This window comes from Lutra lutra, chromosome 8, assembly GCF_902655055.1.
Source record: "Lutra lutra chromosome 8, mLutLut1.2, whole genome shotgun sequence".
NCBI classification, from domain to species: Eukaryota; Metazoa; Chordata; class Mammalia; order Carnivora; family Mustelidae; genus Lutra; species Lutra lutra.
The window spans coordinates 48,654,276-48,726,364 of NC_062285.1; the positions used below are offsets into that span (position 1 = coordinate 48,654,276).

General features: G+C 35.6%; 1 protein-coding gene across 1 annotated transcript; it reads right to left on the bottom strand.

Moving 5' to 3' along the window:
- Positions 1-34,958: 34,958 nt before the first annotated feature.
- On the bottom strand, positions 34,959-36,467 carry LOC125107793 (G2/mitotic-specific cyclin-B1). The gene has a single exon (XM_047743201.1). The coding sequence runs from the start codon at positions 36,349-36,351 to the stop codon at positions 35,080-35,082; it is 1,272 nt and encodes a 423-aa protein (XP_047599157.1). The 5' UTR covers positions 36,352-36,467; the 3' UTR covers positions 34,959-35,079.
- Between the last annotated feature and the right edge of the window lie 35,622 nt (positions 36,468-72,089).

Sequence of the window (72,089 nt, forward strand, 5' to 3'; positions counted from 1 at the left end):
TTATTCATTTAGAAGTGCATTTACAGTCCTGTTGCCCAGGTTTTCAGGTCCACTTGAAGAAAATGACCCACAAATTGTCCAGCTTCTATGTTGCCTATAAATTTTATATCCTCTTAAATGTAAAGTTCTTATAGGTTTTAGGCATTTTTTAATGTTAATTAGGGCCCTAAACTCTGCAAACGTTCATTCTATTGCTGTTCAGTGCCAAATTTGGGGCTTTCTGGAAGCATGACATAAAAAGCCAATAAGACAAGCAGCTGCCCAAGATTCTGGTTCAGAAGATGATAAGTCCAAAGCAGAGAATGATTTAGCTTTAAGAAACTAGGGTTTCCTATTGAAAAATGGAAACCAAAACAAATCTAATTTGCCCAGTTAGGCTGGGCTAATGGGCCATTTTATTTTATTTACTTATAAGATGGTCGTAACAATTTTCATGCATCAGTCACTATTCTAGGCACTTTACCAAGATCAACTTGTGTATCTTCCTTGAAATAAGCCTGCAAGGTCCATACTATTATAATCCTGATTTAAAAAAAAAAATAAGGAAACTAGAGAAGTAAAGTTGCTTACCCAGGAACCTCAGCTGACTAAAAACAAACCCAGCTTTCAAATCCAGACATTCTGGCTCTTTAATCTATCCCCTTACATACTATACTCTGCTGCCTGAATCAGAATTGAAAATGTAATGGAAACAGCTCAACTTGGCACCAGGAGTCAGAGGATGAGGATGTCTTGAGTGCTTAGACACACAAAGGGATCAAAACCTGGAAAATCAATTTTACCATGAGAGCCAAGGGTATGTGACTAGAACCTAAAAAGAGATGAGATAGGAAACAGGCAGGACTGGAAGATGAAATGGTAGTAAAGTAAGGGAGTCCAGAGGAATGGCCAAGAAAGTGTTTGTGTGTATGTGTGTGTGTGTGTATATATATATATATATATATATATATATATATATATATATATACCGTGTTAAGACAACTAGCCCCTATGTCATGGGTGGATTGGGCTAATTTAAAGTAACACAGTAGAATTTGAGGAAAATTTCCTCCTGTGAATTTCTCTCTTTCCCTTCCCTCAGCTTTTTAGAGCACGGTGAAGAAACAGGACAAGAGGGAAAAAAGATGTAATGTATCAACTTAACATGTTTCCTCTAACATTTTAAAAATTACTATTCATTCTTGATACACTCTTCTCACCGGCAATTGCTTCCTTTTTATTTTATCCTATGACTATTCATTTGATAAAGGCAAATCTTGGCTCTAAGATATTGATACCTTCAGGATAGAAGGTGAAAAACAAATGCCTATCACCAATAAGGTATAGGAAAATAGATCTAAAAATGTCAGTCTTATGTTAAGTGAAAAAAATATCATCACCAAGGAAGTTATATTTGATGCACAAATGAACTGGGAGGTGGGTACCTAGGAAGATTATATTAGTCTCTGTACTTTTATATAACATTAGAAATCAAAAGGCAGGCAACTAACTTTCTGCAATGGTAACTTGAATATGGTCTTTAATGGACACGTCTCTTTCAGATTCTCTGAGTTTGGCAAAGATAGTTAAAAATATAGGGAAACTGGGAGGAGCCAAGATGGCAGAGTAGCTGACTGAGATGACATCAGGCTGCAAGAGTTCAGTTAGATACTTACAAACCATTCTGAACACTTACAAACCCAAAAGGAGATTGAAGAGAAGAAGAGCAGCAATTCTAGAAACAGAAAATTGACCACTTTCTGAAAGGTAGGATGTGCAGAGAAGTGAATCTGAAGCAATGGGAAGATAGACCCCAGGGAGAGGGGACAACTCCAGGTAAGCAGCGGAGCAGCTGAGCACAAAATTCGAACTTTTAAAAGTCTGCTCCACTGAGGGACATCGCTCCAGAGGCTAAGTGGGGATGGAGCCCTCACAGGGACGGTATGGTCTCAGGTCCCACAGGGTCACAGAAGGATTGGGGGTGTCTGAGTGTAGCAGAGCTCTCAGGTATCAGAGTGGGGAAGCTGGCTACAGAGACAGAGCTGAGGAGTGAGCTCTCAGCTTGGGGTTGGTTACCTTAGACTGTGATCTGTGGCACAGTCAGACCACTGCTGTGTGAGCAGGAACCCCACAAGTGGCAGATCCGGGAAGAATCACCTCCTCTAGAGGCAGGAATCTGCTAGGTTTGGAGACTTCAAATGGGGCTGTGTGCCAGAGACAGAAAGGCTCAGTCACAGGCCGGGTGAGCTTGGAGCATGGCCAGAGACCAGGGAGAAGGGAGGGATTGAGGACTTTTCTCCAAGGGTGCACTGAGGAGTGGGGCCCCAAGCTCTCAGCTCCTCTGGGCTGGAGATTGGGACGCTGCCATTTTCATTCCTGTCCTCCAGAGCTCTATGGAAAGTGTTCAGGGAACAGAAGCTCCTGAGAGGGAATCTGAGCAGATTACTTTATCCGGCCCATGGCAAGGGCAGAGAAATTCCACCTCAGGCAAAGACATTTGAAAATCACTACAACAGGCCTCTCTCACAGAAGATCAGCAAGACCATCCAGCCAAGACCAAGCTCACTGATCAAGAACAGCAGAATTCCAGAGGAGGGGAAAGCAAAGCATGGAATTCATGGCTTTCTCCCCATGATTATTTAGTCTTGCAAAGTTAATTTTTTTAATTTTATTTTTTCTTATTCTATTTTTAAAAACATTTCCTCTTAATATTTCCTTTAACGTTTTTTAACTACTTCATATTAACAATACCTTTCTAAAAAAACCTTTTAAATCTTCATTATTATAGTCATATTTTATCCTTCATTGTGTCTAACTTTATTTTTTGTATACATATAGGGTTTTTTCTTCTAAAAAATTTTGGGATACAATTTCTTCTAATAGATCAAAATGTACCCTAAATCTAGCACAGGGCTTTGTTCTAGTCTCCAGCCTGAGTAAATTCTCTCTACATTCTTTTTCTTTCTTTTTCCAACCAACTTATCTTATCAATTACTTTTTTGGGATTTTTAAAAAAATTTTCATCTTTACAGTCCTATTCCATCCCTTCATTGTGTTTACACTTATTTTTGTATATATAAAAGTTTTTCTTTCTTTAAAATTCTGGGAGGTAGTTTCTTCTAAGAGACTGAAATATACCCAAAATCAAGTGGGTGGCTCTGTTCTATTCACCAGTCATACACACACACACACACACACATACACATATATATGTAATTTTAAAAATACATATATTTTTTAATTTTTAAAAAATTTTTCTTGGGACGCCTGGGTGGCTCAGTTGGTTAAGCAGCTGCCTTCGGCTCAGGTCATGATCCCAGCGTCCTGGGATCGAGTCCCACATCGGGCTCCTTGCTCATCAGGGAGCCTGCTTCTCCCTCTGCCTCTGCCTGCCATTCTGTCTGCCTGTGCTCACTCTCTCTCCCTCTCTCTGACAAATAAATAAAATCTTAAAAAAAAAATTTTTTCTTAAAATTTCTTTTTACCCCCTTTCTTCTCACCCCAATTTGGGGCCTCTTCTGATTTGGTTAGCGTACATTTTTCTGGGGTCTTCTGCCACACTTTTAGTATTTTATTCTCTCCTTCATATATTCTTATCTGGATAAAATGACAAGGTGGAAAAACTCACCACAAAAAAAAAAAAAAAAAGAACAAGAGGCAGTACTGAAGGCTAGGGACCTAACCAATATTGACATTGGTAATATGTCAGAACTAGAATTCAGAATGACAATTCTCAAAGTTCTAGCTGGGCTTGAAAAAGGCATGGAAGATATTAGAGAAACCCTGACTGAAGAAATAAAAGCCCTTTCTGGAGAAATAAAAGAACTAAAATCTAACTAAGCTGAAATAATGAGGTGCAATAAAAAATGGAGGCTCTTACTGCTAAGATAAATGAGGCAGAAGAGAGAATTAGTGATGTAGAAGACCAAATGATAGAGAATAAAGAAGCTGAACAAAAGAGAGACAAACAACTACTGGACAACAAGGAGAGAATATGAGAGATAAGTGATACCATAAGATGAAACAATATTAGAATAGTTAGGCTTCCAGAAGAGGAAGAAAGAGAGAGCAGGGCAGAAGGTATATTGGAGCAAATTATTGTAGAGAATTTCCCTAATATGGCAAAGGGAACAAGCATCAGAATCTAGGAGGAACAGAGAACCCCCTTCAAAATCAATAAAAATAGGTCCACACCCCATCATCTAACAGTAAAACTTACAAGTCTTAGTGACAAAGAGAGAATCCTGAAAGCAGCCTGGGACAAGAAGTCTGTCACATTCAATGGTAAAAATATTAGACTGGCAGCAGACTCATCCACAGAGACCTGGCAGGTCAGAAAAAATGGGCATGATATATTCAGAACACTAAATGAGAAAAACATGCAGCCAAGAATACTATATCCAGCTAAGCTACCATTGAAAATAGGAGAGATAAAAAGCTTCTGGGACAAACAAAAACTAAAAGAATATGTAAACACCAAACCAGCTCTACAGGAAATATTGAAAGGGGTCCTCTAAGTGAAGAGAGAGCCTAAAAGTAGTAGACCAGAAAGGAACAGAGACAATATACAGTAACAGTCACCTTATAGGCAATATAATGTTACTAAATTCATATCTTTCAATAGTTACCCTGAATGTAAATGGGTTAAATGTCCCAATCAAAAGACAAAGGGTATCAGAATGGATAAAAAAACACAACCCATCATTATGCTGTCTACAAGAAACTCATTTTAGAACAGAAGACAACTCCAGATTTAAAGTGAGGGGTTGAAGAACAATTTACCATGCTAATGGACATCAAAAGAAAGATGGGGTGGCAATCCTTATATCAGATCAATTAGATTTTAAGCCAAAGACTATAATAAGAGATGAGGAAGGACACTATATCATATTCAAAGTGTCTGTCCAGGAAGATCTAACAATTTTAAATATCTATGCCCATAACATGGGAGCAGCCAACGACATAGCCAACTATATAAACAAAATAATAGCAAAATGAAAGAAATACATCGAAAATAATACAATAATTGTAGGTGACTTTAACACCCACCCCCCCACTGAAATGGACGGATCATCCAAACAAAAGATCAACAAGGAAATAAAGGCCTTAAATGACACACTGGACCAAAGGGACATCACAGATATATTCAGAACATTACATCCCAAAGCAATAGAATACACATCCTCCTCTAGTACCCATGGAAAATTCTCCAGAATAGATCACATCCTGGGTCGCAAATCAGGTCTCAACCAGTAGCAAAGGATTGGGATCATTCCCTGCATATTTTCAAGCCATAATATCTGAAACTAGAACTCAATCACAAGAGGAAAGTTGGAAAGAACCCAAATACATGGAGGCTAAAGAGCATCCTACTAAAGAATGAATGGGTCAACCAGGAAATTAAAGAAGAATTGAAAAAATTAATGGAAACAAATAATAATGAAAACACAACTGTTCAAAATCTGTGGGACACAGCAAAGCAGTCCTGAGAGGAAAACATATAGTGATACAAGACTTTCTCAATAAACAAGAAAGGTCTCAAATACACAACCTAACCCTACACCTAAATGAGCTGGAGAAAGAACTGCAAAGGAAGCCTAAACCCAATAGGAGAAGAGAAATCATAAAGGTCAGAGCAGAAATCAATGAAATAGAAACCTCCCCAAACAAAAAACAAAAAACAAACAGAAAAAGTAAAACAAATCAACAAAACTAAGACCTGGTTCTTTGAAAGAATTACTAAGACTGAAAAACCCCTGGCCAGACTTATCAAAAAGAAAAGAGAAAGGACCCAAATAAATAAAATCATGAATGAAAGAGGAGAGATCACAACCAACACCAAGGAAATACAAACAATTATAAGAACATACTATGAGCAACTCTACACCAACAAATTTGACAATCTGGAAGAAATGGATGCATTCTCAGAGACATATAAACTACCACAACTGAACCAGGAAGAAATAGAAAGCCTGAACAGACCCATAACCAGTAAGGAGATCGAAGCAGTCATCAAAAATCTCCCAACAAACAAGAGTCCAGGGCCAGACACCTTCACAGGGGAATTCTACAAAAACATTTAAAGAAGAATAATTCATATTCTCCTGAAACTATTCCAAAAAATCGAAATGGAAGGAAAACTTCCAAACTTACTTTATGAGGCCAGCATTACCTTGATCCCAAAACCAGACAAAGACCCCATCAAAAAAGAGAATTACAGATCAATATCCTTGATGAACACAGATGTGAAAATTCTCACCAAAATACTAGCCAGTAGGATCCAACAGTTCATTAAAAAGATTATTCATCATGAGCACGTGGGATTTATTCCAGGGCTGCAAGATTGGTTCAACATCCGCAAATCAATCAATGTGATACAACACATTAATAAAAGAAATAACAAGAACCATATGATACTCTCAATAAATGCTGAAAAAGCATTTGACAAAGTAGAGCATCATTTCTTGATCAAGACTCTTCAAAGGGTAGGGATAGAGGGTACATACCTCAAGATCATCAAAGCCATCTATGAAAAACCCACAGCGAATATCATTCTCAATGGAGAAAAACTGAGAGATTTTCCACTAAGGTCAGGAACATGGCAAGGATGTCTATTATCACCACTGCTATTTAACATAGTACTAGAAGTCCTACCCTCAGCAATCAGACCACAAAAAGAAACTAAAGGCATCCAAATCAGCAAAGAAGAAGTCAAACTCTCACTGCAGATGATATGATACTTTATGTGGAAAACCCAAAAGACTCCACTCCAAATCTGCTAGAAATTGTACAGGAATTCCTAAAGTGTCAGGATATAAAATCAATGCACAGAAATCAGTTGCATTTTTATACATTTATATACATCAACAACAAGACAGAAGAAAGAGGAATTAAGGAGTCAAACCCATTTACAATTGCCCCCAAAACCATACGATACCTAGGAATAAACCTAACCAAAGAGGCAAAGAATCTGTACTCAGAATACTATAAAGTACTCATGAAAGAAATTGAGGAAGACGCAAAGAAATGGAAAAATGTTGCATGCTCATGGATTGGAAGAACAAGTATTGTGAAAATGTCTACGCTACCTAAAGCAATCTACACGTTTAATGCAATCCCTATCAAAGAAATGGAACAAATAATCCTAAAATTTATATAGAACCAAGAAAGACCTTGGATAGCCAGAAGAATGTTAAAAAAGAAAGCCAAAGTTGGTGGCATTACAAAGCCCCACTTGAAGCTCTATTACAAAGCCATCATCGTTAAGATAGTATGGTACTGGCACAAAAAACAGACACATAGATCAATGGAACAGAATAGAGAACCCAGAAATAGACCCTCAACTCTATGGTCAACTAATCTTTGACAAAGCAGGAAAGAATGTCCAATGGAAAAAAGACAGTCTCTTCAACAAATGGTGTTGGGAAAATTGGACAACTACATGCAGAAAAATGAAACTGGACCATTTTCTTACATCACACACAAAAATAGACTCAAAATGGATGAAAGACCTCAATGTAAGAAAGGAACCTATCAAAATCCTTGAGAGAACACAGACAACAACCTCTTCAACCTCAGCCACTGCAACTTCTTCCTAAAAATATTGCCAAAGGCAAGGGAAGCAAGGTCAAAAATGAACTATTGGGACTTCAAGATCAAAAGCTTTTGCAGAGCAAAAGAAACAGTCAACGAAACCAAAAGACAAGTGGTAGAATGGGAGAAGATATTTGCAAACAACATATCAGATAAAGGGCTAGTATCCAAAATCTATAAAGAACTTACCCAGCTGAACACCAAAGAACAAATAATCCAATCAAGAAATGGGTAGAGGATGGGGCGCCTGGGTGGCTCAGTGGGTTAAAGCCTCTGCCTTCGGCTCAGGTCATGATCTCAGGGTCCTGGGATTGAGCCCCACATCAGGCTCTGTGCTCAGCAGGGAGCCTGCTTCCACCTCTCTCTCTCTCTCTCTCTCTCTCTGCCTGCCTCTCTGCCTGCTTGCGATCTCTGCCTGTCAAATAAATAAATAAAATCTTAAAAAAAAAAAAAAAAGAAATGGGTAGAGGACATGAACAGACAATTCTGCAAAGAAGACATCCAGATGGCCAATAGACACATGAAAAAGTGCTCCACATAATTCAGCATCAGGGAAATACAAGTCAAAATCACAATGAGATACCACCTCACACCACTCTGTATGACTAAAATTAACAAGTCAGGAAATGGCAGATGTTGGCGAGTATGCAGAGAAAGGGGAACCCTCCTACACTGTTGGTGGGAATGCAAGCTGGTGCAGCCACTCTGGAAAACAGTATGGAGGTTCCTCAAAAAGTTGTAAATAGAGCTACCCTAGGACCCAGCAATTGCACTACTGGGTATTTACCCTAAAGATACAAATGTAGTGATCCAAAGGGGCATGTTCACCCGAATGTTTATAGCAGAAATGTCCACAATAGCCAAACTATGGAAAGAACGTGGATGTCCATCAACAGATGAATGGATAAAGAAGATGTGGTATATATATACAATGAAATACTATGCAGCCATCAAAAGAAATGAAATCTTGCCATTTGCAATGACTTGGATGGAACTAGGGGGTATTATGCTGAGCGAAATAAGTCAATCAGAGAAAAACAATTATCATATGATCTCCCTGGTATGAGGAATTTGAGAGGTAGAGTGGGGGGTTTTGGGAATAGAAAGGAAAAAAGGAAACAAGATGGGATTGGGACAGAGACAAACCATAAGAGACTCTTAATCTCACAAAACAAACAGGGTTGCCGGGGGGAGGGGCATATGGAGAGGGTGGTTGGATTCTGGACATTGGGAAGGGTATGTGCTATGGTGAGTGCTGTGAAGTGTGTAAGCCTGATGATTCATAGACCTGTTCCCTTGAGGTTAATAATTCATTATATGTTAATAAAAATTTTTTAAAAATGTAAAAAAAAATAGGGAAACTTATTTTAGTCTGTCAATCAGGAAAGTGAAAAGTACATGCAAGGAACTCCTGCAGTATCTGAATTGGAACCTGATGATATACTCTTAGTCAGAAGTACAGACCTATGTGGTGAAAATGGTCAATATAGTTTAATCTATATTTGGGGAACAATTTTGTTTTATTGACAACCTTGGGAGAACTATAGATAAAAGAGCAAGTACTTTAAAAAAAATGTTTAGTCCATGGTTGGCCTATTTGATAGCCTTGTTATAAGGGTGACCATTTAACTTAGAAAGTGGCACAGCCAGCTACCCCAACAAACTTAGTAAGACCTTCTTCAACAGAGATGCTAACTCTTACTGAGAAAGCCTGTAGAAGGAACAATTCCTCCTTCCATATTCTATCCCATATGATACCTTGATGTCCCAAAAACTGGCAAAGTAAAATCACAGTAAATCAAAAATTCTCTTTATCTCCCCCTAGCAGACTCTCACAGAGATACACAGAGTCTTTTCAGAGAATTCCCCCTCAAATCACAATATAGCTTGAGCACAGATCTGCCTCTGTAAAGATGTACAAAGAGAAGAAAATCGCTGGGATGATAAAATGCTTCAGCAATTCAAAAGAAGGAAATCAATCTGAAGAATGAAAAATTCCCATTTTTTGAAATGAGATTTCTACAAGATAGAGATTAGGATATTAGAAAATCTTTATTTTCAATAAGACAGAAGATGTTTCTGAAGGAAGAGAGGCACAAAAAGGGAAATTATGACATCATGGAAAAATTGCTTGGAAAGGGAAAACATGATTGCAAAGTTTTAAGAAGTACTAGAAACAGCAAAAATCAATGGGAATATTACAGACAACTAGAATAATGAATTAGAAAAAATAGTTTTTAAAAAACATAATTCAGAAAAAAGGATGGGAAACAAACTCAGAAAAAGAGACATGGAGGAAGTATTGATTCATTGATTTATCAATTCACTTAACAAATATGTCTTGAGCACCCACTATCTAAAGGCATGTTGCTGGTGATAGAATGGTGAACAGGAAAATGTTCTTGCCTCATAAGGGTTAAATTATAGTGAGTGGTACTGAAAATAATTGATTAGCAAATGAGTGTATAAAATAATATCAGGTAGTATCGAATGCTATGGAAGAAACCAGAACAAAAAGGAAGAGAAGGAATGATAAGGGGGTTCCCAGAGATGGCCTCTCTAAAAAGGTGACATTGAGCAGATAAAAGCAATAACATAAGAGGGTAAATTGTGTACAGGGCATTCCTGGCAGAGTTTAGCAAGTTAAAAGACCATGAGACAAGGACCAGTGTGTGTATACTCAAGCAGATGTAGTGGAATGACCAAGCATAGAATGCTGGAAAATGAAGTCAAAGAGTTAGCCAAGACCAGATAATTTAGATTCTTCAAGATCATATAAGAGTTTGGATTAGTAAGAGGGAAGGCAGTAACACTGTCTTGTGAGATTTCTACATATTCAGAAATGAACACAAACAGAAACAAAGGATCCAAACTGCATTCAAGTAAGTAACAGAACTGCCCTAAAAAAAGGAGTGTGGGGAGAAATGATCTAAATAACAGCTGAAATTGCATTTTAAACACATGTTTCAAATTTGAAAACAAAATAATGACAAATCCCTAACTCTCTTAATACAGGTGTTGGAGCCTAGAAGTAACCAAAATATGTCTTCTGACTCAGTAAGCTTTCCACTACCAGGCATTCAAGCAGCAGGGTCACTACCTAGGGCTATCAGCATGCACCTTTAAATTAGCTCCCTGAAGCTTAATTTGAATAATATAGCAAAAAGACAAGGGACTTTGGAACCCTACTAAGTTTTAAATTCCAGATTTGTTCTTTGTTAGCTCTTAACATTGGGCAGATCATTTAATCTGAGTATGATTTCTCCCATCAGTAAAGTGAACATAATAAAATCTAGTTTACTGGATTGTAGTAAAAATCAAATGGCATAATTAGGCAAAGAGTGCATGGGCATGCATTCCTTACTAGGCTTAAAAGAAAAGCAATCAAGTCTCCATCTTGCTAAAATGGTTAGTTTATTCAACACTAAACTATGAATGACTACACTCCATATACAGGATTGAAGGCTAAACCCAAGAACCAAATAGCAGGAATTAAGCTTGAAATAGAATTCCATATCAATGTCTCAGTTAATGTAGGGTTTATTTTTGGGATTTCATATGCCAAGATTTAGGAGTAAGAGAGTTTACTTCTTTGGTGATGTTGAGACCTCTGTAATCCATAATTAAACATAGTTAAGGATTCAAGATTTCCCTCACAAAAGACTGAGAGGTCAGTTACATGGACTTCAGTAGATTTTGGTCTTGACGAAAAGATAGAGAAAATTGCCAGAAAGAAGATGTAGATCCTTAATCCCCTTTAACCTTTAACCTCACTCACAACTTCAGTTTTCTGGCAATGGAGGAGGTATAGATATAGAATGAAATGATGGTTTTCCTTACTGAAAAAGATGATCCTAGTTATTGGGATGCTTTAAAATTAAATCTATTTTTGCCATTGAAGAGTTACTTATAAAAACTAAATTTCATTCTATCTTTTTCTAAATGTAATGTAAGATCTATTAATAATTCTTCTTGTAACATTATAAAAAATGAAAAAATTGCATATTTAAGCATGATCGAAAAATACAATGATATAATGAGCTACTAGGCAATATCTAAAAATTACTATTCATTTACAAACAATATCATATAATTGTTTTCCTGTTCTGTCAGCACCATTATGCTAGTATTTTAGACTCAGATAAAGAGTCCAACATATATATCCTAGCATATTTGGAATTTTTGCATGGAAAAAGGAAGCATTGTAAATGAATGGTGAATGGAAGAATAATAATACAATGAATGCTCTTAGGCTATTGACTAATTATTTTGAAGAACATAAAGTTTGATCATTTATCTTCAAATACAAAACGGAAGTCTAGATGGTTTAAAAATTCAAACATTATAATGCTTGGAAGAAAACATACAGTAACATTTTAGTAATACTAGAGTAGAAAAATACCTTTGAGGTAATGCACCAAACCCAGAAGATATGTAGGTACAACATGACAGACTTGTAATATACAGTAATTACAGATGTCTGTATATTGAAAAATACCATAAATGACAAAAAAGAACTTCAACAAAGCAATATGGGTATGAACAAGTAAATAAAAAACTGGGCAGATAACAGAAACAGACCACGCACCAACAACAAACAGAAATAACCAATAAACATTAAAAAAGATGTCCAGAATCATTAACAAGGAAATTTAGCAAGCCTCACTAGTCAAATGGAAATAGTACAGTCAAGAGCACAGCTAGACTGGCCAGAACATCATATTGCCTTTATGAGGCAGCTAGATCTTTGAAGGAAACATTAACTTCACTGCCATCATGAAGCAACACTGTGGGCTCAATGGGGGTCTTTAAGTCACAGGTGTTCTTCTATATTTCTAGGCCTGATACTGATGGCTCAGCTAAATTAAAACATGGTAGTGTCCACTGAACCACTACTAATGTTCAGTCATTGTGCCAGCTACTTCTAAATGAAAGTGGATGGTTTACTCCAGTCAATGGGCAGAACTCAAGACAGTCTTAATAGTGTTGGCCAATACTACCCTTCATGAATCTTTTTACATTTTATTAACATTTGAGCTGTTGCCAGTGTCCCAGGTGTCTTGTCTGCCACCTGAAAGTCCACAGAGTAGCAGATTAAATATACTCCCTTTTGGAGCCATGAACTGTGTTAACAAATCTCAGCTGGAACTCAGACAGACTTCATCACTCATGTAGATATTTACTGTAAAGGCCCATTCTCTGACGAGACCAACTAAAATCAAGCCGCTGATCAAGCCTGCTCAGATGGCAACCATCACTATCTAAATTCATCGTCATACTAGACATGGCAATGCATCTACTTTTGTAGACAGGGAATAAAGTAAAGTACTATATGTTTCTGGTGCAGAAACCACTTCATGCCAAAACATGGCTCTTGTTAAAACTTGACTCCTTTGACTCACAGCTGAAGGGCACATTGCAGAAGTAACTGCTCCTGTCTTCTTTGGCAAATTAACTATATGGAATCTTTTATCCCTATTTTTTAGGCTATCTATGGTATTTCTTGACTGTCAACACTTTTTCTGGTCATAGTGCTGCTGTTCCAGTCTAATTAGCTAACTCTGGCTACCCAAATATGATGCCTAAATCTAGTCCATGCTCTATGTTCTGCTTTCCAAACCATCTAGAGTCTAGCAGTGGTTTGCTCTTTAAAAGCCACTGAAAAACAGGGAAATGATTATGGTATTTGAGAGACATTCATGCCCCTTATCATTTTTAGCTGCTGACATCACTGAGAGGTAGAATGGATTTTTTAGAAATCACCTAAAAACTATTTCTGATTCTATGTACCTTATCTCTTATTGGTTTATACTTCTTCATTAGATGATTTATTTATTGAATGTGACCATCCCAGAATGAGTTGATTTCCTCTTGGCTCCCTCCTGGGTAATGATCAGAGAAAAGGGGAGGACAAATATATAAAACTATCTTAAAAATTCAGAATTATTCCTTGACTATTCCTGGACATGATGTTTGTCTACTAGTAAACTCCAGTGGGCCTGATCGGTAAACTCTCTGAGTGGCAGCCTAGGCAAAAGAGAAAGTAGTAGATTCAAACATAATTCTAATTCAGATACCTGGAATCTAGTTACACACACCACATCAGCCCTGGATGCTGATGAGGACAAGAGAATGAGGTATCTATTGATGCTCACATACTGCTTGCAGTATTGTGAGTAGTAAAGTCCTTTGTCTCTGACTTTGGAGTCTTGTGTCTTATACTCATGAAAAAGTAATACGCTAATATAATAGCTTATAAAAAAGGTAAAATTAAATCCCAGACTGGAGTATACATGAATCTGATACTCACCAAAAGCTGAAAAATTACTGAATTTGATTTTAAAGTAAGAGGCTGTATATCCCCTGAAATCACAAACTGTATCTGTTCTTTGATCACTCCAATCTACCTACTTTATTCTACAAACTTTGTGCTGTTTAAATATCAATTAACTAAATTATATCAGAAAGCCATTACTCTAAAAGAAATACCTGCATGCAGTGATAGGATCATAGGTACAGACATCATTTTTTTATTCACTCAGTATACAAAATATGCATATCCAAGAAAAATATCTTCCTGGGCTATAAGCCATTGTAACTACAGTTGGTACATTAGTTTTAATTTTCATGATAAAGGAGTTATTATATTTAATGATGTCATTTTCTTTGATTCAAGAAAATATTGCCCAGATTAGTTTAAAAATTAGCCTTTAAATATTCCACCTTAGTTTTTTTTTAATATATGACCACTTAATTAAATTAAGAGCCCTACTGAAAATTTTCTAGTTAAATTTTAAAAACTAAGGAAATAAATTTTTTTCACAGTCAACTCTAGGATAGCTTTTTTGAACTTGTTATGTTCTACTTTTCATTTTTAGCTATCATTTCCCCCCCTGGCTCGTTATGTGTAAATCCAGTGAAACTCAAAAATGTCAATTTACAACTCATATCCAAAAGAGAAAATATGCTCTCCTAATATTGCAATGAATTCCATCACTAGACATGGAATTTCATCATAATGTCTATAAAAAGAGACAAAAAGATCACAATACAAATTGTAGGTCCTTTGTGTGTGATAGAAAGGTGTAATTTAAGAATGTTTATTTGTGCTGTCTTGGCTGACTAAAGTAAATCCAGCAGGCATCTACGTGTGTGTGTGTGTGTGTGTGTGTGTGCACGAGATGAATGGAAGTTTCCTGTGTAGAAAATGTGAGTCAGAGTAAAGCATAGATTTTCTTTGCTTCTTTACTCCTCAGTCATTTTCCAAATTGGGGTCTCTGCACTCTTAGGCTGCCATAATTACCACAGTATTAAATCCAAAGTTTTGCACACACCACACCTATATTTTACCTTCCAGATTAACTCAAAGCTGATGCAAATACAATCAAGCCTATATTAGTTAGACTGTATTTGTGTATTTTATGAGAAGTCTTTATACTTCCAATACAACTCTAGTTTAAGTGATGGGGAAAATCTAATTTCATAGAGATAGTCCATACATAATTTTCATTATATGCTACTTTATCTTGATGTAATCTCAGTTCATTTTTTTCACAATGAAATCCAGTACCAGAAACTTGAACTGAGGCAGGAAACAGTCCAGTATAATAAAAAGTTCTCCAAACTCCTGTGTTCCAGCTATGCTTCTCACAGTATCTCATTATTCACTAGTTGTTAAATGCCTATTGTCAATTTCAGGGTTTTTGTTTTGTTTTGTTTTGTTTTTTTTAAGTCTAGGTTTGGAAGTAGTAGGAAGGTCAAATCTCATGAATCAATTTCATATCCTGCCATAGTAAATGGAATCCTGTGTTGAATTTCTTACGTATAAAAAAGGTCAGTTTTACTGTAAATATCATGTCTGTCATTGAAACAAGACATTGCTTAGCTACTGACAGATGTAGTTGTTCACCTACAGGCTTCCCTAGAGTGGTTTTCTAGTCTTAAAATTTAATTCTTTCCAGTATAAATTCTGATCCAGTAACAAGCGATTTATGTGGATGAGTCTTGCATATGGTGATTAAGAGTCAGAGAGCTCTGAGGAATGAATTCAACCTCTATTACCTAGGAGCTGTGTGACCTTCAGCAAATTACTCAAAATCTCTGAACCTGAGTTTCCCCATGTACAGAATGGGGATTTAAGGTCATTATGAAAATTACATGAGATAATGTATATAAATTACCTGATAGAATCTAAGTACTAAATAAATGACAGATATCATTATCATATGACATTTCCACTTTCTTCTATTCCCTACAACCAACACACTCTTCTTTCATTGTTACCTAAAAATATGTTACCTATCTTGTAAGTTTCATCCCAAACTCAACTTTTCTTTTAAAAATTTTCAAAATGCCCAGAGATGGAAATTATTTCTCTACTCCCTCAAACTTAGGTAAACTCAATTGAGCAAATATTTATTAAAAGGAGTGATATGTGCAAAAAAGTACAACTCATTATGGTAAATTCTAGAATTGAAATATGATTTTATCATCTCACATAGCACCAATATCATAGATATAATATTGTAAAATAACAAATACTAGCAATATTTGTTCTTTTGGCCCCAGAAGGACATAAAAAATTCACTTATTGTTAATATCAGTCTCAAGCATTAATCTCAGGCATTTCCAGTTTGTTTCCTAAAATGTATATAATTATTATAAAAAATGAATTAAAATATTTTCTTCTTTACGTTTGTTACTTTCACCTCCATGTCCTCTGTTTTTCTAGAATTTGTTCATCATTCATTAGAGGTTAAGAAAGGTGTGGTCAGGGAACAAAAGGTCAAGAAGACTCCAATATAGACTTATGAATTATGAAGGATGAGTAAGTGCTACCTGGACAGAACAGAAGGTGAACAGGCTGATGGGGATCATTGGGAGAGAGCTTGTTTTGTGAAGAGAATATGACAGATGATGTAAGCAGTTGGGCAAGAAAGAACACTTTAACCTCATGTATTTAATTTATCCTTACACGTGTTTAAGGGAAATTATCTTTTTACAGAAATTTTCCCAAGCGCAACTTTAAAACTGTGTTAAATTATTTCCATTCCCAAGGAAACTGCTGGGAAAATTTCGTCTTAACAATTATTGCAACAGTGTTTTTCAGATCCAAGATTGAATTTTCAGACCAAGACTGCCAAGACTTGGTATTTGGAGTCAAGCAATACCACATTTTAGAGAACTTTTAGGTGCTGCTGACTCTTAGGAACGAACTGGGAAAGAAAAACAGGTGCTCTTCCATATCTCTATATGTGCTCAGGCCCTTCGTGCAGTTTGCAAAAACAAAACAAAACAAAGAAACAACCATCATCATACCTTTGGTTTCCATGATGTATAGATCTATTGATGGACATGTGTGTCCAAAAGAATCTAAATTTGGGTAAAAAGCAATTGATCCCTGAGATAAGTGTGGCCACTATAATACCGCACCTCTAACCCTCACATTACCACCACTCTAGGGGCCCTTGAGATAACGCTGAGAGAGCAACTATTTGAATCAGTCCCTTTCACAGATTTCCTCGCCTTTCATAGGTCATTTGTAAGGACTCCCCACATTAAATGAGCTGGAAAGTGTTCCATTGTCCACTATTTCTGGAAGAGTTTGTGGAGGCTTGGTATTTCTTTCCTCAATATCTGATAGTATTCATTAATGAAGATACCTAGGCTTATATTTTCTCTCTAGTAAGATTTTTACTTACTAATAAATATCTTTGTTACAGATAAATTCATACTTTCTATTTTCATGAGTCAATATTGATAACTGCATTTTTTAGGAATTTGCTCATTTCATTGGGATTGTCTATTGACATAACATTGTTTATAGTATTTCCTTATAAGTCTTTTCATTTCTGTAGGGTCAGCAGCAATGTTCCTTCTTTCTGATTTGGTAACTTTTGTCTTTTGTCCTTTTTATCATTGCTTGTTGAGGGGAAGTTTTGTTAAGCTCCTCCCTCTACAACTTCAAAAGCTGCATCATACATTTGGTCCTTATTTATAGACAACATAATCTTATATTATTTGTTTATGTATTTATGTGTTTATTTTTTAAGTAAGCTCCATGTCCAGTGTGGAGCCCGACATGAAGCTTGAACTCATAAGCCTAAGATCAAGACCTGGGCTGAGATCAAGAGTCAAACACTTAACTGACTGAGCCACCTAGTTACCCCAAATAAAAATATATTTTAAATGAATGAGTAAAAAATTATTCAAATACATTATCCAGGAAGGTGAGAGAACTAGCTTGGGGTATTGCACAGTCAAGACCAAAAAAGCCAAGGAAAATGACTGTCTATACTATAGGACCTATAGATACCTATGGCGGCAGAAGATGAGTGCCCTAGGTACTGCAACAGTTGCCACAGGCACACAAATGCCTTCTATTTTGTTCTTCTCTGGAGATACAGTCTTCCAGTGTACAGCTATCATTTTAGTTGCTCATTTCAGACTCACAACCAGCTAGTAAATTTAGCTCACGTATGGCAATGTGGTAGGAAAGGTGTCTGGAAAACCTATTGTCAATAGCTTTATTATAGAGAAAGTAAAAATTGAGGGAGTTGTAACAGATGCCAAGTAAGCCAACTAATATTTTCTACTATAGTGCCTTCATATGATTTGGGTACTTCCTAATTCTTCAACCTCATCTTTTAACACTCAGATGACCACCATGCTTCAGTCACACTGTTTTAGGTTTTGTTTATTTTTCTGTCTCAGATAACCTTGTAACACTTCTATTACACTTCTATTTTCTATTCTTTCTGATTCAAATGCTCCTATTTTAAGTATTGGCATGGTTGACTTCTATGCCACATCTTCTAAGAAATCTTCTGAAATCATTTTGACTAAAAGTAGCCAACTCTATCCTGACTTAGAAATTTCTCTTTGATTCCTATGATCCTCTTTTATTTTATTCTTTTTTTTTTAGGCTCAGTTAGCCAACATATAGTATACCATTAGTTTTTGATGCAGCATTCAACGATTCATTAGTTGGGTATAACATCCAGTGCTCATCATAACACTTTTATTTTATTCTTAACATGAGTTAGTATTATTAATTTGTATGCTTATTGTCCGAATATAGCAACATAAATTAGCTCCATGAAGGCAAAGATTCTGTATATTTATATAACCACTGCTGAAGACAGAATATAGCACATTTTAGGCCAGCATTATCCAATAGGATTTTCTGCAATGATGAAAATGTTCTATATTTACAGTCCAGTAGGACAGCCACTAGACATATGTGCCTACTGAGTACTTCAGATCAGTTAGTGCCATTGAGGAGCTGAATTTTAATTGTTATTTAATTGTAATTACTATAAATTTAAGTCACCACATGTGTTTAGTGGTTACACATTGGACACTATTATATTAGCTTTCAAAGCTATTTGTGTAATGGAGTAGTTAATATCTAGCAAAAAGATTGTGTACATAATTCCTATACATCTGTACTCCTATTATCACAAATGTATTTGTTGGTTATATAAATTGTTTCAATCTCTAAGTTGCCTTCAACAGAAGTAAGGATTTCCTAAGAAGCTGACCCCCCAAAAATCAATTTTTCACTTTCATCTATGCCCACCCTTCATATTTAAGGAATTTACTCAGTGAAGAACATTTCTGAAAATCAGTGGTGTTACCTCTGTAATTTTTAACTTGGAGAATAAAAACAGGACAACAATTTTAATCATCCTCTTTGCATCATTTGATGTAATATAGAAGACCACTAAAAAACAGATGGTGGCAAGAGATCAATGTTTCAGAATGAGAAAGAAAAAGAAAAAAAAAAACAGTATTAGATGATATATAGGAAGTCAACATTCTTTGTGATTTTTGTCAAGACTTTAGTTCTATAATCTATGATCTTGATCTCTGAAATATCAGTTTGCTTTCAAAACAAGGTTTTTCATAGGTATTCTCAATTTCAGGTTAGTATTTTTGAAACTGTTACAGATTCGTTTCTTTACATTCACTCCAAATGTTAAGGCTGTGACTTGAGTATGTATTTGGAAAGAACAGAAATTAATTCTATACTAGAGGAGAAGAAACTGGAAAATCCTGTTTCAAGGGAGGTAGAGGATACAAGCAATACACATGTAACTTGTTTTCTCTGTGCTGAAGTCCAAGAAGGAGATGGCATGTTAAAATAAGGGAAAGAAGAGGAACTCTTGCCTATGCTCATTTGGAACTCCAAAATACATTGTAAAGTATCCCTTTACCAAAAGCTGCAGTTCTGCAAAGCTGAGCAAAAAGAGAGCCTATAGATCCTGTGTCATAAAGAATTTTGTTTGAAAAAAAGTCTGTAGGTTGATTTATGTTTTAAAAAATCTGAAAGCTTGCCAAAAAGAGACCAATTAATTTATTACGGCATGTCAAAAAAGAAGTGATATTAGTAAGATTTACTGAAATATATTGTCAAAAGTACACAACTTCCACTCTGGGTTGGGATGTAGATGAATGTGAAAATTTTCACTGCTTAGCAACAAAAGGAAATATTAAGTCAAAATAAAAATCATACTGTTGCACAGGGATAGTGACAAGTGATGACTGCAAAGAAACTTTGATAAACTAAATTCTCAAAGAGAAGCAAGGTCTCACCAGAAGAGCAAATTGCCTATCAGTAGCTTCTAAAGACGAGGGTCAATAACCTACCTGCAGAGAGTTGGGACTCACATATATAGAGAGATACTTTAGGAATGAAGGAAAATCACCCAGGTCTTAGATTATAGGATAGGTTAATGAAATTAACTAAAACGCAGAAAATCTCCAAATGCATAAACTGCTCAAAAATTGTTTGCAACCATAATTAATGAATACTGCATTTGCTTTCCCATCTTAAAAAACTAGAAACCAGAAAAATACATGAAAAGATTATTTTCAGATTCTGAATAGTTGGAAGTGATCCATAGAGAAGCTAAACAAATGAAATAAGCATAATAATTGACATAGTCTCCTGCCTAAGAGAACTTTTCAAATGGTGTTATAGGAAAGAAGACCCCAATAGAAAAGATAGAGCTTGGAGATGAGGGAGATAAAGGCAGCTGGAATTTGGAGGGCTGAAGACCAGAGAGGACAGAGAAATAAACAAAAGTTTCAGAAATCTGCATAGAAGTTTCCTAAAGTCTGTGGTTAAATAATAAGCCAAGTATCTGTGCAGTAAAATACATGGCAGGAAATTGTAAGAATACTCCTCAGCACTAAGATAGGTCTGAGACTGTCTGAATATTGGCCATAAAAAGTTGAGAAACCATGTTGAACAGTCAGGACAGTCAGGAGACATTCTAGAAGCATAGTGTCTTCACAGTAGGGTTGAGCTAGACATGCTATACTATAACTGTCCTAACAGTGCTTAGAAATAAGCCTTGGCAAGATATCAAGTTAATCTCCAAATAATTTATCTCTTTCTAGAAAAAACTGCAACAATCTTAAGAGGAAGGACTCAAAGTTCAGCATTCAACAATATCCAGCATCCATTCCAAAAATAACAGACAAAAAGTAGAAAAACTGGTGCAATTACCGGAGGGAGAAATTCCACTGAAACAGATACAGAAATAACAGATAGGCAAGTCAACATAAGGACTTCAACACACTCATTCTAACTATGGTCAAGGGTGTAACAAACAAAAACATGAAAATAATGAGAGAAGAAATGGAAGACATAATTTTCTAGAGATGAAAAGCACATATCTATATTTTTAAATTCACTGGATGGGATTAACAGCAGGTTATACAATGCAGATGAAAAAAGATCAGTGAATATTATGACACTGCAATAGAAATTATAAAAAATAAAGCACAGAGAGATAAAAACTAAACAAATACACATAAACTAAGGGATTTACAGGACAAACTCAAACTGTTTAATATCATTGTAATTGGAGTATCAGAAGGAAAGAAAGCAAAAAGAAAATTTGAAATGATAATGGCTGAAATTTTTCCAAATTTTATGGAAATGAAATCCATAGATCCAAGAAAGTTAATACACCAAACCAGTATAAATACAAAGAAAACTATATAAGACATACAATTAAATTACTAAAAACTATTGTGAAGAAAAATTTTAAAACAACCAGAATAATCAGAAGACATATTCCAAATAGGTGAATAAAAAAAAAAAGAATCAAAAACTTCTCATAAGAAATTACATAAAAGACAAAGTAACAGTATCTTCTTTTAAAGATAAAAGCTATCACCTCAGAATTCTTTATTTAGGAAAAAAGATGTCTTTCAAAATGAAGGTGGTCTTCCTGTCTCTGCTTAGGGTATATTAAGTTGGAAATAGTTTACTCCCAATCTAACAAATAGAAAAAGCCAGACACCTTGCAAATCGTAACTCTTTTAAAACCTATTAGAGAGCAAATAAATAGGGCAACCAACTAGTATGACATGTAAAGACAGACAGATATTTCCAAAGAGAAATGAAATGCTACTACTGGCTTACCTAAGGCGGACCACAGGAGGAAAATGGGCTTCCTATTATTTTGATAAGAAATGTTCAGCTAAAAAGCTTAGCCAGTTAAAAGCTGAATATAGTTTGGCATAAGAATTTGAAGCCATTTGAAAGCTTTTCTCAATGGATCTCACCAAATTCTCATGAAAAAGATAGAGGGTAGGGTGGGAGAATGAGGAAAGCCACCCTCAAGTGTAGACTAGAGGGAGAGTAATAGGAAAAGCACAAAGTTCCACTAGATAAAAGTCTTAAGGGAAGCAAACTTTGTTACTCACAGAGATTTCAGTGAACAGCCATTTGGGTGAGGGAAGAGAAAGAAAAATCCCTCTTTTTCTGGGTTTCAAGAAAAACCATTCTAGACTTATACCATTGAGGGTGTTCTACTATTGTAGAAGAGGTAAAATAACTGAAAAAGTCCCATCTCCAATACCCAAGAATAGGTCTTGCTGAAAATAGGCTGAGTTGTGACAACAGACTACACCTGACTCCCTACCAGACGAATAAGCATTCAGTAACAAGTAATAGTGGTTTACCACTGGAAAATGGACAAAAGCATGGAGAAAGTCTTTCTGAAGTACAGGCTTAGAGGAAATACCTGAAGTTGAGGGTAGAATAGGAACACTGAGAAAAAAACTGTAGCAATCTAGTCCTACACTAAACATAACAGTAGAAAAATTTGAAGCTTGTAATATACTGAGAGTAATAATAGCAATAACAAACATCAAACAAAAGAGTAAAATCCAAGCCCAGCTAAACTCCTAACTAGATTAACTCAGCCCCTCACACTTAAGGCAGAGCAGAAAGAGAAGCCTGCCAATTTTTGGCAAAAATATTATTTCAGTCTCTTTTGTTCTTGAAGTTATGAAACACACACACAAAAAAGTGACTATCAAGGGGCAATCAAGAGAAATACAACCCACTTTTTTAAAAAAAGATTTTATTTATTTGACAGATGGAGATCACAAGTAGGCAGAGAAGCAGGCAGAGAGAGAGGAGGAAGCAGGCTCCCTGCTGAGCAGAGAGCCCCATGCGGGTCTCGATCCCAGGAGATCCCTGGGATCCCTGGGATCATGACTTGAGCCAAAGGCTGAGGCTTTAACCCACTGAGCCACCCAGGCGCCACCCAACCCACTATTAAAGGCCAAAATAATCAACAGAATCAGCTTCAGACTGGAAATTTAAAAGGACTATGATGAATAAGTTAAAGGGTTTAGTAGAAAAGGTAGACAACACTCATGAACAGATGGGAAATTTTTAGCAGAGACGTGAATGACATGGAAATGCTAAGGAAAAATGGTGACATAGTTAAAGAATGGCTTTGATGGATGTAGCAGTAGACATGGGAGAGCTAAGAGAAGAATCAGTGGTGCTGACATATGGTCAATAGGAATTACACACAATGTAATACAAAAATTACAGGAAAATTAGCAGGAAAAAAGAGAAAAAGCAATTTATAGGACACTATAAAACAATATAGCATATGTGTAATTAGAATCCCCGAAAGCTAATTGAGAGAGGATGGAGGTGGAGGAATATGTGAAGAGGTAATGGATAAAAAATTTCCAAAAATAATAAAAATCAAATATCTGAAGAGCTCAGAGAGACCTAAGAAGGGTATATACTAAACACAACACAAACAAACAAACAAACAAAAAAACCCCACATGTAATCACATCATATTGAAACTGCTGGAAATCAGAGGTGAAAAGTAAATCTTGAAAGCAGCCAGAGAAAAAGGACAATTTGCAGCCAGATGGACAAAGAATTATAAACAACTTCTTATAACAAATTATGCAAGCCAAAAGACACTATAGTGGCATCTCTAAGGTGACGAAAGAAAAACAAAGTCAACCAAAACTTCCACCCAGCAAAAATAACTTTTAAAAATGGAAAGAGGCATAAAGACTTTTTAGTAAGAACAAAAACTGAGAGAATTATCCCAATACACATGAACTAAAAGAAAATGAAAGTTTTTCAGTTTGAGTTATATCAAACAGAAACTGGGATCCATACAAAAAATGAACATAAGAAATAGCAAAAAAGATAAATATTTCTTTCTATTTCATCATTCTTAATTGGTCCAAAAGATAGTCTGTCTGATGGGGAAAAAAAGAAAACAACCTAAATATATGTTCTGTTTATAACATATACAAAAGTGACATGTACAGTTACAATAGCCCAAAGACTAGGAGAGAGGAGCAGGGAGTATACAGATTTATATGGGGAGCTGCAGAATTCTTATTCTACTTATCAATACAAAGGAAGAAACACTGTTACACATAGCTTGAATGGATATGAGCATTATATAGAGTAAAAGAAGCCAGAAATTGGAGATGACATGGTATAGGATTCCATTTATATGACATTCAAGAAAAGGAAAAAATCATCTATGGAGAAAGAAACCAGAAAGTTTGTGTTGTAGAGAATTTGACTGTAAGAGTGCATAGGTGAATTTTCTATACTTTTAGAAATGATTATATAGTCTCATGCATTTGTCAGATCTCATCAAACCATACATTTAATATCTGCATTTCAACATATCGATAAAAACACCTTAAAATAAAAAATAAAAAAGGATAAATTGATATTTGTGAAATAAAAACACTGAACTCTGATTTGCAGAAACATTTTCTTTTATTAAGAAATGTATCTGTATATATCATTTTAGTACTTTTATCCAGCATGAAAACTGTCCAAAGGCAACATTACTTGCAGAGTGGTGACATTACAATGAACCAAATTTTTAGATATTTTCTAAGTCTAAAACTATTCTGAAAGAACAACAAGTCATGAATGAACTTCTCTTCATTAAACTGTACTTAAATTTTGTTTCTCCTTTTTTCTCAATCAGACTTAATCATTTGCTTGAAATTTAGCCTAAAGCTTAAAAACATTTTATCTATTAAGTCAGTAAGCATCTATGTAATTGAAAATAATTTCAACCCTCATTGTCATTTCTTTCTTTTTTTTTGTTTAAAGATTTTATTTATTTATTTGACAGAGAGAGATCACAAGTAGGCAGAGAGGCAGGCAGAGAGAGAGGAAGGGAAGCAGGCTCCCTGCTGAGCAGAGAGCCTGATGCGGGACTCAATCCCAGGACCCCGAGATCATGACCTGAGCCGAACGCAGCGGCTTAACCCACTGAGCCACCCAGGCGCCCCTCATTGTCATTTCTTGACAAAATCATTTGACAAATAATTTATGGTGCTAGATCCGGTGGAGTTGACAACTTTTATGTCTGCTAATAGATTTCTTTCAGCTGAAGAGACTTTTGGATGCACGCTGATAGAAACAGTGAGCCATAGAAAACCCACAGACTTTCTTTCTTTACCAAAGCCTCAGAATCTAAGGTGTTCTCATCATCGCCTCAACAGAGGTTAGTCCATCTGTGACAGAATACAGATTTTTTTTCTTCCATTTAAGTTTTTCTTGGTAAAATATAAACTATTTTACAACTGTCAATAGAGTATGAACTTGTTACACTCAGGGATTTTGTCCAGCTGCCTGCTTGAGGGAAATGGACTAGCTATCAATTCTTCCAAGTTATGTTTCAGAATATTAAAGAAATGTCAGGAAATCAGGGGTAGATAATGCCAACTGACACTGATGCTACCTCAATTTTACTCCTTTCTTTCAAACCAGCTTACCTACTTCCCCAGTGTGGGAGTTTAAGAAGGTGTTTGTTGTCCTTTGAGGTTTGCTTTGTTTAGGAGTGAGGAAGGAACCTTTAAAAGATGCTTCAAGTTCTCTGGCTTTTGCGGTGAAACAAACCATTGATTTGGTAACATACCAGTCATTGAAAAAGAGCCTTTTCTTTTAGTAAAGGGCCTCACTCTCCATTATATTCTTGGGATGCAGAGATAGTAAGTTCTGTGTCAGGTAGGTTTGAATGCAGAAAACAAAAACCACTTTGGGTGTTTCAAGCAGAAGAAAATTTAGCACAGGGAATCAGGTACTTAAAAATCACCCAAAGGGATGGAAAAGTAAAATTGAGATGGTGATTTAAGCTTTTTACCTCAAATAACAGCATACCAGGTATGACGCAGGGAAGGGAAATTTGTTGCCATTCATCTGTCCACTGCAATAACTGTGCTACCCCCACACTCCTAAGATGCTGCCTACACAGTAGAATGTGTCAGCCAACATCACCACAGAAAATAGCCTCTACCTGCTTTCTGTATTCCAAATATCACAGGGGTACATGTCCTTGGCAAAACATAGATTTTGTCCGGAACCTTAGTTGTAAAGAGGAAAATAGAAGAGGGTGCTAAAGGACGCCAACTGCTGTAGGCAGTATGTAGCACAGACGTCCCTTTAGCTTAGTTTATTTTCTCTTTCCTTTAGGAAGACTCTTTCCATACTTGTGCATTGTATCTGGTGAAGAACATAAAACCAAGGGATACAGAACCTTCCATTATTTTTTATCTTTCCAACTTAAGCTTGACCCAAGGTGAAATACACATTCATAAATGAAATATTTCTCTAACTGCTATTAATGGCAGCCTATTTTAGATGATAAACTATGGCAGTCATAATAATTATAGATAAACAACAGTTTCCTACTTCATGATTGTTCTGAAGTGACAAAAAACACTTCACATCATAAATTTAGCATAATTTTGTATCACAAAATTATTTTCAAAGTAATATAAATTTAAATAATTATCTTTGGGGAGGTAAGAGAACTAGGTGAACTCCCTGAAGCCTATCTATGTGTAACTCACGTAGTCAGGGAGTTAAGAATTTGTGGTTTCAACCTAAAACTAGTCATATACTTCTAGCAGCTACTTAGGAGTAACTGGAAGAAACTGAAAATCCAGGGACACCGAGAAAATTAAAATTAGCATTATGCTCAGAACAGAATTTAATGGTTGAAAAGTCACTCATGGGCACTGGGGTGGCTTAGTCGGTTAAGCATCTGCCTTCCACTCAGGTCATGATCCCAGGGTCCTGGGATTGAGTCCCACATCATCAGGCTCCCCACTTAATGGGGAGTCTGACTTTCTCTCTCCCTCTGCCCCTCCCCCGACTCATGCTCTCTCAAAAAAATAATAAATAAATAAAAAATAAGTCATGGACAGAGACTTTCTAAGGTTTGGACCAAAGTTAAATTAAGGTTAAAAGGCTAAGGCTTGGGGCACCTGGGTGGCTCAGTGGGTTAAGCCTCTGCCTTTGGCTCAGGTCATGATCTCAGGGTCCTGGGATCCAGCCTCACATCAGGCTCTCTGCTCAGCGGAAAGTTGGCTTTCCCCTCTCTCTCTGCCTGCCTCTCTGCCTACTTGTGATCTCTCTCTCTGTCAAATAAATAAATAAAATCTTTAAGAAAAAAAAAAGTCTAAGGCTTATACAGTTTAAGGGTAAAAAAAGAGAAACAGGTTTTGGTTTTGGTTGGTCAAAACAAAATTTCTGCTTAGTGAATCAACCTCATGCAGACCAATCGCATATATCAAACGACATATATGTCTAGGTCTACCTTGACCCCATACTGGTATGCTTCACTGAAGAGAGAATGGATTATCTGCAATACTCAAGAGCGATAATTGAGGATTTACTGATCAAAAGGAAACACATCCCATTCCTTTCTAAGAGGTAAGATGTTATTTAGGTTTTACTATATAGATAGGTTCAATTTGTTGAGCAAAACGCCTACACAGGTTAGAGAGTTAGATCACTCTCAATATTTTTTTTAAAAGATTTTATTTATTTATTGACAGACAGAGTCTGTCTGTCAGAGAGGCAGTAGTCAGAGAGGCAGGCAGAGAGAGAAGAAGGGAAGCAGGCTCGCCACTGAGCAGAGAGCCCGATGCAGGGCTTGATCCCAGGACCCTGGGATCATGACCTGAGCTGAAGGCAGAGGCTTTAACCCACTGAGCCACCCAGGTGACCCCACTCTCAATATTTTTATTACTAAGCAAGTTATTTCTAATCCATTTGGGGAGGGAGTTGATTTTCTTTGTAGAAATATATCAGCTTTTGGCTCGAAAGCTTTTGGAAATTACATTATACACTATAAAATAACTGATCTTTGTTAATGGGTAGATGCTGAAGGAAGGATAAAGATTTTAGTTGGGGCTATTTTAGATAAGGTAAGTTAGAGAACATTTCTCTCAGAAGGTGACATTTAAGTAGAAACAGGAAGAAAGTAAAGATGTGAGCCACAAAAAAAGTTAGGAAAGGATTATTTCCTGGCAGAGGAGAAAGCAAATGAAAAAGCCCTGAAGCTATAATGGTCTTGGGAGGCTCAGGGAACTGCAAGAAACAACATGGTGGGAAGGGGGTGAGTGAGAGGGTGATGACTTTGGAGAGCAGCCATATGCAGAGAAGTGTGGACCTAGAAAGACATGATGAGCACTTGAATTTTAAGTGTGATGGCAAACCACGGTAAGATTTTGAGCAATGGAGAAATATGACCTAATCTACATTAAACAGACAAATTCGTGAACCTCTCTCTCTCTCTGGCTAATTCTAAGAAAAAGACTGTAGGGCATTGTGGAAGTAGCAAAAGAGCCATCAAAAATCTAAGGTGTTACAGGTGTGAAAAGGAAGGCATGATTAATTCAATCTTTGTAGACTTAGTACATTAAAAAAACAAGCAGTTAGTAGAGACTTTGAGATCAAATAAAAATATACAGATGAACACTGGGACTAGGAGAAATGCATCCCCAATTAAGGGACAAGCTGAGCAAAAACAGAACCTCAGGATTAGGCAAGTTGTCATTGGTGAAAGGCTGAGGGTTAATATGATTATAGACTGCATGCAGAGAAGGACTGGGAAATTTGTAAGTAGATTGGAGCTAGACTCTATAGTGGAGTTTGTGATTTATTCCTCTAGCAATAGAGACCGATTTTTAAAGTTAATAATTGAGATTTTATTTAGTAAGAAAATTTACCAACTTTTTTGAAATTTCCTACAGTGTAGAGTGCTTTGCTAGGAATTGGAAATACAGGGATAATATAAGACAAAACCTACTACTTTAAAATTTAATAGTTTGTTACATTTTGATTAGAATAAAGTAGCTTCCTTTAAGCAATGTGTCTGTCACCTTTTCTATAGCCTCAGAAGATGGAATTTGGTCCCCTCACCCCAGTTTTGTAGTTACTGTGGCTTTTAGAATCACTGATTTTCCTTTCCTGAGGAGTTCAACATCAATACCCAAGGTGACATAGACTTGCACTTCTCCTAATACTGACCCAGTTCTTCTTACTCATTATCTTCCAAGTTACCAACACATCCTGGCCTCATGTGACAGTGGGAAAAATTAATTTCTATTCTCATTAAGCACCCCAGTTAAATTCTACATCAAATCCCCTTACATAAGACCTTCCATTTACTTCTAAAAGCCCTTCAAGGAACTGTCCTATGAGTGCGCATGAATGGGTTCCTCAAAATTTACACTTAGCTTATTCTTTAATTCATTAGCAATCATGTTGGTAATAATACCTCATGTAGAGAACCACTGTGCTGGGCAAATTCAACCTCTCTTGGTGACTGCCACTTATTGTAGCCCTTGGAAGGGTGGCCTTACCAACTTCTCCAATATCACCCCATCCTTAACATAAAGCAGGCCTGTCTCATAATTCACCACGGCTGGACTCTGATGATGGTGACCATTTAATTGGTATTTCAATGAAAGTGTGAGGACAAAAATACAAAAATCAACCCCAAGAGTAATGTAAAACTACTTCCTAAATATGCCTGTTCTCAGGGTCCTCATGCCCAGGGTCATCCTCAGCACCCCTTATCACCCTATCTAGCTTGTGGGGAGATGCCTACTCCTGCTCAGAAGACACACACACACACACATATTTTTGAGAAACTACTGATTCTATGCATATCTCTGTGCATATCTATGATTCTAAATTAAAATTTAATTGATTTGAGGCGAACCTGGATGGCTCAGTGGGTTAAGCATCTACTTTCGGCTCAGGTCATGGTCCCAGGGTCCTGGGATCCAGCCCCACATCAGGCTCTCTGCTCAGCAGGGAGCCTGCTTGCCCCTCTCTCTCTGCTTGCCTCTCTGCCTACTTGCCTCTGTCTGTCAAATTAAAAATAAATAAATAAATAAATAAATAAATAAATAAATAAATTGATTTGAGTTGCAGAGGGTCCCAGGTTTAGACTCATATCTCATACTTTACTTTTTGTTTCCAACAAAGCTCTTCTTAGGATGCTTCTAAATGTCACACCATTTAGAAATAAAAATTCTATGTTCTTTTCCAAAGGATGTGAAACCCTCCTATGGCCACAATAGCTTTATCACTTAGAAAATAATAATTCAAGAATGGCATACCTAAGTCATTCATCTGAATAATATCATATAAATTATAAAACAAACCTTGTCAAATTCTGATTTACAGTCTGTCTTGTGGGGCATGAAGTGCATACCTATAGATTTTTCTTGTAATATTAATGTAGGGGCAGAAAACTTTTTCCTTCTCCCTTCTAGATTTTTTGGCTGGTCTAATAAGTAAATTGACATACAACAGATTAGCAAGAGAAAAATTCTGTATGTGTAGGAGACCATAAAACCATGAGATTTCTGAGAGTCAGGTAATTGAGGCTTATATAACACCCTGAGCTAAGGAGAAGGGAGTAAGTGTCTACAACTTCAAAGGGTAGGAAGACAATTCACAGGAAGGTAAGTTGAGCAAATGTTTAGAAAACAAACATGTGCCATGCCATGCAGATAAGTCTGATATAAAAAGTTATCTCTGGTAGTAGCTCCTTTTCTGGTAGGGATCCCCTATCTACATTCTTTCAGGCATTTAAGAGGTGGGGGAAGGGAGAAAGTGCTTCTTGAATCTGCTGGGCCCCAATTGTCTTCAGCTGGAAATACTTGCTTCCCCTCATCAGCTTTGTCCACAAATATTTGAAAACCAGCACACAAAAAGCTACAAGTATAAGATCGGTTTCCAGTTCACTGAACTCTAAATTCTTACAAAACCAAGCAACATTTCTTCCAAAAGGGCAACAGGTTTGGAGACAGAGCTTTAGCTAAAAAAATACAGAGGGCATCGAGCTTTACCTGCAAGAATAGTGTTGTTCATAAGAGAAACATTTGCATTCCAATGCTGGGTTTTGTTTTCTAGAGAAATATGGGAGGTGCTTATATAAATGAAAGGTTTATTTCCCTAAAACAAAAGTGCAATTTTCTAGAAAAGGGACTGGAAAGTCTATATCCAGAAATATATATGGCCTTTTTCTTTTTTACACCTATCAAGATTTCTTAAAACTTTCAAGAGCTCCTTTTTTTGTCCAGGAAATTCTAATAGACAAGTGCACTTGCTCCTGGGGTCCCACAGTAGACTCCTCCTCATCATTCACTTGTCTGGGTAAATTTCATCTCCTGTATTGTTTGCATCCTTCACAGAACACCAGCTCCCTGACAGCAAAGACTTTTTTCACCTTTGGGCCTCTAGACTAGCTCTGAAAGTGGTCCCTGCCATCAGGGAGGTATGCCTGGCACATGGTGAGCTCAGTACTCACTTACTGAATTGCTAGATTCCAGAAATAGCTAGTAAGTACAAATGAACAAAGACTCTGATTATACTCTGAATTTTATGCCTCATACTATGTTGTATTTACTTTTCACTGCCACCATCTCTTTCCCCATCGATAGATGAATAGAAAAAGAAGAGGTGGTATATAAATACGGTGGAATATTACTCAGGCATAAAAAAGAATGAAATCTTGCCATATGTAAAGACATGGGTGGAGATAAAGAGTATTGTGCTCAGTGAAGTAAGTCAGTTGGAGAAAGACAAGTATCATATGATTTCACTCACATGTGGAATTTAAGAAATAAAATAAATGAGCAGAGGAAAAAGAGAGAGACAAACCAAGAAACAGACTCTTAACTACAGAGAAAAAACTGGTGGTTACCAGAGGGGAGGTTAATGGGGAATGGGTGAAATAGGTGAAGGGGATTAAGAGTACACTTACTGTGATGAGCACTGAGTAATACATAAAATTGTTGAATCACTACACTGTATACCTGAGACTAATATAGCACTGTATGTTGATTATACTGGAATTAAAAAAAAAAGAAAGAAAGAAAAGAAATCCCCAGCACCTTATAGTTGCTCAAGAATTTTTTCTGAGATATTATTGAAATGCAGAATAATTTTCTTACAGTATGCCTTTTGACAAATAAGTCACAATAATTTACTTCTTTAAAATAATTTATTTTTTAAAATACTATATATATACGTGTGTGTGTATACATATATATGTGTATATATATATATATATACATATATATATATATATATACACATAGTGAATATAAAATAGTAAATTTGGAATTACCAAACAGCTACCATTCTTGGTTAAGCTTCTTTTGCAATCTCACAATGCAAAAGCAAAGCTATGGTTTATTTTAACATATTGTATCATCTATTCTTACTATATAGTCAATATGACTCACTTTTCATTGGTTGTTTGATCACCTCAGTGGATTTTTTCATTTAATAGTTTTTCATTTAATAGTTAATGGTATTATATATTTTTTGACATATTCAATAAAATACATAATTCATTTTTCCCTGGTTTCAAAAAAATATTTCCCTATTAAAATTCTTAAACGAAGAATTTTGCATATCCAAGAGCCTGGTTAGCAGTTAATATTTTGGTTTTGCTCAAGTCTTTCAGTTAATGTAAAAGCAATTATGACATTCTTTGAACTGGATTTTGTAGGTATAAACATTAATTACATTTCTGTGTTCTCAAATTTCATATTCATAAGCTAAGCTATCTAATGTAACAATCTGTAGCACAAAAAGTAGATATAATTTTAAGATGCCAAAAATTCCTACTTGCCATTAAAATTTTTCATCAAAATATCAGTCATTTATAACACTTGCTCTTTGCCAGATGTTTCACTGTCTCTGTTTCCCAAACTGAACTTGTATACCATGTCTGTTTTCATGCTTTCCATAACTCTTTGGTTCAGTTAAACTTAGATATTCAAGTATTTATTGGAGAATTACTATTGTAGATGCATAGATGTGCAAAATGATCTCTGCTTTCCAATATTTTATGAATGGAAATGTTTATTATGCTTTTTAATCCAAAAAATAAACATATTTCTCTTCTGTCTACAAGGTTCAGGGAAGAAAAATTGATCTGTCAGAAGCATCTACTAAAAATTACTCTGTTCTCCAGATAGATGGGTTAGCTTACAAAGGGATGGCCATGGTCTTTTTTTTTAAAGAGTTCTACAATAATGCGAATCAAAGTAGTTTTAGACATCAAATAATCTTTCATGAATGAAGATCTGATCATGGTGGATTTCTGATAAAAATTCAGCAATGGCTTTCTTTTTCCATTAAAAAGACCCCTGGCTTGCACAATAGGCCCTTAACCATCTAGCTAATATTAGCTTACCAGCCCTGTTTCTGATAGTTTCTTGCACGGCACCACGCTTCCAAATATGAACATTTTAGGTCCTGTAAAACTCTTTACACAATGACTATACTTTCATAATTTTTTGTTTCCTGTGCCAAGAATCCCCTTTCTGATTTTGTCTACCTTTGTTTTCCAAACCATCCAACTGGTCACTCAGGACAGTTTGGGAACTCTAGTCTCTGTACTCCCATTGCATCTGATGTTAGTATAATTTCTTCCCTGTCTTAACTTTTTTTTTTTTTAAAGATTTTATTTATTTATTTGACAGAGAGAGATCACAAGTAGACAGAGAAGCAGGCACAGAGAGAGAGGGAAGCAGGCTCCCTGCTGAGCAGAGAGCCCGATGCGGGACTCGATTCCAGGACCCTGAGATCATGACCTGAGCTGAAGGCAGTGGCTTAACCCACTGAGCCACCCAGGCGCCCTCTGTCTTAACTTCTTAAGGACCAAAAATCTTTTTTTTTTTTTTTTTTTTTTAAGTACTCAACAAAAATTTATTCAACTAGTCATAAAAATTATAAATTACAACAGCACACTAGATAGATTTTTTGCCAAGTTTGCAGAAGCTGGAGAATCGTTGCCTTCAATTCTGGCAAGGACACAGAGAATCCAGCACTTTTGTACACTGCTGAGGACACTGAGAAAGTCATCGGTCTTTCTTTTGCTAAGTACCTGCCAAAATTTAGTACATACATATTCTGGAGAACCCAGTGTACAGAAAGGAAAGTATATTATTTAATGATAATAAAGACATTTGTCTGTAGTAGCAAAGAGGAAAAACAATGTGAAGGTCAACAGCAGAATGAATATACTGTAGTATACCCTTAGTAATGCCCAAATACAGGGAAGGCCTATCCATGTTAAAAGGAATTACTTATATATAGAATGATTCCATTTCTTAGATATCCCTGTAACAATTTATATGCGCGTCTGTGTTTATAGAAGAGGCATCGAAGGATCTATCCCAAACTGTTGATACCTTCAGATGGACAGGATTGAGCTGTAGAAGTGGGGGGTAAGGAGTAAATCAACTTTTTTAGATACTTTGTTTTGAGGATCTACTTTTATTTGATCAACAATGAAAAAGTATGTTTAAAATACAAAGTTCTTATTTCTGCAGGTGAAAAAAATGATACTAAAGTTGATAATTTACGAAATAGTGGTAGAAATAAAAACTTGGAATTATGGCAGCAGCCACCGGAAGAAACAGAAAACAGGGAGGGGAGTATCTAAAGGTGAGGTGGCAGGCTTTTAAGCCGAAAGAGGCTGCATATTCTCCAAGACGACAGGGCTTACAGGGCTGTACATATGCCCTACAGAAGGGCTTTAAATGCCTTCATGACCAAAGTAATCCATATTAAGAAAGCAAAAGCCAAATACATAAAACAAGAACCACACGAATGACAATTATATATGTAAGTTGGGTCTCAATAAACTGAAAGCACTTTTTATACTCCCCACCATACCTTTAACACAACTTTTAGGTTATCCTCAAGTAGGAAAGTAGCGACATTCAAATGAGTTAAGGTATAAGTAAAAAGGACCACAAACTTTATTAAAAGTCAGTAAAGGTAACATATAGTATGTACAGATGGCACATGGTGCCAATTTTATTTCCAGTTATTATAGTACTCCAACTCATGTTTACAAGTTACACCTTTGCCACAGCCTTGGCTAAATCTTGAACTAGTGCAGAATTTAGCTGTGCCAGCGTGCTGATCTTTGCGTGCTTAGATGTGGCATACTTGTTCTTGATGGTCATGTGCTTTGTAAGCCCACGATTCACCATGACTATATTCTTAGCCAGGTGTTGCATAACACTTAGAAGGGATTCTTCAGTGTATGATAGATAATGCTGTAGAGTTGGTGTCCATTCACCGTTATCAAGAATTTTCAGTGCTAAGCAAAAAGCTCCTGCTGCAATCTGAGAAGGAGGAAAGTGCACCATATCGTAGTCCAACATAGTTAGTTCCATCAGGTATTTGGCCAAAGTATGTTGCTCAACATCAACCTCTCCGATCTTAGATGCTCTCCGAAGGAAATGCAGGGGTAGAGGGCGGCCCAGACCAAAATTTAAAGATCTTAGAATCTTCATTTCCATCTGTCTGATTTGGTGCTTAGTGTAAGTGTTGTCAGTCACAAAGGCAAAGTCACCAATTTCTGGAGGGTACATTTCTTCATATTTGCTTGCAATAAACATGGCAGTGACACCAACCAGCTGCAGCATCTTCTTGGGCACACAATTATTCTGCATGAACCGATCAATAATGGAAACAGTCATGTACATGGTCTCCTGAAGTAACCTGAACTTCATCTGAACCTGTACTAGCCAGTCAATAAGGATAGCTCTCATGTTTCCAGTGACTTCACGACCCAGTAGGTATTTTGGTCTGATGGCTTGCTCTTCCTCAAGTTGTCTCAGATAAGCATAAATATCTTTCACATATTCACTACAAAGGTTTGGATCAGCTCCATCTTCGGCATCCACATCATTCACTGCAAGAATTACATCAGAGAATGCCTGACACAGATATTCTTCTGCAGGGGCACATCCAGATGTTTCCATTGGGCTTGGAGAGGGAGTATCAACCAAAATAGGTTCAGGCGAAAGTTTTTCTTCTCTAACGGGCTCAGGTTCTGGCTCAGGTTCTGGCACAGGTTCGGGTGCCTTCTCCAGAGGTTTAGATAGTTTTTTAGCAATAACTTTTCCAGGAACCAAAGTTTTTGCTTCCTTTTTCAGAGGCAATTTGGCCTGTGGTTGTTCGCTGACTTTGTTACCAATGTCTCCGAGGGCTGTTCTCGGCCTCAGCCCGGGCTTGGAGGCCGCAGTTGTGGCCAGAGGCACGCGCTTTGCGCCTGCCATGCTGATCTTCGCCTTATTTTCCACATTAACTTTTGCGTTCCTGGTGACCCGGAGTGCCATGGCTTCTTCTTCACCAGGCAGCAGCTCAGTGGGGAGAAGCAGAGCACGGGAGTCACCAACCAGCCGGGGACCTGAACCCCGCGCAGCTCAACAGCCGTTCCGCCGCAGCACGCCGGGCAGGACCAAAAATCTTAATCTTCTCTGTATCTCTACTAACCAATATGTGTTATAAAGATTCAAGAAATGATTGTTAAGTAGATAGACAAATGTATCTAATATCAGTGTGTCAAAATGTTTACATATGTGATATTATATAGATTACATATGTAATATTTTGATATCAGAAAATATCTGAATATTAGACTGAATTTTTCAAAATTTCCTTGGATACTCAGTGTGATACAGCAATAGTATTTTCAATACTTCCTCCTTCTGTCCATGTTTAATGTTTTCTCTATTCATTTGTATTCCTGTCACAAGGAAGGTAAAATTAAAGATTTGCTTTTGTTTTTTGCCATTTTCTCTGTATGATTTTTTATCCATGTTACCATGCTGTGTCAGCTGTACAATTAGTGTTTCATTAGCAATGTCCCTTGAAAGTAATTGTTGTCATTGGCCCCAAAGGTACACATTGGAATGAGGCCATGTCAATAGATTCTAGAACATAGACAGCTTTAGAATTAGGCTCTGCCTACTTATCTTTAACAAATTGAAAATTAATTGAGAGTAAAAAGAAAAAAAAATAGTGTTCTCTTCTATGACCTACAGGAGATTCTGGGAATCTAAATGTTAGTTCTGCCTTTGTGTTAACAAGGAAACTTCTGTTTCAAAAGCAATTTTTTTTTCTTGATTTATACCAACTTAAAGTGTGTTTGCCTCTGGTAGCTTGTAAATTAAAGGGCTTTTATTGTATTCTGGCATCGTCACTTACTCAATGTGTCTCTTGTTTGAACATTTAAATTTTAGTAAGACTTGAGATATTCTCAGTTACATTCAGTGTAGTGGTTTTGCCATAATACCAGTTGAGAAAAGTTATAAAATGCCTGACCATATGGTCCCTTGATGCACAACATTTAATACAAAACTCAGAGTAAACGTTTCAAAAGTATTTTTGGAATCATTACCAAATGTTGATGCTACATAATAAAGACTATATGACAACACTCCAAATGTTAAGCATTTTTAAATTGAGGAGCATTCTCACAATAACAGGGAAAAACAGGGTTGTAGAAAGAAAACATACTTAGACATTAGACTTCACTTGTGTCAACTCAAATCAGGTGTGACCACTTTTAGCTGAAGATATCATGTGTTTAAGCCCCAAAGTCTTCAGGAAAAGATTATCATAGGAATAATAACATGAGTATGAAAAAATTTTGGTTGTGACAGGAATATGTCATGTTATGACAGGAATATGTCATATGTTATGAAATAAATATAAATTTATTTCATAACATTATATTTGTACCAGATTACAGGTTGTATCATTGCTTCCTAGTTTTTCAAATATCTCCTGCAATTTTAACTGGTCCGTGAATTTTCTTATTTAGTGCTTAGACTACGTTAAATACTAATATGCTATACTTAGGAAGCATATCATCAAAAAGTAATCTACCTAAAATTGTAGCAGCAGAATCACATGGAATTTTCTCAACTTTGATTATATCCAGAGATCTCCAAGATATTTATAGTTCTACACAATTTTCGTCAGCTTTTTTAGATTATGATTTATATACAATAAAATCTAGTCATTGTAAGTGTACAATTATGGACTTTTGACCAAAACATAGTCATGTGGCCCCCATCACAATCATGCTATAGAACACTTTTATCACCATAAAAGCTCCTTAATGTGCATTTGCAATAAATTTTCCCATTGCCACTCCAGCCCTTGATAACTACTAAACTATCTCATTACAGTTTTGTCTTTTCTAGAATTTCATATGAACAGAATTTTAAAACATAGAAAACATAGTCTTTTGGGTTTGGTTTCTTTCACTTGGTGTATTGATTTTCAGATTTATCCAAATTATTGCATGTTTCAATAGTTTGTTCTTTTTATGGCTAAGTAGTATTTCATTATATGAATATATCATTATTTGTCCATGCATTCACTAGCTGATAGAAATTTGGACTTGTTTCCATTTTATAGCTATCATGAAAAAGCTGATATCAACATCCAAGTAAAAGTATTGGTTCATACATATGCTTCCATTTCTCTTGGATAGACACTCAGGGTTGGATTGCCAAGTCATACAGTATGTGTATGTTTAATTTTTAAGCTACAGCTAAATTGTTTCCAAAGTGGCTGTACCATTTTGTATTCTTACTAGAATATATGAACATTCTAGTTGCTCCATATCTTTACAACTACTCCCCAAATTAATCTATAGTTTAATCTATAATTTAATCAAAATCTGAGCAGACTTCATTTTGAAGAATTGACAAGCTGGTTCTAAAATTTATATAAAGGAATTCGGGGCACCTGGACACAAATATCCAACAATGATAAGTGTATAAAAAACTGTGGTATATAATCAGGCAATGAAATATTACTTAATAAAATGAGAATGAGCTTTTGTTATAATTGAAACTACACTGATCATTCCCAAAAGATTATTGTGTATACAAGAAGTCAGATAAAAGAGGGTCAGTCTACTCTAGAAATACACTTATAAAATTCTAGAAAAAAGAAACTGAGTTATAGTGAAAGAAAGCAAGTCAGTGATTGCCTCAGAGTAATGCCAGGAAGGGACAGGAAAGAGGGACTTCCAAATGCATATGAGGAAATTTGGGGAATTAATAGATATATTCATTATCCTGATTGTGCTGAGGTCCAAATTTATCAAATAATACTCTCCAAATGTGTGAATTTTATTGTATGTCAATTATACATCAATAATATATGAAAACAATTTTTATTAATGATTTTTTGGTTAATGATTTTAGATAAGTTGTCTTAACCTTTAGTAATATGAAAGAATATAATATAATAATATGCCCTACTAAAACCTCCCTTTTAAACTCTATAAAGATTCTGAAATTTCTTCCTAGGGATTTTGGTTTTGGGATTTTTGTTTTTTTGTTTGTTTGGTCCCTTCTGCTTTGTTTTATTTATTTTTATTTTTTTATGCTTTATTTTAAAGAATGGGACCACAGGTGGTTAGATTAGTCTCCTTTGTGTTATTTATTTGAAATTTTATAATTAGGATTAACCATTTGGGTTGGCAAGGAATTTTTAGGACTTTGAACTCCCATTGGTATGTGAACATTAGTTTAAACCCAATTGACTAAAGACTTAAAACAAATGCACTGGTTACTTGATGTGGTCTCCTCATTTACTTGATTTTGTACTTGGATAGAACCCTCCCAAAGAACAAATCCAAGTCTTCATGGGCATCTAAAATTGGTGAGAACAAGAAGACAGAAACATTACCTCTCTCACCAGATAGTAGACTGTCCATTTGGCATCTTGCCTGGAAAGTTGCAAACTCAATTAAATGCACATATGGCCCAGAGCAGTAAGCATTCATCTTTGCCAAGACGCATTTCTCTATGGCATTTCCAAACCATGGCTGTGCTATAAACCCTTTCCATGTAATGAATTGTATTTTTCTTTTTGCTTAATAATTTCACATTGTACAATGCTTTCTCAGCCATAAAAGTAATCATGGAAAAATAGAATATTAGTATAAATTCCACAAGTGTGCTTTTCCTACTGAGGTACCTGTTATTTAGGAAATCAGGTTTGGAGATTATCTAGCCTTAATGAGAGGTAATGGTAGAATTAATAAATCTCCCAATATTCCCTGAAGCAGCTGTTCTCCTTTGAAATAATGAGCATATGGTTTCATCATATTTTATTGATCTGATCCCCTTCAGCTAAAGAAATATTTCAGTGAAATGAAACAACTTTCACAATTTCTGCATATTTCTCTATTTTCTTGGCTAAACAGAAAGCTGATGAGCATACAGATGGAAAACCAAAGGCAGTATTTAGATTTCTTAACCAAAGATTAGACAAGATAAGATGGGACCCATGAAATGTCTTTATTTCTGAGATCCCTACCTGTATATTTACTAGGTTTTAAAAACAAAGTGGGATGGACTAAAATAAGTTAACGGCAAAAAGAGATGCCACAAGTTAAATAGATGCAGGAATGGTCAGGGTTTGAGCCAATGACATATATACACTAGGAAGGCAGAAAGTGACCACAATTTTCTAGCAAAGTGTGACCAGGGATGATTCAAATAAGTAATGTCGAAATTATACAAAGATCTCATGGAAGGCTGTGCAGAGTTTCAATTAGGTGGATACAAGTAGGAATCTATTAGAAAACATATATAAGCCCGGAAAAAAAATGGAAAGAGGTTACATATAGGACATAAAAAGAAAATGTTCTAATCAGCCCAAGTTTGGGTGGGAAGCAACAGAGTAAGTGGAAAAAGGATTAAGTCAACATCAGAGACATCAGACAGGCAATTTCCAAAGGAGTTGAACTAAGCTATTTGAGATTTATTGAAAAAATGTGTATTTTAACTAGTCTCACCCCCCCCCCCCCCCCACCGTATCAATAGTCCCTTTGTAGAAGAGCTTCTCCTCCTGGAATTATATAATTTTATGGCACAAAGTTATTCTTTTAGTTTGAATTTCTCTCATTTTGTATGGTGGAGTATGCTACTTCAGAATGAACTTTGGTTGGTGTGCTCTAACAATGACATTGTTGATTTAAAATGTAGATTATTGGGCCCCAGCTCTCAAGAGAATAGATTCAGTAGATAGGAGGTTGAGCTAAAATCTGCATTTAATGAGATCTCCAAAAAAGTTCTGGATTGAGAATTCTTCCCTTCTGGTTTCTTGCAGCACGTGGCTTTTGAGGCTCTGAGTTCTACAGGAGGCCATTTATGACTCTGATCTTGATTAATTACCAAAAATAGAGCTATTTCTACCCACATTACGCCGGAAGAAGCAAATAGTTCAGCCTAATTTTCGTTATTTTTATGAAATAGGACAATAAAGGAAAATAGTAGGAAGATACCTTAATATTGGTCTAAAAGAGGGAACTGTTAAATTCATTGTGTTCTTTAGCCGTAATCTTTTGTTAGTCATACTTCATCAGGTGTTTTTTTTCTTTTTTGATTTTTTTTGGTATTCAAACACTTTTTTAAATTTTTTATAAACATATAATATATTTTTATCCCCAGGGGTACAGGTCTGTGAATTGCCAGGTTTACACACTTCACAGCACTCACCATAGCACATACCCTCCCCAATATCCATAACCCCACCCCCCATCCCAACACCCCTCCCTCTATCAACCCTCAGTTTGTTTTGTGAGAATAAGAGTCACTTATGGTTTGTCTCCATCCCAATCCCATCTTGTTTCATTTACTCTTCTCCTACCCCCTTAACCCCCCATGTTGCATCTCCTCTCCCTCATATCAGGGAGATCATATGATAGTTGTCTTTCTCCAATTGACTTATTTCGCTAAGCATGATACCCTCTATTTCCATCCACGTCGTCGCAAATGGCAAGATTTCATTTCTTTTGATGGCTGCATAGTATTCCATTGTGTATATATACCACTTCTTTATCCATTCATCTGTTGATGGACATCTAGGTTCTTTCCATAGTTTGGCTATTGTAGACATTGCTGCTATAAACATTCGGATGCACGTGCCACTTCGGATCACTACGTTTGTATCTTTAGGGTAAATACCCAGCAGTGCAATTGCTGGGTCATAGGGTAGTTCTATTTTCAACATTTTGAGGAACCTCCATGCTGTTTTCCAGAGTGGTTGCACCAGCTTGCATTCCCAACAATGGGAAGTGTAGGAGGGTTCCCCTTTCTCCGCATCCTCGCCAGCATCTGTCATTTCCTGACTTGTTAATTTTAGCCATTCTGACTGGTGTGAGGTGATACCTCATTGTGGTTTTGATTTATATTTCCCTGATGCCGAGTGATATGGAGCACTTTTTCATGTGTCTGTTGGCCATCTGGATGTCTTCTTTGCAGAAATGTCTGTTCATGTCCTCTGCCCATTTCTTGATTGGATTATTTGTTCTTTGGGTGTTGAGTTTGCTAAGTTCTTTATAGATTTTGGACACTAGCCCTTTATCTGATATGTCATTTGCAAATATCTTCTCCCATTCTGTCAGTTGTCTTTTGGTTTTGTTCACTGTTTCTTTAGCTGTGCAAAAGCTTTTGATCTTGATAAAATCCCAATAGTTCATTTTTGCCCTTGCTTCCCTTGCCTTTGGCGATGTTCCTAGGAAGATGTTGCTGTGGCTGAGGTCGAAGAGGTTGCTGCCTGTGTTCTCCTCAAGGATTTTGATGGATTCCTTTTGCACATTGAAGTCCTTCATCCATTTTGAGTCTATTTTCGTGTGTGGTATAAGGAAATGATCCAATTTCATTTTTCTGCATGTGGCTGTCCAATTTTCCCAACACCATTTATTGAAGAGGCTGTCTTTTTTCCATTGTACATTCTTTCCTGCTTTGTTGAAGATTCGTTGACCATAGAGTTGAGGGTCTATTTCTGGGCTCTCTATTCTGTTCCATTGATTTATGTGTCTGTTTTTGTGCCAGTACCATGCTGTCTTGATGATGACAGCTTTGTAATAGAGCTTGAAGTCCAGAATTGTGATGCCACCAATTTTGGCTTTCTTTTTCAATATTCCTTTGGCTATTTGAGGTCTTTTCTGGTTCCACATAAATTTTAGGATTATTTGTTCCATTTCTTTAAAAAAAATGGATGGGATTTTGATAGGAATTGCATTAAATGTGTAGATTGCTTTAGGTAGCATAGATATTTTTACAATATTTGTTCTTCCAATCCAGGAGCATGGAACATTTTTCCACTTCTTTGTGTCTTCCTCGATTTCTTTCATGAGTACTTTATAGTTTTCTGAGTATAGATTCTTAACCTCTTTGGTTAGGTTTATTCCTAGGTATCTTATAGTTTTGGGTGCAATTGTAAATGGGATGGACTCCTTAATTTCTCTTTCTTCTGTCTTGTTGTTGGTGTAGAGAAATGCAACTGATTTCTGTGCATTGATTTTATATCCTGACATTTTACTGAATTCCTGTACAAGTTCCAGCAGTTTTGGAGTGGAGTCTTTTGGGTTTTCCACATATAGTATCATATCATCTGTGAAGAGTGACAGTTTGACTTCTTCTTTGCTGATTTGGATGCCTTTAATTTCCTTTTGTTGTCTGATTGCTGAGGCTAGGACTTCTGGTACTATATTGAACAGCAGTGGTGATAATGGACATCCCTGCCGTGTTCCTGACCTTAGCGGAAAAGCTTTCAGTTTTTCTCCATTGAGAATGATATTTGCGGTGGGTTTTTCATAGATGGCTTTGATAATATTGAGGTATGTGCCCTCTATCCCTACACTTTGAAGAGTTTTGATCAGGAAGGGATGCTGTACTTTGTCAAATGCTTTTTCAGCATCTATGGAGAGTATCATATGGTTCTTGTTCTTTCTTTTCTTAATGTGTTGTATCACATTGATTGATTTGCGGATGTTGAACCAACCTTGCAGCCCTGGAATAAATCCCACTTGGTCGTGGTGAATAATCCTTTTAATGTACTGTTGAATCCTATTGGTTAGTATTTTGGTGAGAATTTTCACATCTGTATTCATCAAGGATATTGGTCTGTAGTTCTCTTTTTGATGGGATCCTTGTCTGGTTTTGGGATCAAGGTGATGCTGGCCTCATAAAATGAGTTTGGAAGTTTTCCTTCCATTTCTATTTTTTGGAACAGTTTCTGGAGAATAGGAATTAGTTCTTCTTTGAATGTTTGGTAGAATTCCCCCAGGAAGCCGTCTGGCCCTGGGCTTTTGTTTGTTTGGAGATTTTTGATCACTGTTTCAATCTCCTTACTGGTTATGGGTCTGTTCAGGCTTTCTATTTCTTCCTGGTTTAGTTGTGGTAGTTTATATGTCTCTAGGAATGCATCCATTTCTTCCAGATTGTCAAATTTGTTGGCGTAGAGTTGCTCATAGTATGTTCTTATAATTGTTTGTATTTCCTTGGTGTTGGTTGTGATCTCTCCTCTTTCATTCATGATTTTATTTATTTGGGTCCTTTCTCTTTTCTTTTTGCTAAGTCTGGCTAGGGGTTTATCAATCTTATTTATTCTTTCAAAGAACCAGCTCCTAGTTTTGTTGATTTTTTCTATTGTTTTTTTGGTTTCTATTTCATTGATTTCTGCTCTGATCTTTATGATTTCTCTTCTCCTGCTGGGTTTAGGCTTTCTTTCTTGTTCTTTCTCCAGCTCCTTTAGGTGTAGGGTTAGATTGTGTACCTGAGACCTTTCTTGTTTCTTGAGAAAGGCTTGTACCGCTATATATTTTCCTCTCAGGACCGCCTTTGTTGTGCCCCACAGATTTTGAACTGTTGTGTTTTCATTATTTGTTTCCATGAATTTTTTTCAATTCTTCTTTAATTTCCTGGTTGACCCATTCATTCTTTAGAAGGATGCTGTTTAGTCTCCATGTATTTGGGTTCTTTCCAAATTTCCTCTTGTGATTGAGTTCTAGCTTCAGAGCGTTGTGGTCTGAAAATATGCAGGGAATGATCCCAATCTTTTGATATACCGGTTGAGACCTGATTTAGGACCGAGGATGTGATCTATTCTGGAGAATATTCCTTGTGCATTAGAGAAGAATGTGTATTCTGTTGCTTTCGGATGAAATGTTCTGAATATATCTGTGATGTCCATCTGGTCCAGTGTGTCATTTAAGGCCTTTATTTCCTTGTTGATCTTTTGCTTGGATGATCTATCCATTTCAGTGAGGGGAGTGTTAAAATCCCCTACTATTATTGTATTATTGTTGATGTGTTTCTTTGATTTTGTTATTAATTGGTTTATATAGTTGGCTGCTCCCTTGTTAGGGGCATAGATATTTAAAATTGTTAGATTTTCTTGTGGGACAGATCCTTTGAGTATGATATAGTGTCCTTCCTCATCTCTTATTATAGCCTTTGGTTTAAAATCTAATTGATCTGATATAAGGATCATCAGGTGTTTTTTTTTTTTCAACATTTTATTTATTTATTTGTTCGAGAGAGAGAGAGAGAGAGAGCGAGCGCATGAGCACAGGCAGACAGAGTGGTAGGCAGAGGCAGAGGGAGAAGCAGGCTCCCCACCGAGCAAGGAGCCCGATGTGGGACTCGATCCCAGGACGCTGGGATCATGACCTGAGCCGAAGGCAGCTGCTTAACCAACTGAGCCACCCAGGCGTCCCATGGTGTTTTTTTTTTTTTTAATAAAGATTTTTATTTATTTATTTGACAGAGAGAGAACACAAGTAGGCAGAGAGCAGGCAGAGAGAGAGGAAGGGAAGCAGGCTCCCTGCTGAGCAGAGAGCCCGACGCGGGGCTCGATCCCAGGACCCCGGGATCATGACCTGAGCCGAAGGCAGAGGCTTAAACCACTGAGCCACCCAGGCGCCCCCATCACGTGTTTTTGATGCAAAACTTCTCTAGGTTTTTCTTTGGCATGCCAAACTACCTTGTGAATCTCTAAGAGGAATGATTACACTGAGCATTTCTGAAATAATTTGACCATAGGAGTCTCTTTAGGAAGAGGAGTACAGATTAATATCCTTCCAGAGCTAATGTTCAGCAGAATAAAGTACAGAAAATGTTAGTTTATGGACTTATACCACTATGCATTTTTATAAATATGTAGCAATGGTGAAGAACAGATTGCTCAGGAGTGAATGCCTAAACATTATTGCTAATTTACTATATAGTTATATGCATTTTAATATTGTAGGAACTAGACTCAGTAAGTTGGTTCAGTGAAACCAGAGAATGGCTGCATGGAACCTTGAGTAAGGTTTCTAAGGTTTCTAAACCACAGTACTGGATGCCACCATGTTAGGGAAGGACTGGGGTGAGGTTGAGTAAAATTCAGTGTCAGTAATGGCCTACCCAAGAAGCTAAGGCATTTAAGCTGCCTAGGAAGAGCTGCACAATTAGGGCTAGACTGTAAATGGAAGATGTCAGTAAACAAAAAAGGTTTTAGACAAACAGAGGGGAAAATATTAAGGTGTACAGAAGAACTGAATTCTAGAAACAGAAATAAGGTTGAAAAGTGTGTGACCTAGTCAATTAATGTCATAGGATGAACATGATAGAGGTTCATATGTCTACTCTTAGGAAAAGTATTTATAGTGTACCTGTCCTTTATTTTATTTCTTCAAGGTCATTTGTTCCCCAGCTCTCTAAGGAAAACAAATGTAGACTTTATTTGTAGACTCACTTTAGTGAGTGACTATTATACTCCAAATTCATGTTAATCACATTTCTGCATTATTATAAAATATTACCTAAAATAATACACACGCTAGTTATAACATATTAGATAATCTATTAAGTGATAGAATATCTAATGAAATTCTCATAAAATGCCTTACAAGATGAGGGCAAAGCCACTCATTCAAGGACAAGCTCTTGCAAATTAGGAATATGGACAAGACTTAGAATCATTTATTTATGATAATTTACTTAGTTATTATTGTTTTTATTTTTATGTTTTATTCCCTTTATTTGTGACTTAAATAGGTATGACCACCCCATCTTAATATTATATCATTGTCCCATATTCCATTTTGTTTTTCTTTAGGTAGGTAGACTCTAGGTCCAGCATGGAGCCCAATGTGGGGCTTGAACTCAAGACCCTATGATCAAGACCTGAGCTGAGACCAAGTGTTGGACACTTAACCAACTGAGCCACACAGGTGTCCTATGCCATATTTTCTTTAAAAATGTTAAAATATAATATTGATAAAAATATTTATCAAACAGTTTATTCTGCTATTAGCCAATGATGATTCCCACAATACCTTAAGTGCTTAATTCATTTGTTGTCTCTGTACCTCACAAAATTAACTGATTATTAATCATATAAGATAAAACAATTATGATACAGATCTGAAAGAAAAGACATTGGACAATGAGCTATAACAGATGTAACAAACTGTTATTCCATGTTACAGTGAAAAGAGGCCATTTACATCACGTGTCTGAGGGGCATTAATAATTACTCTAAATGAAAGAGGTGGCCAAGGCTTAGTAAAATTTCTCTATAATATAAAATGTCACCTTATATTTTCACAGGTTGTTTAAACAGATCATATCTTTCCTTCCACAGTTCATGGAAGAGTTCTGTTTTCTATTAGATTAAAAAAAAGTCTCTGATTATACCCTATTGTTGTTTGGCAGTAACACATCATACAGATCATGACCTGGATGTTCTGATCTTAAAAACACTTTAGATCAAGCGCTTTTCTTGCCACTGCAATTGAGAATAGCTACTGCTTTCACTGGCTTTTTCGGTCTCCATGAGGTCAGTGTTATTTTCCCCATTTTTCAAGTGAGGAGACTGGCAGAAAAAACTTGCTCAAGTGTCACAATCAAAGCAAGTCACTTGCAAAATTAAACTTTGAGCCTAAAGCATCTGAGATACTAGCATACCTGTGACTGAATAAAGCAAAGTATATTTATTATGCTCTAAAAATTCTTGTTCTTTTTTAAAGCAAAATACTATAAATAAGGATCCACACTATTTAAAAAATAAATTTAGCTCATATTTATGAGTCTACAGATGGCACTAGAAATTATAATAAACAACTAATTAAGTATCTAAATATAGATAATTTGGGGGCATAAATCAGTTTTTTCAGAACATTATGAAATTCTAATCATTCTTATTCTATTCTAGTATATGTGCTGCCGAAGCGAGCACGTTATTCTATTCTATTATACACTTAACTATCATTTTTCTCATATGGGCTCCAAATTTTATTTCTTTAAGAATTAGAAAGACATATATTCATTCACACCACATAATATCTAAGGAGGAAATAAAGGAAAAATACCAAACCAAAGCACGCATTTTTGCTGTCTATACTAATTTGTAATTGAGTTTCTTCACTTAACATTAAACCAAATGGTTCTCATTATGAAAGGTAAGTCTTAAAATATCTTAGGTGTTCAGGACTCATAATCACCAAGAAAAATCAATACTTATTTACTTAAATCTTTCTATAATACTGTGTATAACACAGGTTTTGTCAGATTTTAGTGAAGCAGTTCAAGGTTATAAGAAAGCTGATTTCTCTCAGTGATATTCGAATGGCAATAAAATGGATAAAGGCATCACTTGTGCTTTAAATGTGACTTTACATTATGACATATATATATTATATACCTACAAACATATATATACACATTTATAATGACATTCTGATACAAATATTATGCTTAACCAAGATATTTAATTTCTACAAATTAGTTTTATGAATATGTGATGAATAAATGATAATATTGTTTAATAAAAATCATATTCTGAAATAATTCATTTTACTTTTTTCTTCATAAACTGATTCTTCATAAATAGTGTCATAAATTGATACACTATTTTTCTTCACAAATTGGTGACTTCAATGTGCCCACGAATGATACGTTCAACCCAATGGCTTCCAAGTGATTCAAACCATTCACCTCCAATGCTTGTCTTTTCCTCTATTTCAGCAACTCTTACCATCACACTTTGGCTCTTGTCAACATGTATAACAACTAGAAAGCTAATAATCAAATATTTCACTCTGAATACCAAGTACTCTTTTTTCAACTTGCTTATTTTTTTTTTTTTTCAACAAGAACACCACCTATTTTAGTGGTCTCTTTGCTGCTTCCCTACTTAGATTTCATGGTACAACATTTCAGTAACCCTCTTGCAAAACTAAATGAATTTGCCTTAATTTTGATTTGAACAATCTACCCAAACCCCTGCCCTGAATGAACCTAACCATCTGTTTGCTCTGAGCCTGCACTGATTATTCTAAAAACCACTGGAAAATATCTCATTAGACAATATATTAATTCCACTGTGAATTGAGAGACAATTTCAAATGAGCTCTCGGCACTGCCACATCTCTCTGATTCTCTAATAACTTACTTTTAGATTCTCCACAATTACCACGAAACTTCTCTACTACTTTTTCAAACATTGGACTAACCTTATCCTGTTTATGCTAAGTGACCTTGACTTCTATTTTAAAGAAATTAAAACCATCAAATGGAAACTTCCTAATTTTCCTTTTATAAAACATTCCAACCTACCCCTATCTGTACATATACTTTTTTCATGTTATGCTATTAAGTAGAGAACCTGCCTCTTCTCTTCCCTAAGTCTGATGCTTCCACCATTGTTTTGGACTATATTTTCTCTCATCAATATGCTCAGTATTTACAAAAATGTCTTAGTATTTCATTTCCAGTCAGTTACTGTCCCATGATTGTCCTCTTGAAAACCCTCATGCCCTCATTATTCTTTACTGACTCTCTCATACCACAGACCAGAGTTCAATTATCTTCTAAATGCAAAGGACAAAAAAATTAATATCCAAGCTCCAGACATCATTCTGGTTCTCTCTCTGTCGTTTTATTCCATGGATTCCATGATTTACTGACTTATAATCTTTATCCTAATAGACTAGGCCCACATATACTATTTTCTCTTCAACCTCATACCTTGGACAAACCTATTCCAATCTGAGTCCCTAGATATTACAACCAGATCCACAGAAAATAATTTTGGTTGTGCTCTGGTAATTTCCTTCTTGTCTTTACCCAGTCTTTCTAGCATTTACCTCTAGATATAGCCATGTGACTTGATCTAGGATGAGGAACATGTAAAACAAAAAAATTTTAATAAATATTAATATCTTACTAACTATTGCTGGTAAAACAACAGTAACAAAATAAGAAATTAGTATGGTAAGAAGAGAGGGATAGGAGGTCAGGTCAAACCTTGGAAAAGCTTGACAAGGAGAAATAAGAGAGAAGGCTGTGAGCCAAGAATAATAAAAGAAAGAACAGGTACATATAGCATCTTTTTTTTTTATTTTAGAAAGGAATTGTCATATAATAAAATTTATCTTTTTTTTTTTTTAAATGGAAACTCTCCTTTTAACCACTATACAACTGTCAGAATGGCAAAAGCCAGAACACTAACAAACTAACAATACCAAACACTGATGAGAATGTGCAGCAACAAAGACACTACTCTCATTCATTCCTGGTGGGAATGCAAAATGGTACAGCCACTGTGGAACAGTTTGGTGGTTTCTTACAAACATAAACATACTCCTATCATATGATCTAGTAATCATGCTTTTTAATATTTAACCAAGTGATCTGATGTCTCTAGCAACTTAACTCATAATTGCCAAAACCTGCATAAGCTAAGATGTTCTTCTTTATATGAATGGATAAACCATGGTATATCCAGGCAATGGAATATTATTCGGCACACACACACACACACACACACACACACACACAAAAGAAAAGAGAAAGAAAAGAAAGAAAGAAAGAAAGAATCTACCGGGCCAAGAAAAGATATGGAAGAAGCTCAAACTTATATTTCACAAACTATGTGAAAGAAGTCATCTGAAAAGGCCACATACTGTGATTCCAAGTATATGACATTCTAGAAAGGGCAAAATTATAAAGACAGTAGGATGAGGACATGGGTTGAGGAAACAGATGAACAGGGAAAACACAGTAGATGTTTAAGTTAGTGAAAATACTCTGTATGATACTATACTGATATACATATATGATCATATATTTGTACAAACCCATAAAATATACAAAAGCAAGAGTGAACTCTAATGTAAACTATGGACATTAATTAGTGATAGTCGTGATGTGTCAGTATAGGTTCATCCCTTATAACAAATATTTCAGTCTGGTGGGGATGTTGATAATAGGGGAAGCTGTGACTGCCTGAGGACAGGAGGTATATGGAAAATCTCTGCTCCTTCCTCTCAGTTTTGTTGTGAACTTAAAAGTCTCTTTAAAAAAGATAGTCTTGAGATGCCTGGATGGCTCAGTCAGTTAAACACCTGACTACTGATATTGCCTCAGGACATGATCTCCAGGTCATGAGATTGAGCCCTGCATTGGGCTTGTGCTCAGTGTGGAGTTTGCTTGTCCCTTTCCTTCCTCTGCTGCCCCTCCCCCAACTTGTGGGCTCATGCTCTCTCGCTTCCCCCCAATAAATAAATAAATAAATAAATAATCTTTTTAAAAATTAAAAAAATAAAATCTTTTTTTTAAAAAAAGGGCAGTTTTACTCATCTTGAGGCATAGGTTTACCATGTGTTTCTATGCTGAAGGTTTTGTTCTCCCTGCCGCTTTCCCTTCACAACCATCTGGAAGAGGAGAGCAGCTTGGTTTTCCCCTTAATCAGTCACTGATTTCAGTATTCTGAAAATACTCCCATCATCCATATTAAAGTTTTTACATATTGATAAGTTCCAAATAGCCCCAGCAGACTTCACACAGGATATAATTCCAATGTTACAAAAGAGAAAAACCAAATAAAAATTTTAAGATTTTTTTAAGTAATCTCTACACCCAGTGTACGGCTCAAACTCACAACCCAGAGACCAAAAGCCGCATATTCTACTGACTAAGTGAGCCCAGTGTTCCCAAACCAAAAGTTATAATTTGATGTACAGTCAAGGTTATTGGGCTTATAATGATGTGGAGAGAAAGTTTTCAAAGTAGTGTCTGATAACAGATGGCGTGATTTTATTATTTCCTAGTGTGCTATTATGGTTAGTCATGTCCCAATGATTATGTTAAGCAAACTTCTGGGGTCAAAAGGGAAGAGAAAGCTAAGTCTGTTAAAGCATATCCTAACAGACTAGTGAAATGTGTCAAAAATAGACAACAAACTAGCTAATTATGCCATCCAAATGAGCAAGCTGAAATTTTTCTAGAGAGGTAACATGTTTCCAGTGGGTTAGTCCTTTGCAGTAAATGAGGAGCTGCTCTTCCATAGAAGATATAGTTGGTTCAGAAATAAGAGGACTAAAATGATTTTATTAAATAGCAATTAAACATATCGATTTAGAGTGACATAGTAAAAAAAATACCTCTTGCTAAGCAAAAGATGTATTAGGGGAGGTGGGTAAGGACTATAAGGATTCTTTGGCTATAAAAGCAAGAAATATAGAATAAAATGAACAAAATATTTATTTAAAAAATTAACCCTTTTATTACATTAAGATATAACTTAGTAAATAGAACACAAAACTAAGACATTTCCTTAAAAATACTAGGAAAATACACTGAAATATATTAGTTTAAATGCTTTCTAACTTTATCAGATGAGGCCATGTAGAAGTTCAATAAGGACAAAATCTGCTAAATGTTGGTAAGTTGTTTTACAGGATAATCTTTTATATGTAGTATTTAAATGAATGAAAATACATAGGTAACCTATTAAACAAACTTTACATATTTTATCATAATTTAATTAACAGGTATTTCCAAAGATCTGAGAATAAAATCAAGAAATTCATTCTGACATTTTTTATGTTCCTAGTTACAATATATTGAAGAATATTTAAATAAATACCACACACTCATGCACACACATGTATGCATGTATGCAGTATGATTTCACAGTAAAACAACTGTGGAAACTGGTATATATGTTATCCCCTTCTTGATACTCACAGTAAAAATTATCAATGTAACAGATTAAAGAAGTTCTATTATAGAAGTCTTGTGTTATAACTTTGTTTAGATTATCAGTTACCAAATTATTTTGAATGCAGACCCTTTGTCATTAGCACACATTTACATTTTGCATGCTATTAATGAATTTTGGAAGCTAATTAGTGAAACAAAAGTCCATTTGCACACTTCCTGAAGTTTAAGCTTCAAAAAGAATATAGTTAAAACATTTTCACAAATGGCTTTTTTTTCTAGAATTTATTGGGAGAAAAATATAATTGACATCTTCTACATAGCAAAGACTTAGAATGGCACAAAGTTGCTTCCTAAAGTAGCTGACTAGTTTCTATAGACTCCAGGTTTGGCACTAAATACATACATACATATGTAGGAAAAAAATCACAGCAGATCATGAAAGTGACTAAAATTTTATCTTACTTGGGAATCAATAATTTCCAATGTTAATTTTTATGTGTTCATTATGGACTAAATGTTTGCATCCCTTTCCCCTCAAATGCATATGTTGAAGCCCTAACCTCCAATGTAATGGTATTAGGAAGTGGGGCCTTTAGGAATTATTAGGTTTAGATGAGCTCATGAAAAGTAGGGTCCTCATGATGGGATTAGTATTCTTATAGGAAGGAAACGGGGAGCTTGACCTCTTTCCTGTGTGGCATTTTGAGTGTTCATCAAGAAGGCAGACATTTGCAAACCAGAAAGAAGTTCCTCGCCAGAACATTACCATGCTGTCACCCTCATCTTTGACTATATACCCTCCCAAATAGTGAGAAATACATGTCTGTTTAAGCCACCCAGTCTATGATATTTTGTTATAGTAGCATGAGCTAAGTTAAGACTATTTTCATCTGCTTTCATTTGAAGACAATTTCTCTGCTTTACAAGCAGCTGTTTTCATCAACTTCCTATATATGTGTGAAACTGGTAATTAAAGGAGGTCATATTAATAAGTTTCATTGTCCTTAGATACTCATCTGACTCACAGCACAGAAAATGTTGGAAAGAAGTACTTAGGATAGAATGACTTTCCAAGATGGCAGAGGAGTAGGAGACCTTAGTTTTTCTGGCCCTAGGAATTGCTAGATATCTGGCTATCAAATCATTCTGAACACCTGAAGCTCAACCTGAGATCTAAGAAAAGAATTAATACAATTCTATAAATAGGAAAGCAACTATGTTCTGCAAGGATGACAACATGGAAAACTCACCTTAATAAAGAGAACAAGAGGCAGTACTGACTGCTAGGGACCTAGTCAATATGTATTTGGCAAGATGTCAGAAATAGAGTTCAGAATAACGATTATAAATTTATTAGCTGGGTTTGAAAAAAGCAGAGAAGACACTAGAGAATCCCTTTGTGGAGAAATAAAAGAACTTAAATCTAGTCAAGTCAAAATAAAAAAAGCTATTAATGAGATGCAATAAAAAGATGGAGGCTCTAACTGCTAGGATAAATGAGAGAGAAGAGAGAATAAATTATATAGAAGACAAAATGATGGAGAATAAGGAAACCGAGAAAAAGAGAGATAAACAACTACTGGATTATGAGGGGAGAACTTGAGAGATAAGTGATACAATAAAGTGAAATAATATTACAATAACTGGGGTCCCAGAAGAAAAGAAAGAACAAGAGAGAGGGTATCAAGATATATTGGAGCAAATTATAGCTGAGAACTTCCCTAATCTGATGAAGGAAACAAGTATTCAAGCACAGGAGGCACAGAGAACTCCCCTCAAAATCAGTAAAAATAGGTGAACACTGCAACATGGAATAGTGAAGCCTGAAAATCTCAAAGACAAAGAACATTTTGAAAGCAGATTGGGACAAGAGGTCTGTAACCTACAGAGGTAGAAACAGTAGACTGACAGCAGACCTATCCACAGAGACCTGGCAGTACAGGAAGGACTGGCATGATATATTCAGGGTGGTAAGGAGAAAAATATGCAGCCAAGAATACTTTATCCAGCAAGGCAATCATTGAGAAAAGAAGGAGAGATAAAGAGCTTCCAGAACAAACAGAAACTAAAAGAATTTGTGAATCCTGCAAGACATATTAAAGGGGATCCTTCAAGCAAAGGGAGAGTCCAAAAGTAACACAGACCAGAAAGTAAGAGACACAAAATACAGAAACAGTCACTTTACAGACAATACAATGGCCCTAAATTCATATCTTTCGATAGTTATTCTGAATGTAAAGGGATTAATTCACCAATAAAAAGACACAGGGAATCAGATTGGATAAAAAAGCAAGACCTGTTGATAGGTTATCAACAAGAGACTCATTTCAGACCCAAAGATACCTCCAGATTGAAAGTGTGGGGGGGTGGGCGGGAAATAATTTATCATGCAAATGGACATCAAAAGAAAGCTGGAATAGCAATCCTTATATCTGACATACTGATCTTAAACCAAAGTCTATAATAAGAGATGAGGAAGGACACCATAGCATAATTGAAAGCACTACCCAGCAAGAAGACCTAACAATTGTAAATATTTATGTCCCTAACATGGGAACAGCCAAATACATAAAAAATTAATAACAAAATTAAAGAAACACATTGATAATAATACATTAATAATAGGTGACTTTAACATCTCTTTTGCTTTAATGAACAGATCATCTAAGCAGAAGATCAACAGGGATAAAGGGCTTTGAATGACACACTGGACCAGATGGACTCCACATATATATTCAGAGCATTCCATTCTAAAGCAACAGAACACATGTTATTTTCAAGTGCACATGAAGCATCCTCCAGAATAGATCACATGCTGGGTCACAAATCAGGTCTCAATTGGCCCAAAAGACTGGGATCATTCCCTACATATTTTCAGATCACAATGTTTTGAAATGAACTCAATTACAAGAGGAAATTTGGAAACACCTCAAATACTAGGAAGTTAAAGAGCATCCTACTGAAGAATGTATGGGTCAACCAAAAAATTAAAGAATAATTTAAAAAGTTTATGGAAACAAATGGTAATGAAAATGAAACTATTCAAAACCTTTGGGATGCAACAAAGATGATCCTAAGAGGGAAGTACATAGCAATACAAGACTTTCTCAAGAAACTAGAAAAGTCTCAAATATACAAGCTAACATTACACCTAAAGGAGTTGGAGAGAGAACAGCAAATAAAGCCTAAGCAGGAGATGAGAAATAATAAAGTCTAGAGCAGAAATCAATGAAATATAGAAATCAAAAGAACAGGGGAACAGATCAATGAAACTAGGAGCTGGTTCTTGGAAAGAATTAATAAGATTGTCAACACCCTGACCAGACTTATCAAAAAGAAAAGAGAGGGGCACCTGGGTGGCTCAGTGGGTTAAAGCCTCTGCCTTCGGCTCAGGTCATGATCCCAGGGTCCTGGGATTGAGCCCCACATTGGGCACTCTGCTTGGCAGGGAGCTTGCTACCCCCACCCCCCGCCTGCCTCTCTGCCTACTTGTGATCTCTGTCTGTCAAAATAAATAAATAAAATATTAAAAAAAAAAAGAAAAGAGAAAGGACCCAGATAAACAAAATCATAAGTGAAAGAGGAGAGAACACAACCAACACTGAAGAAGCACAATTATAAGAACATATTATGAGCAACTATATGCCAACAAATTAGGGAATCTGGAAGAAATGGATGCATTCCTAGAAACACATTAACTACCAAAACTGAAACAGGAATAAATAGAAAACCAGAACCTATAACCATTAGGGAAATTGAAGCAGTGATCAAAAATCTCTCAACAAACAAGAATCCAGGGCCAGATGGCTTCCCAGGGGAATTCTACAAAACATTTAAAGAAGAATTAATACCTATTCTTCTGAAACTGTCCAAAAAATAGAAATGGAAGGAAAACATCCAAACTCATTTTATGAGGCCAGCATTACCTTGATCCCATAACCAAAGACCCCATCAAAAAGGAGAATTACAGACCAATATCCCTGATGAATACAGATGCCAAAATTCTCAACAAGATCCTAGTCAATAGGATCCAATAGTACATGAAAAAGATTATTCACCATGTCCAACTGGGATTTATTCCCAGTCTGCAGGGTGGTTTGACATCTGCAAATCAATCAATGTGATACACTATATTAATAAAAGAAATAAAGAAATAAAAAAAGGAGAAGAATCATATGATCCTCTCAATAAATGCAGAAAAAGCATTTGAGAAAGTACAGCATCCTTTCTTGATTAAAACTCTGCATAGTGTAGGGATAGAAAGAACATACCTCAATATCATAAAAGCCTTATACAAAAAGCCCACAGTGACTGTTATGCTCAATGGCTGAAAAACTGAGAGCTTTTCCCCTAGGTCAGAAACATGACAGGGATGTTCACTATCACCACTGTTGTTCAACACAGTACTAGAAGTCCTAACCTTAGCAATCAGACAACAAAAGAAATAAAATGTATCTGAATTGGCAAAGAAGAAAGTCAAACTCTCACTCTTCACAGATGATTGTACATGGAAAACCCAAAAGCCTCCACCCCCAAATTGTTAGAATTCATACAAAATGGCAGGATATAAAATCAAATCACAGAAATCAGTTGCATTTCTATATACTAACAATGAGACAGAAGAAAGAGAAATTAAAGAGTTGATCCCATTACAACTGCACCAAAACCCATAAGATACCCAGGAATAAATCTAACCAAAGAGGCAAAGGATCTGTACTCAGAAAACTATGGAACACTCATGAAAGCAATTAAGGAAGACACAAAGAAATGGAAAACATTCCATGTTCATGGATTGGAAGAACAAATATTGTTAAAATGTTTATGCTTCCCAGAGCAATCTATATATTCAATGTAATTCTTATCAAAATATCATTAATTTTTCCCCAAAGAAATGGAACAAATAATCCTAAAATTTATATGGAACCAGAAAAGACCCCAAATAGCCAGAGGAATGTTGAAAAAGAAAACCAAAGTTGGTGGCATCACAATTCCAAGACTTCAAGCTCTATTACAAAGCGGTAATCATCAAGACAGCATGGTACTGGCACAAAAACAGACACATAGATCAATGGAACAGAATAGAGAACCCAAAAATGACCCTCAACTCTATGGTCAGCTAATCTTTGACAAAGCAAGAAAGAATATACAGTGGAAAAAGATAGTCTCTTCGACAGATGGTATTGGGAAAATTGGACAGCCATATGTAGAAGAATGAAACTGGCCCGTTTCCTTATAGCATACACAAAAATACACTTAAAATATATGAAAGACCTGAGACAGGAATCCATCATGTGTGACACAAGAATCCAACAAAATCCTCTTTGAGCTTTGCCACTGCAGCTTCTGGCTAGACACATCTCCAAAGGCAGGGGAAACAAAGGCAAAATGAACTACTGTGACTTCATTAAGATAAAAACCTTTTGCACAACAAAGGAAATAGTTGACAAAACCAAAAGACAATGTATAGAATGGCAGAGGATATTTGTAAATTTCTTATCAGATAAAGGGCTAGTATCCAATATCTACAAAGAACTTAACAAACGCAACACCCCAAAAATAATCCAATCAAGAAATGGGCAGAAGACATGAACAGACATTTCTCCAAAGAAGACATACAAATGACCAACAGAGATGAAAAAATGCTCACCATTACTCAGTATCAGGGAAGTACAAATCAAAACCACAATGAGATATCACCTCACACCAGTCAGAATGGCTAAAATTAATAAGTCAGGAAACCACAGATGTTGGTGAGGATACAGAGAAAGGTGAACCTTCTTACAGTCTTGGTTGGAATGCAAGCTGGTGCAGACACTCTGGAAAACAGTATGGAGGTTCCTCAAATAGTTGAAAATAGAGTTAGCTTATGACCCAGCAACTACAGTATAGGGTATTTATCCCAAAGATACAAAAATAGTGATCTGAAGGGGTACCTGCACCCCAATATTTATAGAAGTATGTTCACAATAGCTAAACTGTGGAAGGAGCCCAGATATCATCAATGCATGAATGGATAAAGAAGATGTCTCACACACACACCACACACACACACACACACACCAGAATACTACTCAGCCTCAAAAAATATGAAATCTTGCCTTTTGTAACAACATGGATGGAACTAAAGGGTATTATGCTAAGTGGAAATAAGTCAATCAGAGAAAGACATTTATATGATTTCACTTATATTTAGAATTTAAGAAACAAAAAGGATCATAAGGTAAGAGAGGGAAAAGTAAAAGAAGACGAAATCAGAGAGGGAGACAAACAATAAGAGACTCTTAATCATAGGAAACAAACTGAGGGTTGCTAGAGTGGAGGGGGAGGGCAGGGATGGGCTGGGTGATTGATATTAAGGAGGGTACATGATGTAATGAACACTGGATGTTATATAAGACTGATGAATCACTAAACTCTACCTCTGAAGCCAATAATACACTATATGTTAATAACTGAATTAAATTAAAAATCATAAAAATATTAAATAAACTGTCAAACTTATGCAAGGAAGGTGAAAGAAAGAAAGAGAGAGAAAGAAAGCAAAAAAGACATTAAATAATAGGAGCAGGTAACAAAAGGAAATAAAATTTTGATGTCATCCTAAACAAAACAAAACAAAACCAAGAGAAGAAGTAGCATGGGTAAAAAGTGAACCATGTCACAATTGAATGAAAATGTTACCACTTTTGAACTTTTTATTGGGTCCTTTTATTTCTTTTCTTTTCTTTTTTTTTCACAAGGTCACAAACTTAACCAGTAAAAAACTTATTTTAGTTCTCAGTCTCTTTGATATTTGATAAATGGATTTTTCTTCAAGAGAGAGACATATTTCAATAAGACAGAATTCATTATCCTTGACTTATTTTCTTCCCCAGAGAAATAGACTTTTTTTTTTTTTTTTTGCTCATTACATTTTACAAACAAAAAAGTAAGGGCAGATTCAAGCAGGATGTTCACAATTCAAAATAGTGAATCATACAAATACTAGGATGAGAAATAGAGAGCAATGCCATGTACCTGCACTAAATTCCACATAATAAATTTTATCAAAAGAAATACCACTGTAAGGATGGAAAATTTCAAGTTAGAAGAACATAGTTTTTATAAAGGTGCCATTAAAGACATTAATAAAGAAAGTCTTGGGGTGCCTGGGTGGATTGATCTCAGGGTCCTGAGATCAAGCTCTGCCTTGGGCTCCACCCTCATGAGGGAGGCTGTTTGAGATTCTCTCTCTCTTCTTCCCCTCTGTCTTGTTCTCTCTCTCTCTCTCAAAATAAATAAATAAATAAATAATAAAGTCTCAATTTCAGTCAACCCTGGGAATTTTTTTTTTTTAATTCTGCTTTAAAAGTATAGGACCAAATGTTCAATACTTTGAATGTATATTTAAGAAAAAAAAAATCACTTTGAGTCAAAAATAGTTAAAAATCTACCAGAAAAACTGTTCATAATTTACAAACTTGCAACACATTTACTTATTGCAGAAACTTAAGTTCAATATGTTTATGTTTAAGCACGGAACATTTCTATTTACACTGATACTCCTCAAGAAAGAAAACCTCAATGAGAATGCGATCCATTGAATCTAGAACAATTTAGCATCTTCATCTTAGTAAAATAAGAAAAATAAAGTCCAGTGATAAAAATTCTTACATCTAATAAAGGTAAGATATAAAAACTGGCTTTCGTGATTAAAAATTCTAAGTAAAAGTGTTAGCAGCTAGATGAGTATGGCAATTAGGATGCTTTGACTACAAATAACAGGAAATAGAGATTTAAATAGCCTTAATTGGACATTATTTGAAAACTTACTTATTTAGTTAATAAGAATCTCTACAGGAAACTCAGAGATGGATAGGAAAGAACACTTTCAGGGTTCTTTTGTTCAGTGACATGATAAGAAAATTAATGACTCAGTTTATTCCCATATCTGCTGTACCCCCCAGTGCCCACATTTTTTGGCTCTGCTCTTTGGCTTACCCATAGTCTCAGATATCCCACCAAGGCTTGGTAATGATAATCATCATCAAAAGAGAGAAACTCTTTCTGTATCCCCATTTTAAAGAGTGAATAAATCTTTTCCAACTCTTCCCTCAAAAAATTTCCTTTCACACAAACTTTGGCTAGAATTAAATCCCATGACTGGTATAGACAAATTAGGATTCACTTGGTCAGACTCTCTGAGTTCAAAGTAGGGTGAAAATCTGAACAATATCAACTCTTGGAAAGATGTCAGGGATAGAGAGTTGTGTTTTCATAGGCCACCTCAAGTGTCTATTATCTACTGTTTTAAAATAATAGAGTTTTCTGGAATGATTTGCATTATAATTATAAAACTAATGATCTAGATGAAATAAATATAGTCATTAAAAAAGCACTTACTGGTTTTCTATATTTGTCAAGACTCTGGTAGAAACTTGGAATAAAATGTTATTTTGATTCTTAGTGGTATGTTAAAGATATCATGACAATATAATTTTGCTACTTAGACTTTTAATTATTTTGATTAGAGTTTACAGTCCTTTGCAAATATAATTAAAACAAATCACATTATAAGGAAACCATCTCTTTTCCTGGTCCTGAAACATAGAAATACTTCATGCAGAGGATTCCTATAATTGTGATTTAGAGGACAATGTCACCAAATTAAACTGTTCACTACCTAAAACAGAAAGTCTTATATACTTGTTTTATAAAATATTTCAAATAGGCCAGTGGTACAATGGTAAATAACAATTCTCTCTCTCTCTCTCTCTCTCACACACACACACACACACACACACACACACACACACACACACACTCCCTTCTAAAAAGAACCAAAACAATGTGGACAGGCAGGCAAAACAGTTGTTAAAAAATCTTTTCTCCAAGGGGCGCCTGGGTGGCTCAGTGGGTTAAGCCGCTGCCTTCGGCTCAGGTCATGATCTCAGGGTCCTGGGATCGAGTCCCGCATCGGGCTCTCTGCTCAGCGGAGAGCCTGCTTCCTCCTCTCTCTCTCTGCCTGCCTCTCTGCCTACTTGTGATCTCTCTCTGTGAAATGAATAAATAAAAAAAAATCTTTAAAAAAAAAAATCTTTTCTCCTAACTAAGTAGTAGAGTATTAATAGGCCCTAATAAGATCTGGAAATATTGAGGTAAAGTTAAGTAAAGCAAGCATCTTTTCTTAAGGATTTCTTAGAGCCTTTAACAGTTAATATGCATTAATAAAAATAGCTAAAATTAATTAAGAATTTACTGAATATTACACAATGGCATACAGTACTTTATTTTTTTTAATCAACAAAATAATCTTATGAGGTAAGTACTTATGGTACACTCCCTTTAAGACAAGAAACTGAACCCATCTAGAAACTGAACAGAAGAAAAGTTTCAACAGGAGGCAGGTAGACTTTTTCTGTAATTAATTAAAAAAACTACTCAGATTACAAAAAGTGTAAGAAAGCAAAAAGTGATAAAAACATAAACCCATAGTTGTACATAGAAGTAAAAGTGAAGTAAAAAGAATATTCAAGACTTTGATATCCCTCCCAGCTTTGCAAAAGTATCCAATACATTAATTCATAGAATTTAAAAAACAATTGGATTAGATGCTTTGCTATTGATCATATTATTATTCAATATGCTGACATTTGCAGTACAGAATTTTAGAGGGATAAAATAGGCTGTCTTTATATGATTTAGGACTACTAAAGCATCAAATAACAAGAATGTATTTAAAACAGATTTTTGTTAGTTTAAATCTTGAAAGTAGCTATGAACTGTGCCTTGGAGCATTTAACAATATTTAATCTGTAAAAACATGGCAAATGGCAAATCCTTGCCCAGCTCAGAAGGAACATATGCTATACAAGAGATAAGTGTAAATATGTATATTCTGAGTTATATTTCATTTTTAATCTCAAGTTCTTTAGGGTGAACTGCATTTTGAATTTTAAGCATTCTGTTTAGCTTATTGTAGTAAATTCTCATGCTCCCACAATTAGTACTTTTATAGACATTTTTGCCAAGAAAAAAAATACCAATTCTTATTATCACATTAAATTGCCTGATGAAGAATTGTCAACTTTTATTGTTTTGCTTCTTCCTCTTGCATTTGCTTCTTTAAAAAGAACTGTTTGACGTTTGTCCCAAGTCAGTCCCTTTTACACCAAGCTATTCTATGTTAATGTTTGCTATATAAATTAGGATACGTTACCTCTGTGCCTGGCATATTCTATGTGTTTTGATAATGCCACAATGTGAATATAGTACTGGTGATTCAAATTTTATTAAGAGATCCCTGTCTCTCAGGGTGTTTTCGACAGCAATTTTTCTGATGTTATTTAAGATGATGATAATTTACATGACTCCATAAACACCTTAGAGTATATTGCGAAATTTTGTATTTGTAAATATGAATTTTTTTGCTCTTTCTTGGGAAGTCTGAATGGCAGCTATCTGACACTGAAACTGGGCCATCAGTAGCAACCTCTAATTGTCAGAAAATATCTTCAAAAATTAATCTGAATATGGTGTAAATCTGTTGATAGTTCTGAACTTAGAACTTTTTCCTGAAAGTAAATGAGTATGTAAGTAAAAATTTTTGTAGGAAAAAGTACCTTTCTGTTGTCAGTGTTGTGTGCATATACATATATTTTAGAAAACTAACACATTTCTGTTGACCTTTTCCAGCTTCACCTAAACATAAACTTTCTTTATCAATTCTTTTAAACATTGTATACAGATTTCTTTGAGAGTGTACTAGATTCAAGGATCTGATCTGGAGAATAAAATATAATCACCCGTAGCATAAAGTCACCTTGAGCTTTGAATGGAAAAATAATCTATGAGTTACTGAGGTAACATAAAATACAAGCTAAGTTGGAAAGATTACCTGACCTTCCACCTCCTAGCTCTAATATTTTGGTAAACTACTAATTTTCTCTAGTTTTTCCCCACCAAAGTTCAGTGTTTATTCAGACATAGAGGGCAAGTGATAACCTTCCCAACTGATGGGAAAAAAAGAGCTTTCCTGGAAGTGGAAAATTTCATATAAGCTTGGTCAAGAAAAAAATATATATGTATCTGTCATATATATCTATCTGTACCCATTTCCATTGATCTGATGACCCATTATGGAATATTGGCTACAATCAATTGTTATGGCGTGTTGAACAGGCATAAATTTTGCCTTGTGGGATTCTGGTGGAAGGATACCTCAAAGAGATAAATAGCAATTTTTGATAGCTTCGAAGGAACTCAGAGAGGCTCATGTGACTTTGGCTGAAGAAAGATATACTCTCTTAAAACTCTATGGACAGGACATTTAAGAAACAAAACAGATGAACGTAGGGAAAGGGAAGAAAAAATAAGATAAAAACAGAGAGGGAGACAAACCATAAGAGACTCTTCACTATAGGAAACAAACTGAGGGTTGCTGGAGGGCGGTGGGTGGGGGATGGGCTAACTCGGTGATAGGATGGCATTTGATATAATGACATTGGGTGTTACATGCAAGTGATGAATCACTAAATTCTACCTCTGAAACTAATAAAACATTACATGTTAACTAAGTTGAATTTAAATAAAATTTTTAAAAAATAAAAATAAAAAACAAACAAAAAACCCCTTCTATGGACAGGAGAAATACCACATTGCTAAGCATCAACATTGATTTACTGATTTTTAATTGAGTTGCTTCTTACTAGAATAGTCTCTGAGCTTACAGACTATGGCAATAGAAAATAAAAAAATCAGTATGTTTAGTAATTCTCCAGAACACATAGGCCAACTAACAAAGAAATAAAAGGGACAATTCTCTATCTAGGCACTAGTCTGAGCATACCATCAGGTCACACAGTTGTAGCACAAAGACATTGCACAGCTAGGTTCTGGACTCTCAGCCCAGCACTGCCATTGCTCATTACTTCATTCTCTCTAGAGGTTGATTTGGACAGAGGTAGAGTGCATTGTATTATTTTAGTATGTTTCTTCACAGTATATTGGAATGACATCAGTTTATGAGAACAAGGGCCTCCAGCCTAGAATATGTACCCTGGGTGCTGAGCTCTGTCTGTCTCATCTAGGTAATGGAGAGTAACTCCCAGTTTTAGTTCTGAAAGCCCAAATCCTAGGAAATTCCCCGGGCTAGATAAAAATGTGCCTATCAACCCTCTCCTGTATGCTAAATTCTGGCCCTGCATTTCCAACTATCTTTTGTTACCTTATGCCTAACTAATCAAGCAGCATTTCGTACTAAAAAATCCACAATTATTAGAACAATAATAGCTAGCAGATATTTGGCATGCACTATAAGCCAAGCACTATTATTAATGCTTTGATAATACTGACTTCTTTAATGCTTAGAGTTCCAGAACAGTCTTGTGAGTACTTATTCTCCTTCAAAGATGAGAAAATGAGGAACAGAGAGAAAAATAATTTGCATAATGTCTCATGGCTGGTAAATAGCAGAGTGGAAATTAAAGTCTGGCTCCAGACTCCTCAGATTTAGCTACCTCCTTGTACTGTTCTCCGTACTACCTTTAACAACAATAAGCTCCTTTTTCAGATTTTAATAATAACAATGATACTGGTAATAGTAATAATAATAAACCTTGGCTACTTAGGCTCAAACTCTGAGATTTTGCTTCTTCCTCTATTTTGCTGATTCTATTTCCATAACATCTCTTCTCTCTGTTCTTTTTTTTTTTTCCTATTACAACTATTTTTCATCTAACTCAGATCTTTATTTGTACCTGCTAAGAAAAACACAATATTGTCCTTTGGAGATATTTCCATTACAACACATATAAATATGTTGCATTTTATAATGCCAATGATAGCATAACATTATATGAATATAGAACACTTTCTTTGTAATGTGTCTATCCTTTGTATTATCTAACTTTTTAATCCTTGCCAAAGTGGCATTAGGAAAATTGGACACTTTGATATATGTTATAAATACTTTCCAGTTTTTGTGACTTTTGATTTTTAAAAGTGTATTCTTGCCATTCAAGAGTTTGGACTTTCTAATTGGTCAAATTTTTTTTTTCTCAGTGGTTTCTTTGTTTTCTGATATGCATAAAGAGTTATTACACAAGATGATGAAGAAATATCTCTATCTTCTTCTATATTTATGTTCTCTGCTTATTTGTATATATTAGGTTTTATATATTCGATTTTATTATAGTTATTGTTTGCTTTTTTATCATTAGTTTATTTTACATTTAAACGTTTGTTCCATCTAGAATTTGTTCTTATATAAGGCAGAGAATATACTCTCCCCCCATCCTTCTCTAAGTAGACACAAGGCAGTATATTGAAAATATTGTCTTCACAGACTAGAAATATACCCTTTATAATAAATTATAAAAATTATTTAATAAAAATAGAATTCTTTATAATAAAGAATTTCTAGTGATTCCCAATTTTCTTGAATTTTCCTGTTACACACTTATGTTGATTACAAATAACACATTTTCCCTTCTCTTTCTAAAATATCTCACTCTCGTCTTGCTTAATTTCACTGTTGTCTACACCCAAAATACAATAATAAATAAGGTGACAGTGGAAATCTTTGTCTTATTTCTATTTTTTAAAAGATTTATTTATTTATTTAGGGTGGTGGGGAGACAAAGACAGAGGGGTTGGGGAGGGGCAGAGGGAGAGAAAGAGAGAGACTCCTAATCAGACTCTACTTTGAGCTCAGAGCCCTATGTGGGGCTTGATCCCACGACCCTGAGATCTTGACCTGAGCCAAAATCAAGAGTCAGATGCCTAACCTACTGTGCCACTCAGGCACCCTTTGTTCCTAATTTTAATGATTCTGATTTCATCATTAGGTTTTATATCCATATTTTAAATTTTATTTAGATTTAAAAAAACAAATAGTGTGTTGTAAATTTCATAATTTTTTTCAACATCTGTGGAAATTATCAATTCTTCTCATTTGACCTATTAATATGGTGAATTATATTACTTTTGCTAACACCAAACCACATGAGCATTTGTAGAATCACCTTATTCGGTTGTGTTCTGTGTTTCTTTTAATAAACTACTTGATTCTACTTGTAAATATTTTATTTTGCCTTGGCATCAATACCATCAATATTTACAGCAGAAATTGGTCGACAGTCGCTTTTTATATTTATAATAAATATATTTATAAAGTTTAGTATCAATTTTAAAATACACCTTATAAAAAGTGTTTGGAGGCTTTCTTCCTCTAGGTTATGTAACAGTTAAAACCTCTGCAACTTGATATCTGGCTTCAGTAACACTATCAGCATCACCTGGGAGCTTGGTAGACTCTTAGATCTTACTCAAACGGAAGGAGAATCTGCATTTTAATAACATCTCCAAGTGTTTTGTAAGTTTGAGGACACTAATATGAATAACATAGGAATTATATATATTTTTTAATTTTATTTTTTATAAACATATAATATATTTTTATCCCCAGGGGTACAGGTCTGTGAATCGCCAGGTTTACACACTTCACAGCACTCACCATAGCACATACCCTCCCCAATGTCCATAACCTCACCCCCCCATCCCAACCCCCCTCCCCCCATCAACCCTCAGTTTGTTTTGTGAGATTAAGAGTCACTTATGGTTTGTCTCCCTCCCAATCCCATCTTGTTTCATTTACTCTTCTCCTACCCCCTCAACCCCCCATGTTGCATCTCCTCTCCCTCATATCAGGGAGATCATATGATAGTTGTCTTTCTCCAATTGACTTATTTCGCTAAGCATGATACCCTCTATTTCCATCCACGTCGTCGCAAATGGCAAGATTATGGCTGCATAGTATTAGGAATTATATGTTTTTGAAGGCTTAGTAGAATTCACCTGAGAAAATGCCCTAGTGCTCCATATGTGTTTATATTTGGGGAGGGCAAGGGGTAGCTGTTTGACAACTTTTGTCATTTTTTAAGCCCCAAGTTCATCTGTTTATTTTACCTATTCCAGAGTTAGTACCTAATTTATATTTTCCTAGGAAATGAAAAATTAAGATGTGCATAAATTTAAGCTAGGTATTCTCTTCTACTTATCTAATGTTTTGCAAATGTTTGATTTCCTTTCTCATTATATGTTTTGTACCTTTGGGATTTTCCCCTTTATTCTAGATTATGTTACTTACTTTTTACTTTTATTTTCAAAGAAGCAGACTTCTGTGTCGGTTAGTTTGATGGTTTTCTTGTTCATCAATTCTGTGTACTTATTTTATTTCTTCCTTTTGGTTTCTTTACCTTAATTAATCTTTTTCCTAATTAAGATTAGAATATCTAATTAATGCTTCCTTATTCTTTTTTGTTTACAATTTTCTTTTTTGCACAGATTTTACTTAAATCCTTCAATGAAAATATGTCATCTTTTCCTTACCATTTTTTCCCCAGAAATGCTTTAATTTCTGATTTCTCCTTCAACTCAGTTTATGGGAAAGAAGAAAAAGAAAGATTTCTCTTTTCAAATTGATGGGGTTGGATTTGGAGTGGTTCTATTTTGGTTATCTATGCCTAGCTTTCCTGCACATTGGTCAGAGAATGTGGTCTATTCTATTTCAACAACTTGGAATTTAAGAAAGTGTCCTTCAGGCCTAGCATTGTTCAGTGTCTCATGGGAACTTGTAAAGATGCTTTTTTTTTCCTCTTAGGATACAGTTTAATGTGTGTACTAGGTTTATTTTATTGTTAATAGTATTTGTATCCTTAACTTCCTTTGTTTACTTGTCTTGCATTGCGAAGAGCCAAAACAGTTAAAGACAGATACCCTTCTATGCAGATCTGCCTATTTTTATACATGTTTCCTGCAGGTTTTGTTTTATTGGTTTTGATTCAATGTTATTCTTTGTAAAATATTTATGACAAAAAGCTTGGGACTTTATTTCTGTATTATACCATAAATTCAACCTATATATATTCATAGCCAAATCACTGCTTTCTTGTTTATTTTTGACATTTGCTTCATTGTCTTTAGTTATATTTTCACTTTTTTTTTTTTTAAGATTTTATTTATTTATTTGACAGACAGGGATCACAAGTAGGCAGAGAGGCAGGCAGAGAGAGAGGAGGAAGCAGGGTCCCTGCTGAGCAGAGAGCCCAATGTGGGGCTCGATCCCAGGACTCTGGGATCATGACCTGAGCCGAAAGCAGAGGCTTAACCCACTGAGCCACCGAGGCGCCCCTATATTTTCACTTTTAAATGGGGATCACAATACAAATTTATTTTAGATTTATGTTATATAACTATGGTTGACTTTCACACTTGGTAAGAAATATGTATTTCACATACATATATATAAAATCTGATCATACTTTGTATTTGCTAAATTACTTTATCTCAGGTATAATAATAGATATATTACATTAGTAATATGACAAACATATCACATTTTGTCTTAATCATATAAATGCAAGTTAGATTTTTTCTGTTTTTTTTTTTTAAAGATTTATTTATTTATTTATTTATTTGACAGAGAGAGAGAGATCACAAGTAGGCAGAGAGGCAGAGAGAGGGGGAAGCAGGCTCACTGCTGAGCAGAGAGCCCGATGTGGGGCTTGATCCCAGGACCCTGAGATCACGACCTGAGCCGAAGGCAGAGGCCTAACCCACTGGTCACCCCAGGTGCCCCTCTGTTTTGATTAATACTCGTTTCTATTATTTGTCATATCATCCATATATTCTTTGCTTTTAGTTTATACATATTTTCCTTTTCATACTTGGATGGTTTATAACAGTATTTTTTCCTTGTGAAAAAAATTTTTTCCTTTATTATGTTCAGTTAGCCATCATATAGTACATCATTAGTTTTTGATGTAGTGTCTGATTCATTAGTTGCATATAACACCCAGTGCTCATCATAACACGTGCCCTTCTTAACACCCATCACCTGGTTACCTCATTCCCCGACTCCCCTTATTCTGTAACCCTCATTTTGTTTCCCAGAGTCCAGAGTCTCTCATGGTCTATCTCCCTCTCTGATTTCCTCCCATTCAGTTTTCCTTCTCTTCCCCTATGGTCCTCCATGCTATTCCTTATGTTCCACAAGTAAGTGCAACCATATGATAATTGTCTTTCTCTGCTTGACTTCTATCACTCAGCATAATCCCCTCCAGTTTCATCCATGTCAATGCAAATGGTGGGTATTCATCCTTTCTGATGGCTGAGTTATATTCCATCGTATGTATGGACCACATCTTCTTATCCATTCATCTGTTGAAGGGCATCTTGGCACCTTCTACTGTTTGGCTATTGTGGACATTGCTGCTATGAATATTGGGGTGCATGTGCCCCTTCTTCTCACTACATCTTGTATCTTTGGGGTATATACCTAGTAGTGCAATTGCTGGGTCCTAGGGTAACTCTATTTTTAATGTTTTGAGGAAGCTCCGTACTCTTTTCCAGAGTGGCCGTACCAACTTGCATTCCCAACAATAGTGTAAGAGGGTTCCCCTTTCTCCACATCCTCGCCAACATTTGTTGTTTCCTGTATTGTTAATTTTTGCCATTCTAACGAGTATAAGGTTGTATCTCAATGTGGTTTTGATTTGTATTTCCCTGATGGCTAGTAATGTTGAACATTATTTCATGTGTCTGTTACCTATTTATATGTCTTCCTTGGAGAAGTGTCTGGTCATGTCTTCTGCCTACTTCTTAACTGGATTATTTGTTTTTTGGGTGTTAAATTTGATAAGTTCTTTATAGCTCTTGGATACCAGCTCTTTAATTGATTTAATTTAATTTAATTTAATTCTTTAATTGAAGTGTCATTTGGAAATATATTCTCTCATTCTATGGATTGCCTCTTAGCTTTGTTGACTGTTTATTTTGCTGTGCAAAAGCTTTTTATCTTGATGAAGTCCCAAAAGTTCATTTTTGCTTTTGTTTTCCTTGCCTTTAGAGATATGTCCTGAAAGAAGTTGCTGTTGACAATGTCGAAGAGGATACTGCCTATATTCTCTTCTAGGATTTTGATGGGTTCCTGTCTCACACTGAGGTCTTTCATCCATTTTGATTTTATCTTTGTGTTTGGTGCAAGAGCTGGTCTAGTTTCATTCTCCTGCATGTGGTTGTCCTGTTTTTCCAGCATCATTTTTTGAAGAAAAACTTTTTAATAAAATATATTTAAATATCTATGCTTCCTCTATTATATTTTATTTTTTATTTATTTTTTTAAAAGATTTTATTTATTTATTTGACAGAGAGAGATCACAAGCAGGCAGAGAGGCAGGCAGAGAGAGAGGAGGAAGCAGGCTTCCTGCTGAGCAGAGAGCCCGATGCGGGGCTCAATCCCAGGACCCCGAGATCATGACCTGAGCCGAAGGCAGCGGCTTAACCCACTGAGCCACCCAGGCGCCCCTTCTTCCTCTATTATAATAGATAAAGTAAAAAGGATATATTTTTTCTTCTACTTATTTCTTCATGCATTAACTTCCTGATTTTTGTATTTTTAGGTTTTCATATAGTTAAAGTTTTTAATTATTTTCTGTTATCTTAACTCTTATTAATTTTTCAGGACACATTTACATATTTAGATAGATTTAGTACTTCTCCATTCCTAAACTCTTCATTTTGTTATATTCCTCAGCAAAATTTCATCATTCACTCAGTCATGTAAAAGGAGGTCAAATATGTGACAGTTTTTGAATTTTAGCATGTTTAGATGCTTTATCTTGCTCTTTCACTTGAGGACAAGTCTTTCAAAATTTAGTACTTCGAAGGTTTTGTGGACCTTTTATCACCATCACCTACCATTCAATATTGAGGTGAAGGAGTCTGAGATTAGCTTGCCCCCGTCTTATGTAACTGAGTAGTTTGCCAGAATGTCCAAAGGATATTGGAAGACAGGAGCACTTCTAGAATACACCTCAATACTGATAATTCTGTGTCAATTCTTCTTATGAAACAGCATGACTTTTAAGTTTGCTTATAATGTCATACTTTATTTCAGAAAGAAGATGAAACTTTTTTTCTAAAATCATATTATGAGTGATTTTATTTTAGTCTATTCTGTTCTTGTATGCAAGTTAGGCATGCATTTTATATATATATATATATGATCAGCTAGATATGATCAGAGAAAATAATATACATATATATACACATATATATACACACACACATATATATACATATACATATATATATGTTTATTCTATATCATTTATTTTCTCTGATCATATCTAGCTTTTCATTGTCATTTCATTTTGATATATCAAGTCTGTGTCTTATGCCTCTGAGTGTTTCAGATAAGTGTTTCTTCTCGTTTTGTTGCC

Coding starts and splice junctions, on each gene's coding strand:
- LOC125107793 (XM_047743201.1), bottom strand. CDS start 36,351: ATGGCACTCCGGGTCACCAGGAACGCAAAAGTTAATGTGGAAAATAAG.